This window comes from Primulina huaijiensis, chromosome 3, assembly GCF_012295235.1.
Source record: "Primulina huaijiensis isolate GDHJ02 chromosome 3, ASM1229523v2, whole genome shotgun sequence".
Lineage (NCBI taxonomy): Eukaryota > Viridiplantae > Streptophyta > Magnoliopsida > Lamiales > Gesneriaceae > Primulina > Primulina huaijiensis.
In genome coordinates, this window is record NC_133308.1 from 22,741,806 (window position 1) to 22,813,141 (window position 71,336).

The following is a 71,336-nucleotide window of genomic DNA, read 5'->3' on the forward strand; positions in this document are numbered from 1 at the left end:
TCACACTGCCAACCCGAACATACCAAGAAAATAATTTCTCTAACTCACACAAGAGAATTCCCACACTCAAGAAAAAAATATACTCTTTTTTCTATGCACTATCTTTTTATCAAAGCTGAATAGCTTTTGATTTTGAGATACAATAGCTGAAGGAATTGAACTCTATTTATAACTAATTCCCGTCTGCAATTTTGTAAACAAATCGATGTGAGATGAATATTTTATTTTATGTGGGCCCTCCACTTGCTAACACAGCGTTTACACGTTGAGCGAATGAAGTTGCTCATATTTTGGTTTTGAATTGCTTTGTTCAGAGCATGACTTTTTTGTATATTGATTATTGTCTTTTATTTTATGACAAATATGTGGAACTTCGATTTTGTTTTAAGTCTACTGGAATTGTTATGGTTTGTTTGTTTTTAAAAAACATGGAAATGAGCAAGAAAATAATATATTCGGACAGAAGTCATGAATTAAAATGTTAACTTGGGAATGAATAATTGAAAATTTCTTGCAGAAGAAATAAACTGCTTTAGTTATCCGTAAATGTAAAAATAATATGTAATATATTATGAATACACAAATGGAAACTTGATTAAATAAAATTAGAAAATATATTTAAAAAATGGATTTTTATACTAAATTTGAAGTATAAAAATGAGTTCTATATTTCACGTGGAAATTAAGCTGTTTTGTTGTTAAAAAAAAAAAGATGTTTTAAAATACAATTATAAATAGAATTACCGTTAGATACATGGAACACAGCACCAACCAAAAATGGCAGCTGCTCCCTTGGCTCCTCCCCCCAACTACTCCACCCCAAAGCACTTCCTCACCCAGAAACCATCTAGGATCAACCTTAATCTCACTGAGAATCTCAAACCTAGGAGAATTTCCTCACCACCCACTTCGATTTCTTGGTCAAAATATGGTCAGAGGTCAAGAAAGCTGCCGTCAAGAATCACCGGCCACGCCTATGTTTCGGGCGCATTTGACGCAATCGTGCCAGAAAATGAACCAAGAATCGAGGAATCCGAGGTTGTGGAGGTCCGTCCCATTTATGTGATAAGTTGGGGGATTCTGTTGAACCTTGTTCTGCGGCATAAATGGAGAGTCTTGGCTTCTGTTGTTACTCTTTTGGGTGGCTCTATTTGCATGCTTGCTATGCCTGTTTTGTCAGGTATAATGGAATGTTTAGGATTCGGATAAGTAATTTAAAATTAATGACGATTCTTTTCTTTATTATTCGTGGATAGTAGCTAGAGGTGCAAGCATGAGAAGGCACTGCATCGCTTGATTGTTCATCCATAAGGGACTCTTGAAATATGGTATTTAGTACACATGATTGTTTAGTTAAGAGATTTCATAGAAATCATATGAATTATTCGGCACATTTTTTTGTTTTCGGTTATATTGAGGATCTTGATTCTCTTGTGGCTTACTCATTTTCCTGGCACTTCTATTGGCATTTTATGATATTGGCTCTTTATTCAAATAATTGCTTTCTATATCATTAGAAGATAGAAATCAATAGAACACACAAGTTAGTGTGAAGCTTATATGGAAAGACTTAAAATACTATTTTGTTAGTTTCCTCTGATTATTTTGTTGCATTTTTTGTTATGATTAAAAGGCAACGCATGGATTAGAGTACTATAGATTGGTATTCAAAATTGAAAGTTACAAATGTTGTGCACGTTGAATGGGATGTTATTTTAGGGAGATTCTTCGAAGTACTGATAGGGGCAAGACAGGAGTCTATCTGGAAAGTGCTGAGTAGAGTAGGAATCCTATACATATTTGAGCCGATTTGTACGGTCATATTTGTGATAAACATGAGTGCAATATGGGAGAAGGTTTTGACCAGCTTAAGAGCTCAAATATTTCAAAGGGTGTTGATCCAGAAGGTAAATCGTAATCCTTTGTTATTGTGATAACTCTCACATGTGTTCATATTAGCTTGCTGAAAAAAGATTCTACCATTTGCATTTCCTTAAATGAAGAGTGTTTTTCTCAAGTATTTAATTAAAAAAAATGAAATAATGTATCTTATATAATTTCTCATTAATGCTTTAATTTGTACTCGCAGATGGAGTTTTTCGACAGGTACAAGGTACACATGCATGATTCTTCAATGTCATATATTTTAATACATTCAGTTATTCAATTGGTGATTCAAATGATCTTATACAAAATAAGTTTTTAAAAAATCACAACATATCAGGGAACTGGATTCCTGGTATATATTTACAATCTTATGTTGAAAATTATTGTCTTTAATATGGTGGTTTTGGTAATTAATATTTGATATTCACTGCTCACTACTTAACTTTCAAATATCTTCATCTTTATCTTTTGCATGTTTTCAACTTTTCTCCACTTAACATATTTTACTTCATTTCCACTGCCATCCACTTGTTTCGGTAGCTGACTCTGGTGCACTCCTTTTAGGTCGGAGAACTAACTGCTCTGTTGACATCTGATTTGGGTTCTCTCAATGACATTGTTAGTGAAAATATATCAAGAGATCGAGGTTTCAGGGCACTTTCCGAGGCAAGCTACTATACCTCAGTCGAACTTGGTATTTATGTTAAAATAAATAAAACCTCTTACCTTTGTTTGATTGGTTGACGGAGTTGGTATAAGTATTCTTGACTTCTCTAATTATATTTCCAAACTACAAATACATTATAACAAACAGCCGTAAATTTTACTTATCTTAACTTTTTTATTTGGAGTTTTGACTAAGCCTTGAAAATGTTTCCATTGCCTTTTTCCAGCTCCTTGGGACTATGTGCATACTTTTCTCTCTCTCTCCTCAGCTTGCTCCAGTTTTGGGCCTACTCATGGTCTCAGTTTCTTTATTAGTTGGTGAGTGTTTCCCTGAAATGGGGTTCTTTCTTTGATTAGATGGTTACCTATATCGGCTTGGAAAGATGTAGAATTTTAGGTGGACTTCAAGTTTCTTGCCAATAAAATGAACAAAGTGACACTTTGTTCATACCTCTATTCTGTAAATGATTGATCATATTCATTAATAATGATTGATCGTATTCATTGATAGAGCTTGGAATTAAATTATGTCTTCATATTTCTATTCTTTTGCATATCCTTTTTGGGCACTTCACTAATAGATTCGACATTTCTAGCTGTGTATAAGCGAACGACTGTAAGTGTATTTAAAGCTCATGGATCAGTCCAAGCCTCTATAGCTGACTGTGTTAACGAGACATTTGCTGCCATACGTACAGTACGCTCTTGATACCTTTGAATACTAGAGACGTGTTTTTATTTTGATTTCTTCCCTTAGTAGCGCCTACAACATAGTTATGTGATATGAATAACGATGTTCGTACTTCAGGTAAGATCATTTGGGGGAGAAAAACATCAAATGTCAATTTTTGGACGGCAGGTAGGATCTGTTCAAATTATTTTTATGAATGCTGCTAAAAAATATCGAGTCTCAGGTGCACTGAGGTTCTATGTGTTGAATTCTACAGGTTCTTGATTACGAGAGTAGTGGTATAACTCTAGGGTTATTTAAGTCTGTCAACGAATCTCTAACCAGGGTTGCTGTTTATGTCTCTTTAATGGCCTTGTATTGTCTTGGAGGAAGCAAAGTAAAATCTGTAAGAATTTAATCCTTTCTTGTCAATCTGAGCCGCATCCTGTTCGTTATTACACTAATAAGTTTGATGTGTTTCTTGTAGGGTGAACTAGCTGTGGGAACCATGGTTTCTTTTATTGGATACACTTTTACGTTAACATTTGCTGTGAGTATGCTCACCTTTTTTTTCCAGACATCGGATTACTTGATAATCAATAATGTCGTCTAGGTTCAAGGGGTGGTAAACACCTATGGAGATCTTCGTGGAGCTTTTGCTGCTACAGAAAGAATAAACTCTGTTTTATCTGGTGCCCAAATTGATGAAGCTCTAGCTTATGCTTTAGAAAAAGACTTGAAGAGAAGGAAAGTGCATGAATCGAATCTTGAAACTCTTTTGCTCAATGGTTCTAGTGGGATGACACAAAACAGGAGCATTGGGTATATGTCTTCCTTAAAATCTGCTAGCAATGTGCGTAGTCTAGCATTCTCCGGTGATATCTGCCTTGAAGGTAAGCATTTGTGTATCATCAATATGTTTTTCATGCTACATTCACACCTGCAGTTGAAATGAACTGAATCGAGCTGAACACTCTTTTTTTTATATTCATGCACAAACTTGAATCATTTTTATCTTGATCAAAGCTCAGTTTGAAGATCAGAAAAAGAACTGCTCTTAGCTCGAGTTCAACTTAACTTGTTAGAGTTTGAACTCAAGCTCGATTTGTTTAATTCTAATTCTGTGATTTCAAATACAAATCAAATAATAGCTGATCTTGTTTAGAGAACTCGCGAGCTGACTCAATTCTTCTGCGCATCCCTATTTGCACCTTATCACGCCTCAAATATCTTTCAATAACAAGAAATTTCCTTAAGACCCATAACTGCATGTTTGTACATGAGCATACTTTTATTCTGGTAAAATTCAAACTCGTTCGACTCTCAAAAAATTTTGTTTCATTTTTTAGAACTTCATTTCTCTTACCCTCTAAGGCCGGACGTGGAAATACTTAAAGGGCTCAATCTTAAGTTAAAATGTGGCACAGTGACTGCTTTAGTCGGCCCCAGTGGTGCAGGCAAAAGTACAGTCGTTCAGCTCTTATCTCGCTTTTACGAGGTTAGATCCACTGTATAAAATATAAACTATATTAAAATACCACTTTATATATGAAAATATGCATAAATAACTGGAGAATGAGCTCTGATTATTCAGCCAAGCAGTGGCCGCATAACTGTTGCTGGGGAGGATTTGCGATCGTTTGATAAAAGTGAATGGGCTCGTGTCGTTTCCATAGTGAATCAAGTATCTCTCCAGATCTTTTCTAGTTAAATTTTCTAAGTTTCATCTGATTTTGGTCAGGTGGCTGAAATTTTATGGTTGCATCTGATTTAGTTTGAATTTTAAAAATAATTTATAACTGGCTGTAGGAACCTGTTCTATTCTCTGTGTCTGTTGGAGAAAACATAGCTTATGGTCTCCCAGACGAATATGTTTCCAAGGAGGATGTGATAAAGGCTGCCAAGGCAGCAAACGTTCACGATTTTATAATCTCATTGCCACAGGTGAGCCACATCTGTTACCTCGCATTGGTAAATATTTATATTTCTTGGTTTTTTCTTGATCCTTCGTTTTACTGAAGGGTTACGACACACTAGTCGGGGAGCGTGGGGGTTTGTTAAGTGGAGGACAAAGACAGGTATAACTGTTGATTCATTCTCTTTCTAGCACACACTGTCACTTGTTATGCCAATGCTGTGAATGGATCGAGCTAGAGCCTAGGTTCTATAAGTTTCCATTTCGAGCTCAAATTCAAGCTTATGTAAGATTTTTCGAACTTGAGGTTGAGGTCTTGCAGCTTGAACACTAATAAACAAGCTCACTATGAACAAAAACTTTTGCCCTGGTGAATACTAATCGAGCAGGGATCATCAGGCTTACTGTGCACACTTAACATCCACTCACTTTGGAAACATTTATAGCATTAATCCCACTTTTATGTTCCAGAGGATTGCGATTGCAAGGGCCCTTCTGAAGAATGCTCCAATCTTGATCCTTGATGAGGTATACGTATCTGTGACCAAAATTTTCTTGTATCCTTCTTCTAAGTTGGTCTTTGAAAAACAGATTATACGGCACCCTATTTGTACATTTTTCGATTTTGCTGCAGGCAACGAGTGCCTTAGACACTGTTAGTGAACGCCTCGTTCAGGATGCCTTGAATGTCCTAATGAAGGGACGAACAACATTGGTAATCGCCCACAGATTGAGCACGGTTCAGAGTGCCGATCAAATTGCTGTGTGTTCGGATGGGAAGATTTCTGAACTAGGGACACACCTTGAGTTGTTAGAAAAGAATGGTCAGTATGCTTCTTTGGTTGGCACTCAAAGACTTGCATTTGAGTGATCATTATTCATTATTCTATGCTGTATTTTATTAAAATTTTGTGCTGACTTTTTTTTTTGCCTCGAATATTACATATGGGGATTATATTTTTAGCTTTTAATGAGTATACTCTTGCTTGATGGCATTGTGGCAAGATTTGTTTGTCATGTTAATATTGTGAAAGTTGTATTTTTAGCATTATGGGTTGAATGGTTAGGAATCGTATGTAATGCTTCAACCATGATTAATTATGATTTCATTTTTGTGTTGTCAAATCAAATACGTATGAATTAGTGAGGAGACTTTTTTTAAACTAGGTAAAGATACGTGCGACGCACGTGAAAATACATTTCTATTATCAATAATTGTTGTTAAAGAAATGGGATCAGAAGAGATTAATTTACAAAAAATTATATATTAATGATTTTCATGCTATTTTAGTCATTATAAAATGAGTAATACTACATGTACCATCGAATTTGTATAATAATTCTTACAATAGAAAAAAATCAATACAAAAATTTTATTTATCAAAATCTCGTGATAAATTAAATATAAAATCTCATTAGATAAAACAAAATTTCATGATATAATTGTTGTAAATATCGCAGTACGATATGTTGGTTGTAATGTAATATAATTTGTACTACATATATTATAAAATGAGTGCAAAAGATATTTGTTTAAAAATTTTATTTGTTATAAATCTAATGTTATTCTTGAATGGAATGATTTCAAATCCATGAATTTCAATACATTCAAATGTATTCTTGTTATTTAGAGAAGTAACATCGTAAACTTCAAATCCACTCATTTCATGTTTATATAGTAGTATTTCATGTTAATTATGATATATTTCAAGTTCACCCAATAATGATGTCATTGAAATTCATTCTACTTTATATAAATAATATTATGTAAATAAGCCATGTGTATGTTCAAGATTTTGATATATTATTTCATTGTTAACAATAAAATTATAATTATAATCCATGAATTTGAAATCAATTTATCAAGCGCAATCTAAATAAATTAATAATTTTTGAAAAACATATTAGTAATAGATATTATAATTTTATATAAATTAAACATTGGAGAAAATATAATATAAAATTGATTTCACAATAGTTATTAAAATTAAATTTGAGAGAAGAAAAAAGTATAATACATAACATTGACCACTTATTTTACCATGTGTTACTGATTTATGAAAAATAAAAATATAATATAGATAATATATTCTAAACCTTAAATTAAATTATTAAGCCAAATGTTTTCTTCTTTTATATTTTCAATTTATATTGCTTTCACGATTTTTTTTCATCAGCTTTTTCTTCTCTGTGAAAAAACAATATTCTCGTCATCTTCATTAGCAAATCTTATGGTACTGGCGACATCGATCATTTGCATTTTCATATCTGTATTTTTTGATTATTTTGTTGGATGACTTTTTTTATAATAATTTTGATGCTGAAAATCTTTTCCTGCAATACTTTCATTATCCTCAATATTTATTCTTGTGTTGTTATCGTCTTCTATTAGTTATATTTCAATATCATTACAATTGAGACAATTAATGATCGTCTTTTTTCTTTTTAATTTCTTGTTGTTCGGATTCTACTGATATCTTTTTGCATTCAATGTTTTCTTTGTTGAAATTTTTTCTTATATTTTGAATTTCTTCAATTATACATTATTTAAATCGTTTTGTCTATTATGAGAAGAAATGTATATTCTTCGATCTATTTGATGCCTTTACAAATCTCCACACAAATTAAGTGTTTTGTAGAAAAAAATTTTGTTTCATCTACAAGCAAATAAAACCAAATAATTTTGTTATTTCAGTCTTCTACAAATTATGTTTTTTTTTATAAAAAAATATTTTAACTTAATTTACAAGCAAATAAAACCAATGAATTTTGGTTATTCTATCTTCTAGACAACTGACAAAATATGATTAATTAATATTATATTTATCAAAAATTGTTCAACTCTTAATGATATAACATATTTATGCAATACGTTATTTAAATACAAAAATTAAAAATTAAGATAAGATATTTTTTTTATATTTATACTATATTATAAGAAGTATTAAATTAGTATATATTAATTTTTTTCTTGAGAAACTTCTTACATATATAAACTCATTCAAAAAATTATAGATTTATGAAATAAAACAAATTATAATCAATTTAATATTATGTGAAAAATATATGTTCACTTCATCTACAAACAAATAAAAAAATAATTTTGACTTTTCTTATTATCAATCATAAGGAGAAATATTGAGCAATAATGAATAATTTTTGTAAAGATTTATTCATAATAATTTTAAAAATTTACCTTTAAAGATATGTCATTTCATATTACATAAAGCTATAACTGATTTATTTATATCCATCTTTTATTAAAATACATCTTCGTCAATTGCAAGATCATCAAATAAGTAATTGTTCTAGTTTCTGATCTTTACAAAGACGAAAAATAGTTAAAATTGGTAAAACTATATGTATTCAATCATAAATTGTTAAATTTTAATAATAAACTAAGGTTTTGAAAAATATTAGTTGGATTTTTTTAATAAAGAAATATAGATAGAATCAATACTCACGAAATATTTATAAGGTCATCTTTATTCTATATCCAATAATGCTTCGTATCATTTTTGTAAAATGTAAATAACTGTCAAACCTTCTTCATAACATCAACCCACATGATTTAATTATTTGGCTTCATTATTTTAATTCGTAGTTTTAACTTAATTATTCTCAATTAATGCAAAATAAAGGATATTTAATATATTTTCTTACATAAATTATGTTTTTTTGTGGAAAAAATTCACTACATTTACAACCAAATAAAACAAAAGAATTTTGGTATTTCTATATTGTACAAACTAATTTTCTATTTTCACTTCATCTATAAACAAATAAAACCCATGAATTTTTTATATGTACAAACTAAGGACAAAGTTAACAATACACAATAGAAAAACTTTGACCTTGATTCACACTTTTATAATTAATAATTTTTATAAAAGTTTATTTATCATAATTTTAAAAATTACATTCAAAGATATATTTTTTAATGTTACAAAAACTATAACTGATTTGTTAATATATATCTCTTATAAAAATAATCATTAGTTAATTGCAAAAATCTCTCATAAAATAATTGTTATAGTTTCTATCTTTTAAAAAGAGGAAAAGATAGTTAAAATTAATACAAATATATTATTCAATCTTATATCGTTAAATTTTCATAGTAAACCAAGGCTTTGCAAAATATATTAGTTGACTTTCTTTTGATAAAGAAATATAGATAAAATAAATATCAATGAAATATTTATGAGAATTATCTATATTTATATATGATAATTCTTATATTATTTTGTAAATGTAATTAAATATTGAACCTTCTTCATGTCACCGACCTTGGTAAAACAAAAAGAAAATTAGTTTAATTATTTGGCTTCATTAGTTTAATTATTCATTTTAAAATAATTAATCTTAATGAACGTAAAATAAAAGATATTTAACATCATATCATTATACAAATTAAGTTTTTGTGAAAAATATATTTTCACTTTATTTACAAGCAAATAAAACAAAATAATTTTGTTATTTTAATCTTCTACAAATTAATTTTTTGTAAAAAATCTACAAATTAAGTTTTTTGTGAAAAAATTCTTTTTCACTTCTTCTATAAGCAAATAAAACCAATGTATTTTGGTATTTCTTTCAATCTTTTCAAATTAATATTTTTTTATAAAAAAGTTTGTTCAATTCATCTACAAGAAAATAAAAATCAAAGAATTTTAAAGTTTCATCTTTTTTGACAACTTGATCATTATCTAACATAAATGTAGTTTGACAATTTTGTACTTATCATAATAACTAATTTGACAAAAACACCCTCACTAAATTTCTCTTATATGTACAAACTAAGGACAAAGTTGACAATACACAAAAGAAAAACTTTGACATTGATTCACACTTTTATAATATGTATAGATGTATAGATTAAAGAAATGGTTTTTGGAAAACAACAAAAAAAAAAAACATGGCAACGGGTTTTTGGCAAATAAATGGAACGGATTAATATTACCTATTCTTTTATATTTGACTAAGACGTTTTTTAGCCATCTTGAATTTCTAATGAAGCAATTTAAGCTCAAATTCAACTTGATTAAAAGTTCAAATTTGAGTTCCATTTTTTAGCTTATTTAATATTGAATATATTTATGTATCAAAATACATTCAAATGCGCTTAAGTTCGATAATTTAAAATATAAATGATGCAAGCACAAATTCATTAATTTAGTTTCAATGGACGATTTTAATGTATTTTTAAGAAATAAAATTCACATTTCCTATGAAGATCTTCATAAAGTCCAGATTTCTTTCACTTTGAACTCTCACAGCAGCTGTTCTCTATTTGAAATCCAAACATACCCATAAAAAACAAGAAAATGGAGAAAACTTTCGTACACTTAAAATGGGCAAGAAACTGCTCAGTTTTCAGGTGACAATAAAGAGATTTCTGACCCTAAACTTCCAACTTGGAGATTATACAATTCATTGTGCTTCTTTAATGGACTTCTCCTCATAATGGAGTGCACAAAATTTAGACATTTCAGACCAAAAATCACCAAGAGCTTTCTGGTATCAAAATACAATATTTATGTGGTTTATATATTGCGCACATATTAGTGGCTACCCATCACAATCCATTTCAAGCACCACTCTAATGCTCCTAATGTCAAAAGAATCAATTATTGCGGCTAACAAACTCCTTTCACTAGTTAGACATTTAGATTCAGTTCAAACCACGATTTTTAGTTCACTGTCCATAAAGAAAGGGAGAAATGACACTATATAATAAAATTAAACGAGTCGAGGACGAGTTCGAGCTGATATTTGATTTATGTCCGAATAACATTAAAACAGAAGTAGCTCAAGTTTCAAGATCAATAGTATTTGTTTTGTTTATATAAAGATCGTATATCTTCTTTTTAAAAAAAACAAAAATCGAAATTTCGTATGTAATTATTATGCAAAAAATTATTATGAGCTTGTCTCAATAGTCAATTTTATGAAAAAATATATCTAATCCTATCTATGAAAAAGTTTAATTTTTTATAACAAAAAAAATTACTTTTTCATTCTAGATAAAGATGGAATCAACCCGTCTCACGGATATAGATTCATGAGACCGTCGACCTACTCTAATTCATGGTTACATATTTTTTACTGAAAAAAATATATAAATTGTCCTCTTAGATATGTATGAATCCATCCTTGATTAGTAGGTTTATTGTGTTCGGTGGAATGAATAATGGGGAGGACCATGCAAGTGGGAGATCATTTACTTGCGCCAACTTCAACCATTTGCACTATTTAATGGAGATAAAATAACCAACTCCATTGAAGATCAAGCAAGAGTTTTTGACACCATGTAGAAAATTACAGTGAACTAGCTCTGTCCATGCGGCAGTTACTCGGTAACAAGAATTTTCTTTAACCACGGAAACCTTTCATCAGCAAAGGAAACATTACTCGCACTATCGTGGCTCGACTACCCCTAGTGCTTACCTGAAACCTAGTTGGTTCAATCTTTTTAACAAACGAGTGAGGATCTAAGTGAGTTGGCTGTGGGGAGATGAGTGCACGACGCCCATCGAATAACTGACTCTGTCACCATGACATCAAGTTGCTCGAATTCACCAAGGCTAATTGTGTGGTTCCTTCTGCTGTGGAGACCTAATGTTCGAGCCCCATCAGATGCACTCTTTCTGACCTCAACTGGTTTCAAGTCCATGTCTCCATCTGCAAGTAGTAAGAAGAGATTGGGGTAAATGAAAACTCCTCTAGATTTGCTAAAGTATCAAGTTAACTAGCACAAATACAAGGTTCTGTCTCCCCAATAAGTCTATGGGCATGCTAAACCGACACCATCTAACACTTGGTTTAACCATATAGATTGTAGACCCGTATTAAGGTTTGAACCTTGAGGGGATTATCAATGTAGGGAGTCCACCAGATTATCATAAGGCATAGCTACTCAAATTTTAAGTGTGTGTGAGAAAAAATCTCTGCAAGTCGTAATTATTCAACCTTAGGAGGTTGTAATTAGAGCAAACCTTATGTGTTGTCGAGCAATCTACTCGGAGTGTGAAGAGACTAAACAATTACCTCGAGGAATTAAATGAAGTCCTGATGAATTTTCCGCTGTATCCAAATCACCACCCTCGTGTTTAACCACAAAACTCTGTTTGAAAAAAGCAAAACTTGGCAGCGCAATGACAGACATAGAAAATTCCATGGCATTTGTTCCGGCACTACTACGGAAAGAAAACCCACAAGTTTCCGACAAAGACGTCGGCGGGTCTACCATGAATGAAGAAAACGACGACTTGCATGTGAATGTTGGTGACATAATTTCACAACTGTTGGGCAATCCAATTCCAAAACTAATATCTTGACATCTTGTCATGGCATATGGGGAAACAAGGTCATTCTCAGAATCCAGTCCACAATGTTGCTCACTTCTTTTACTCAGATCTCTGAAAAGTGGCATCGTATTTTTCACCCAAGAATGATCTGTAAAAATTCGTCATAGAATGAACACAGTTTACAAATGGTTATAAGGTTGAGAACAAGATTGATCCTTTCAACAATCATATCCATACTTCAACCGCTAGTTATAACAAATGAGCCTACTAGAATAACTACTTATTGTATGACATAGGATACCGATTTTTTTTCCGATTTTACCCCAATATTACATTTGATATGAAGATCTCTTTCCATGTACTCATTAATAATTTCAGCATATTTCACCAATTTTTCCATCCTAATTCTCAACTAGCTCCTACGATAAATAAATTTTTAATTCGTTTATCTATCTAAAATTAAAAAATCATAATTAAACTAATTATTTTTAAATAAAAACATATTAATCATAAAAAACGTAATATAAATATATTATATTATACACACGCAACATGTGTGCACGTGTGCAGTAAGGCTATTTACATTAATTACTTCAGATCTCATATTTCGATCAACTAGCTTCTCCAAAAATCTAAATATAATCTCTAGTATTCCACAAAAAGGACGAAATACTACATAAAAGGACTAAAATATTTGAGATATTAAAAACGAGAGGGAAGAGTAACAATCAAAGAGAGAGTATACATAAACATACCTAGAACCTGCTGTGCAGTAAGCCGATTCGACGTGTCCCTACAAAGCATTCCTATTATCAATTGCTTTGCCGAATCAGAAATGAAATCCCATGGATTCGACTGAAATCTCAAGTCTGCAGCCCGAACAGCATCAAAGATCCTAGACTTCGTTTTCCCCCAAAACGGTGGTATCCCACTCAGAAGAATGTATAAAATCACACCAGCACTCCATACATCAGCAGCCTGATCATATCCTCCGGCAAGAACCTCTGGGGCTATATAGAATGGACTACCAACCGTACCATGTAACTTCTGTCCTGTTCTCGAGAAAGGAAAAACAAAAGTATCCGGAAATATTTGTCAACATAATAATCAGCAAGACTTAACAGGGAAGCCAAGTAAGTCGTCACTCCACCTGGTTTGATGTAGGTTGCAAGGCCAAAATCGGCCAGTTTTATAGGTGAAGAAGAGGATTTTGTTGCTAAGAGGATGTTCTCTGGCTTCAAATCTCGATGAACAACACCCTTATCATGACAATACATCACCACTTGCATCAAGTGTTGGAAAAGCACCCTGGCCTCAGACTCGGAAAACCTTCCGTGCTTCTCCAACTTGTGAAAAAGCTCACCTCCAGCACAAAGCTCCATCACTAGATGCACATAATCTTCCTCCTCGTAAACAGCTTTAAGGTCAACCACGTTAGGGTGCCCTGATAAAGTGCTCATAATTTCGATCTCGAGTTTGATACTTCGTACGTCTTCTTGAGTGACTAACCGATCTTTTGAAATAGACTTGCAAGCTAGAACCTCACCACTAAACTTATCGATACATTCCCGTATGATGCCAAATTGTCCCCAGCCCAAATGTGCTCCGAGATTATACTGATCACTCAAATTCGCAGTCTCGTGGGCATCTAAAATAGTTTCTTTCAAGCACACAACTCGATAGCAACTACATGAACTAAACAATGATTCAGTTTTGCTCCTGGCAACAGCCATACAAAAGTTCAACCTCAAAACGATCACACAACACCTATCAAGATCACAGCTTTAAATATCTGAAACCTCTAATTATCACCTAAACTGCACGAGTTTTCTATGGCCCGACCAGAAATTCAATATGGTCAAGTGAAATGACTTAGCTTCTGCACAAGAGGTTTGATATATTCATCGTACCAAGCTTAAAAGAGCGAAAGGAAAACCCCGAAGCCTGAGAATCTTCATTTGCTCCCAAATTACCTGGATCTGAAAATTTCATAAGAGCACGATCGTTCAACCACCGAAAAAGGAACACAATTTCACAGAAAGACAGGGTAAAAGAACAAGGAAAACAAAAGCTACGCCTCAATTATTAAGATCGCAAAGATAAAAACTCAAACTAAACTACTCAATTAACCAAACTTTTGGAGCATTTAAAACATTGTAGCACACAACATCAACTAAATCAAGTACAGAAAACCCCAAACATGGAACATCCCAGAATTCCCACTACGAGACAAACGCCCAAATGGACCGACAAAGAAGAAATTTGAAAAAACAAAAACAAAAAATTTCCACCACCCACAAACCTTCACATGAAAAAAGATGACTCAGAAAAGCTCATCAAAATTTGAACTCAAAGAAGCATTAACAGATCCGAAAATTTTCCAAGAACCGAACTTTTGCAGAATTATACAACGAGGAAATAGAGAAACAGAGACTATTACTAAGAAATCTAACCTTGAGAGAGAGAGGGAAAGGCAAATAGTTAAAAGTCAGCAAAAGAGGAAGAAGCAGAATAGTTGGCGCTGTGATTCCCTTCTTCCTTCCCCACTAAGAAAGAAGAGAGACACCTGTGAGGAGATTCAGTTCTGCTCTCCTCAGTTTACAAAAAAACACAGATCCCACTTATTATCCTGTTGTATTTGAGTTTCGAGCTTGATGTTTTTACTGGTCGCCATCTCTATATCCTTTTTTCAAAAAAAAAATATATATTTCCAATTCTTGTGAATTTTTGGAAAAAAGTATAATTTAAGGGTTCTTTTTTGGGGAAGTTGGTGAAAAATCCCCAACCAAAACATTTATTTTGGTTCACTCCCTACCCACAAAATTGTGGTACTATGTCATACAAATTGTGGTACTCTTCATGTGGAAATGTGGTACACTTCATGTGAAAATGTGGTACTAAAAAAGTACCCAGGGACTGAACACAAAAAAAAACGGCGGCTGGGGAGTTAATCCAATTTCCCATTCTTTTTTCCCTTAATTTGTCTTGTATCTGTGGGGCATTCTANACCATTCTTTTTTCCCTTAATTTGTCTTGTATCTGTGGGGCATTCTATGTGCTAATTCAAAATAACGTCTTCGAAGATTAGCTCACCAATACAATTCAAAGTGACGCAATTTGAAATGGTATTTTACCGACCTCGTCGATCAGCACACAACCCTCGTGCGAAATAAGATTTTTGGTTTAAGACAATCAAGCATCGTGTGATTTGCTAAATTCCTATGTCGAAGATATTTGTCGTAACAAGGTGTTTTTAATAATAAAATGAAGTTGTCCTTCAAATTTCTTCATTTGAACTTTGTTTTTCATGAAATGATTTTGCCAAATTGTTTTACTTACGTTATTTAGTTAATAAGTTAATTGTTTTTTTTTATTACATGAGAACCGTAACCGCTATACTTCGATATGTATTGAGTAAACCTTCGAACTAACGCAATAGTATGTAGTCGCGTCGAGTCGAGATTTTTGAAAACTCTATTAATGAAAAAATGGTGACCTATTATTCGAAAGATCCGATTTTCTGGGTTCAACTTGTTAGAAAAATGAGTTTTGTACTTATTTAGAATCTATAAAATAATTCGAATGAGCTACGCGACGAACAAACTTATTTTTCGATTACCAATTAGGGTGAATGAAAAATTAATTAAGTTCGAATTTTATCGAATGAAAAGATTGAATCAAAAAGATTATTTATATATATATTATTATAATATTATACACACACACATATATATATATATATATATNATATATATATATATATACATATAATTAAAAATAATAATTATTAGCCGTGTGTGTGTATATATATATATATATACATATAATTAAAAATAATAATTATTAGCCGTGTGATTTCATGTTAATGTGGTTGGCCAATAAAATGTTATTCAATTCATGAAGTGATGCATCATTCCATGAAGACTTTTCACTTTCTATAAATAAGACTTCATTTTTATTTATTCAAGGCACCTTTTCCTCTTCTTATCATTTCTCTCTAATTTAGTTCTATATGCGAATTTTTAAGTATTAGCACTTAAAGTTCAAATTTTCAAGATATAAAATCTTGAGTTTGGATTTTCTAAGTACGCTTAAATTCGAACTTTGAAATTAAATTCGAGAGTTATCTTCTAGTTTTGAGTTTTTTTAAACATTTGTGCTTAAATACAAGTTTTGCAAGATTTAAACTCTTAGAATTGGATTTTTAAGCTTAACGCTTAGAATTTGAAATTAGAAATTTTGTATACTATCTTAATAGCGTTCTAAACATTTCAAGATCGTGTGACTTTAAGATTTGTAGTGCTACTATTTTAAAGCCGTAGTCGTTGTATCTTAGGAAACGAATTGCCCAATCGTGAGCACCGAGACGAAGCAATATAGTTTTAAGGAAAAATAGTCAAACTTTTGTCTCAACTATTTTCTCGTAGCTATTTGGTTCACCTATTTCTATCTTGAGATTTCCTAATACAAAATGAAAAAATACCTACCAACAATCTTAAAATGATATTTGAACCAAAATGGCCTCAACAATTACAAAAAAAACCTGAAAAGTTTCATGATACTGATTTCAAGCAGCGACAACAAAACAAAAGAATATCATACCATCACAACTCATATCCCAAAACTATCAGTTCGACACTGAAAATGAATCATAATTCTTATGTGCTATATCATTTATATTCATGCATGATACACAAAGTGGGAAGCTATTTTTGATTAGGGATATCTTGTGATTTAAATACAAGACGAGATCTTCCGCTACACATGACACTACATTTATATATATATATATATATATATATATGGCATAATAATTTCAATTATGTAAGAATTACTTACCGAACAATGAAAATCATGTGACAATTATACCATACGTATTTATTATAACATGAAGTGTAGTACCATGTAAAACAAAGGAATTCATCCGGAAAAATTTTGAACGAACTCATTAAGTCTATACCTCCGTTTGAAAGTTCGTCGATACAATTCTACTAAGTGAATAAATGATTCATACATTCCTTGCACGAATCAGATACATAAAAAATCAAGCAGAGCAAAAAATGTTCCACATCGAGTGAATCACGAGTTTCCACTATCATATACCTTTTGGAAAATTTAAACACAAGATGTATAAACTTGCACTCGAACACACACATCGGTTGCCCAAATAAAGCCTCAAGTCGCGAGTTTGAAAGCATCGATGAAGAGACCGATAAGTGAAACCCATCTTGAAATTGTTCAAAAGGCCAATAGGGAAAAGTGACATTCGGCCGGATATAACAGAACCTCGTTACGTATTCTGTCATGAGAACACACAACACCGCAGCAAATACATCATTCACACCTAGAGCCCAAAATGATAGAGATCTGGTGTGCGCCACATAGACCTCCGAAAGTGCCTTTCTTGAAGGACTTCTGAAGTAGTTTCTTGATGCCTCAAGGATATTTCGTATAATGTCGATCAATCTTCAAGGCCCTTCGTTATCCTTCACAGCCCGAATTCAGAAAAACTCGGTGGATGATCCTGAAACATAAGTTTTCTGCCTCTGATGGGCAACGCTCGTTTTAGGAACTATACCATATGCAAGAAGGCCAAGAGAAGATAGAGTCACAGAGTTTGCCATTTTGGCAAATGGATGTGAACCAATATTAATTCCCTGGAAGAAAGTAATCGGGATGAACTAAATAATTTAACAAATTTAACAAGCACAATAGGCACAAATATATTATACATTTTATTGAAAACCCCAAGAGCACTAACTTCTAGTTAACTTTTTTCACCATTTTTCTGTCAAAATAGATGCTATCACCTAAATTATATGATCGTTGTCTTTATATTTTTTCATATTTTTATTATTATTAAAAATAAAATACATCTATGCAATATTTAATGACATACAATATATACCATATTCATAAATAGATGCCTACTTCGTGTATCATGTGTGTGAATAAATGACATGCAGATAAAGTTCATTTAAATTTATCTTGATCACACCAAGGTCTCGAGTTCTAGTTTGGTGACTAACTGATCACTCGAAAATAGACCTGCAAGCTAGAATTCTATCAAAATCTTAGCTTTTATCATCTACAGCCTCTAATTATCACATAAATTGCATGAGTTTCTCTGTTTCGAGTTGAAATTCAATCTATTCAAGAGGGAGGACTTAATTTCTGCTCAATGTGCTCATACCCGCATATACGAATTACGAATCCAAAATCAACACCAGAAGAAGTTTAATGTATTCATTGTATCAAGCTAACTAAAGCAAAAGAAAAAACTCATAGCTTAAGAATCTTCATTTCCTCCCAAATTAGAATGTAACCTTCGAAAAATGAACACCATTTCACAGAACAGTAGGAAAAGAACAAGGAAAACTAAAGCAGCAGTTGAAACGTTTCATGACACGAAAACAATTACAAGTGAAAGGCCAAAATGAACCAATAAAAAGGAAATTGAAAGAGAGAAACGATAATGTCCCCAACCCACGAACCCCCAAGTAAAAAATAACTATTGAAATCCAGAAAAGCCCACCAAAATCTGAACTAAAATAAACATTCTCAGATACAGAATTTGTCCAAGAACACAAGAAGAACCGAACTTTTTCAGAATCATACAAACGAAAAATGGAGACACGGAGACTGGTAGCAAGAAATCTGACCTCGAGAAGAAGTCAGCAAAAGACGGAGAAGTAGAATAGTGACAATGCGATTCCGTTCTTCCTAACCCACAAAAAAACAGGGAGAATCCACCTGCGGGAAAATTTGTCGTCCTCAGTTTTCCAAAAACTGGGGAAAATTTAAAAATTCGGCACTTTCTCAGCTTCAAAGTATTATTATTATTAACAAATTCTCAAATTTGTCTCTCTATTATAACATAATAATATTACATATGAACCACTTTATAATAAACTACCTGATTTTAACACATGATATGATTTTAATTTAATATCAAATATATCTTTACTTTATTTAATATTAGATTTTGGAAAAAAAATTTATCATGTAAATTTTATTAATATAAACAAAAACTATCTCGGTCTTATCTAAATTTTAATAATTTTTATTAAAATGTTATTATAAAACACCATAAATATTTATAAAAATAAATTATAAACAGTAAATTAAAATTTTTACACAAAAATTATTTAACATTAAAAAAATTATTGTACATGACTAATAATATATTATAAAACGGAATATGTCCGTCGTAAGTAATTTGGATATTCTAAATTGCATAAAAAAATTTATTGGGTAAAAATATTAATAAATTTATTCAATTATAAAGTTAGATTAAAAAATATCAGAGGTCGTCTTCCTGTCGAAAATCAATTTGCAATCACCAAAAATTAGGGTTTGTGATTTTAAATTTTAATCCTCTAAAAGCCTTGGTTTCCATATTTCCGATTCCATATATTATATTCATAGTTTCCAGATCAAACAAAATTCCTGAATCCACTCGCGCGCGATCTCATCCAAAACTCTTGTTTATTTCAATTAACCTGGTAGAAATTTCCTGTTTTTAGCTGTAGTTACGATCTTCTGCCGTGTGATTAATCATGGATGTGGATGGAGGAAGACGTATTTTCAACAGACTCGGGCCATCGTCTTCGAGCGATAGTGGGAGCAATAACAAGCAGCAAAAAGTCTGTATTTTTTGGAGACAAGGGAAGTGCACGAAATTCCCGTGCCCTTATTTGCACAGCGAGTTGCCGGCGGCGGCGAATGGGAAGAGGGCGGCGCATCAGGGGTTTGGTACGGATGATAAGTATCGAGCCGGTGGAGGATTGAGGAGAAGTGGGAACAATAATTATTTTAGTAATAACAGTAACACGTGGGGTAGAGAGCAATCGCGACAGCCTGCTAGTGGTGATAGGACGAAGATGAAGAAGATTGAGAAATTGTGTAATCATTGGAGGACGCAAGGGAGCTGTAGATATGGGGATACTTGTAAATACTTGCATCAGTGGTCTGCGGGAGATTGCTTTTCGCTTTTGACGCCACTTGAAGGCCATCAGCAGGTTGTCTTTACTACTTTGCTCATGGTTATAAAAGGATCTTGGATTGTTGTGAATTGGAGTTCGATTTCGTTGTGGGATTTTTCTTTTGTTTGAATTGTATAATTATTTCATTTAGCTGAAGAATATGCAATGTTTTATTATGTGTATTTAGATCCTGGAATTCTTTGGTTTGCCGATTTCTCAGAAGGTGTTGTCAAACTCAACGATGATTATCTTGGTTTTAAATGGAAAAAAAAATAACTGAGTTAATATAATTGATATTGCTGTTTTTCCTTAGATAATGTTGTGTTCTTTTGGTGTTTTGGTGTATAACGGATGGTTTATTTCATTGCACTTCGTAATTAAAATTTTAATTACATGTTATTGAGTCAGCATTACTTGTTGCAATATGTCATAGATGTTGTTTTACCTTTGTCTTGAAACAAAAAAAAATTCAATCAGGTTGTTACTGGGATTACTTTACCCTCGGGGTCAGATAAGCTGTACACTGGGAGTCAAGATGAGACTGTTAGAGTTTGGGACTGCCAGTCGGGTCAGGTTGTTTACATTTCAATTTTCTGTTCTTAACAGTTGATATGCATATATTACTTGTGTTTGGAGACCAAATATTTAAGGTGTAGACCGCAGCTTGCTGATGGCTGTTTACATAGTTTCACAATTTAAAACCAAAAAAAAAAAAAAATCAACTTGGCATATGTTAATATGCTTGAGATCCTCTGAGCTAAGTAAAATTGGGAGGTAATAGTACACAGATGGTGAAAAAATACACAAGATACAGAAACTGTAGGATTGGGTTGATTCATATCAACTCCTATTGCAACTTCCATTGCATGGTTCAGATATTTTTTTCCTATTTACTTTGGTCTTTTGATTACTGGAGTCTCGATAACATAGAATAGTTGTACTTAATCAATTTGTGGTTCTTTTTCATTTCTGTTTTACCCTACAGCTGTCAGGCGTAGTGAATTTAGGTGGTGCTGTTGGATGTATGCTAAGTGAAGGCCCTTGGGTATTTGCTGGTTTAACAAATCTTGTCAAGGTAAGATAAAAAACTAAATGCAGCAACTGCAGTTACCCTTGTTTTGGTTCACCATTATACTGCTTTGTTTATTACTCTATTGCTTGTCTACGTTTAGACCTGTATCCACTTGCTTCATCAATGTCCTACTATTTTAGTCACTCACTTTTTGTGTGCTGTGCTAGGCGTGGAATACTCAAACTTCTGCAGAGCTCAGTTTAAATGGACCAGTTGGCCAAGTCTATTCCCTTGTCGTTGGCTATGAGTTCCTCTTTGCTGGTACACAGGTATTTTGGCCTATTTTGGGATAAGAAAATATGTTGTTGTTTTCATTATGTTAATGAACTGTCTGCAGCTATTTTGTTATCCATGCACAAATATTATCTCATAATTTTTAGTTTCTAGAGGGAGGGATGAGCTATGACAATGCGCATGTACTGAAAGTGATTTATTGCTCGTTATAGTCATAGATAGGGATGCTCTTGTGCACACCACTAGCCTCAATTAATCTGATTGTGGTTATCTACTGCAGGATGGGGCAATATTGGCATGGAAATTCAATGTAGTCGCCAACTGCTTTGAACCAGCAGCATCTCTCAAGGACCACACCCTTGCTGTTGTGTCGCTAGTTGTTGGAGGTAACAAAATGTACTCTGGTTCCATGGACCAGTCTATTAAAGTAAGTTTGCCTCCCGAGACACGTGCATTCAGTTTCTTTGCTACAGAGTTTCCTACTAAATTTTGTCCTTGTCGTTCTTATTTTATGAATGTTATATGTCATATGCTCTATGCTCAGGTATGGAGCCTGGAAACTTTACAGTGCCTACAGACTTTAACAGGGCATGCAGATGTTGTGATGTCCGTTTTATGCTGGGATCAGTTTCTTTTGTCAGCTTCATTGGACAAAACTGTAAAGGTTTGTATTCTTCCTAAACTTTGATGCTCCTCCCATCTGTATCCTTCGACTTAGAAATATATCTGTAATAGATAATTGACTTGGCTTTTTGTTGATTTCCCTACTTTGCACAGGTTTGGGCTGTAACAGAGACTGGGAATTTGGATGTAACATATACCCATACAGAGGAATATGTATGTTTTTGTTTGCTGTTTACTTGTTTACGCATCTTTTCTTCTTCTGAGTGGAATCATTATGATGACAACTGCAACCGCATCTTTATATTAATCTATTATTTTACTATATTATTAAGGAAGAGCACAACGTAATATCCATCTTGATCTCTTGGTTTTTTATGTGTTTTTCCTAAAATGCCCCTGTATAGATGACGACCTTTAATATCTTGATTTTTTTTCCAGTTTTTCGAAACACTTCATCTAATTAAAGCATACCATTTTAGTTTTAAATTTTTAAAACAATAAAAACATATATTGATTGCATATAATATTACTATGAAAAAACATAAGAAAATAAAAACTCAAATAACTTAGATAAAGGAAAATAATTTTTAATTAAATTTAAATATATGCACCCATCGCGTACCAAAATTTGCTAGTATACAATTATATGTTGGTCATAAATAAGCTATAAAATTTATTATCCTGTAATTTTTTGTAATTATTATTCATTAGTTAATCTTGTTATCAATGCTAGTAAAATACCTGGTTTTAACTGCAATAGTTTTCTGCAGGGTTTACTCACACTATGTGGGATGCATGATTCAGAAGGCAAGCCAGTGTTGATGTGCTCTGTCAATGACAATTGCATCCGAGTTTATGATTTACCATCGTGAGTCCCATATGCTGATACCTGTCTCTTGTTACATGATGATCCAGGCTTTGATCTCGTATGATCACACTGAATTCTATTCAACCCCAACTCTACTTTAAGAACTGAGGCTTGATAACAATAACCCATATTATCCTTTCATTTTGGTTGTTTTTCTGTACTAGATTTTCCGAGAGAGGGAAGATCTTTTCCCAGAAAGAGGTTCGCTCCATTCAAATCGGCCCTGGTGGTTTATTTTTCATCGGAGATGGATCCGGCCTGGTGCAAGTATGGAAGTGGACGACTGAACCAGCAGCTGTAGCATCATGAGATACAAATGATTAACCATTCATTGAGTCACTTTAATGTTGTCTTGGTGCCTTGATTTTTACTCTGTACAAGTTCAAGAAAACAAACGCTAGATGAGAGGATTGCTGCTTCCATTTTACTCCATTTTTTGGGTCCTAAAGTTGGTAGTTTGACTAGAGGATCGTTGTGTAAACTTTAAGTTACCTAAATGTAAGGTGAATATAGTAAATGTGTGTGGTCTCATTCAGGCTTATGAACTTGAGCCGTTGTAATGTTTAGTTATGAATAATTGATGCTTTGCTCATCTTATTCTTTCTATCTTCGTCTCAATACCAATGTTTGATGACCCCAAACAGTCGTTTCATTGCAAAAAGTATGAATAAATTTCACACAATGGTCTCAAAAAATTCAAGTTTGGCCCCTTCTTTCGATTTGTTAATTGATGTGGTTCTTGGTTTTGATTTTGGTTATTTTCGCTTGAAGCAACTAATCAATTAAATATTATTTATTGGACATTGTGCTATCTTCTATGACTATATGACGAGAATACAACATTGCATTATATATATTAATATATCTAAGAAAAAATAAAAAGAAATCATTTTATGGAATTAGACTATAGCTTAAAAACAAATCATTTTATGGATCTGAAATTGTAATTTCTATTCTAAACATATAAAAATATTTTTATCCGTAAATAAGTATTGTAGGTCAAAAGATTGTAATTTTTGGAAATACCCACGTTAGGAAAAGGCAATATCTGCATAAGAATCAAGAAGAATATAAAATTTGGATTTCCAAAGCACCAAGAAAATTCACATTCAGAAACCTGAACTTTATTTCAAGCTTATATAAAGACAAAAGGGAGAAACCAAGTTCCATTACAGATGGAGTATATTTCTTTTATACTCTTATTGACACCATTTTTATACAACTTTCTACAGTTTCACGTCTATCTTTCCGATGCTCAGAAACTCTATGCACAAGGGCCATGTGTTCTTGTACCGAAATATTCCCACCACATCGACCTCCCTGTGAATTTTAAACTTGAGCAGATCAATTATCCCATGTCATTATAATAGAATGTATGTGTAGGATCACACGACTGCTATTGCACCAAAATCTAGATATAACAATGTAAACTCAAATCCTTTAAACCTTATAACCTCCCAAACATTCATGTTTCAATATTTTTGACAAATAAACAACTCAAGTAGGATGACGTAATTGCCACCAAACATTATGTAATTGACATTTTTCAAGTAAAAAGAAACCGCTCATTTTTTGTTCTTGAATAATCAAAATTCATTTGCAAAACAGCAAGAGATACTAACATTTATATTAGTTGAAACTTTGACAGTTTCATCAGCTCCAAGCTCCAAGCAACAGATAGCCGATGATCATCAACATCTACAATGACGATTCTTGGAGATCCAAAAGCACGTGCCGCCAGCAATGTTACAAGCCCTATTGGCCCTGCAGCCCTGCTCCTGTTAGGTAAGATGTGGGGCTCACATATTAAATAAAATATTATAAAACAACATCCCACATGGGAAAATTTACAAAAGTTGTTGGAGGGAATTAGTTATAAATAGAGCTCAATTCTTTCAGTTATTGTATCCCAAAATCAAAAGCTTTTCAGCTTTGATAAAAAGAGAGTGCATAGAAAAAAAGAGTGTATTTTTTTCTTGAGTGCGGGAATTCTCTTGTGTGAGTTAGAGAAATTATTTTCTCGGTATACTCAGGCTGGGAGTGTGAGAAATATTGAGTGTATTAGTGTGTACACTTGTTGTAATATTTCTTCCAGTTATAAAAGTTGCAGTGCTCCGTGGACGTAGCATATATTGGGTGAACCACGTAAATCTTTGTGTTCTTGTTGGTTATTTTATTCCGCAATTTTTTGGGTACTATATTATCATCGTGGTCGGTATCGCTTCGGTGTAATTCCCCCAACAACTGGTATAAGAGCCTTGTTGTGAAAATTCTTAAGAATTCTGAGTATGCTCTGTGGTTGCAGCTTTGTCTGATCTTCCACATCAGAAAAGATTTTTTAGATTTTTTGCTAAGGCTAGAGAAGTGATGGCCGGAGATGATGGATCGGGACCGGATATCAACAAGTTCGATGGAACAGATTTTTCGTTATGGCGGTTACAGATAAGAGATTATCTGTACAGTAAGAAGCTGCATCCACCTCTATCAAGAAAGAAACCGGAAAAGATGGAGGATGATGATTGGGAGCTCCTTGACCGACAGGTTTTAGGTGTCATACGATTGACCCTAACAAAGAACGTGGCGCATAACGTAGCGGAGGCCAAAACCACGGAGGAGATGATGACCATTCTATCAGACATGTACGAGAAGCCATCAGCAAACAACAAAGTACATCTCATAAAGAAGTTATTCAACTTCAAGATGGGAGAAGGTGCTTCGGTGGCAAAACACATAAATGAATTCAACACGATTGTCTCCCACCTGACATCGGTGGACATCAAATTTGATGATGAAATTCGGGCACTTATTCTTCTGGCGTCTTTACCAGACAATTGGGAACCGATGCGGGCAGCGGTTAGCAACTCTGTTGGAAAAGGAAAACTACAACTCAATGATGTTAGAGATCAAATCTTTGCTGAAGAAGTTCGAAAGAAAGACTCGGGTGAAGCAACATCATCGAGATCTGCTCTAAATCTTGATAACAGAGGAAGAGGCAGGCGTGGTGAAAGGAGTTCCAACCGATGGCGTGGTAGATCCAAGTCAAGAAATGGAAAAGACAAAAACCTCCTTGAAAAGAATATGAAGTGCTGGAGCTGTGGTGAGACTGGTCACCTGAAAAAGAATTATAAATCAACAAAGAATGACGCTAATGTTGTTACTGAGAAGGTACATGATGATCTATTACTATCCATGGATAGCCCGGTTGATTCTTGGGTTATGGACTCGGGAGCTTCGTTTGATACCACTGGTAATCGTGATGTATTCGATAATTACATTGCGGGAGATTACGGAAAAGTTTTCCTGGCTGATGGAAAATCTTTGGAAATAATTGGTATGGGTGATGTCCGGATGAAGATGACAAATGGATATGTCTGAAAAATCAACAAAGTAAGGCATGTACCAGAGTTGATACACAATCTGATTTCAGTGAGATAGCTTGACGACGAAGGTCATAAGGTGACCTTTGGTGATGGTTCCTGGAAAGTGAAAAAGAGAGCCATGATTGTTGCTCGAGGAAAGAAAACTGGAACACTTTATATGACTTCCAGTTTGAGAAATAAATTAGTGGCTGTGGATGCTGGAGCTAATTCAAGTCTATGGCATAGTAGACTTGGGGATACGAGTGAGAAGGGAATGAAGATGGTTGTTTCAAACGGAAAGCTACCGGAATTAAAGATCGTTGAACACAAGCTGTGTGAAGCCGTATTTTTTGGAAAGCAGAAAAAAATGAGCTTTTCAAAAGAGGTTAGAGAACCGAAATCAGCGTGCCATCCCTTGGAGATCACTCAAGATATTATGGCACTACTGTTGACGATTCGAGCAGGAAATTTTGGGTTTATTTTGTGAAAAATAAATCGGATATTTGAGACCTTTAAACAGTGGGAGTTAGCCATGAAAGATGTGATGGATTCAGTGTCATCCAATCACATGTGGGAGTTGTCAGAACTTCCTGAAGGTAAAAAGGTTATACATAGCAAGTGGGAGTACCGGTTAGAACACGATGGTAGCAAGCGGTACAAAGAAATACTTGTTGTAAAATGTGAAAAAGAAGTCATTGGTTACACTGATATTTTCTCTCTGGTGGTAAAGTTAAATACTATCAGGACTGTACTTGGATTGATGGTAAAAGAAGATTTACATCTGGAACAGTTAGATGCAAAGACGAGGTTTCTTCATGGAAAACTAGATGAAGAAATGAATCAATCACAGGGATTTGAAGTACGGAGGAAAGAGAAAATGGTGTGCAAATTTCAGAAGAGCTTGTATGGTCTCAAACAAGCTCCAAGACAGTGGTACAAGAAGTTTGATGGTGTAATGAATAATGATGGTTTTCTGATGTATCAGGCTGATCACTGTTGTTATGTGAAGCTTGATGGTTATTATATCATACTATTGATATATGTAGATGATATGTTGATAGCAGGAGCTTGTTTGAAGGAGATTGATAGACTCGAGAAAGAGTTATCAAAGGAATTTGCTTTGAAGGATTTGGATGCTGCAAAACAAATCCTTGGAATGAGGATCCTTAGAAATCGGGTGAATGGAGTCTTAAAGCTTGAGAAGATTCCTGAAAGCAAGAATCCAGCTGATATGCTCACGAAGGCTGTTATCATTGAAAAACTGAAGTTGTGTTTGACTTCAGTTGGTCTCCTGGATTAACAAAGGAGGTATGAGCTTCTGCACTGATGATGTGAAGACATGATTGAAATCAAGTCTTCAAGTGGGAGAATTGTCAGGTAAGTTGTGGGGCCCACATATTAAATAAAAAATTATAAAACAACATCTCACATCGGAAAGTTTACAAAAGTTGCTGGAGGGAATTAGTTATAAATAGAGCTCAATTCTTTCAGTTATTTTATCCCAAAATCAAAAGCTTTTCAGCTTTGATAAAAAGAGAGTGCATATAAAAAAAGAGTGTATTTTTTTCTTGAGTGCGGGAATTCTCTTGTGTGAGTTAGTGAAATTATTTTCTCGGTATACTCGGGCTAGGAGTGTGAGAAATATTGAGTGTATTGGTATGTACACTTGTTGTAATATTTCTTCCAGTTATAAAAGTTGCAGTGCTCCGTGGACGTAGCCTATATTGGGTGAACCACGTAAATCTTTGTGTTCTTGTTGGTTATTTTATTCCGCAATTTTTTGGGTACTATATTATCATCGTGGTCGGTATCGCTTCGGTGTAATTCCCCCAACAGCTCCCATTACCAGCACATTGGTTTCGGCACCAACATTGGCACGATGACAGGCATGAACCCCGACGCTCAAGGGATCACACATCGCTCCCTCCTCCAAACACATTAGTCTGCAGGATGTGGTTCAAAACGCAAAGATTACCATCATCATTCCACCATTTCAGTGTGAATTCGAACAAAAATTAAGATAGCAGAAAGCTTAATTCAATGGTTCATTTGCAATACATTATTTGATACTGTATATAGGACTAATCGCTTGTTGCAGTAACAGAGGCTGTAGATTACAATAGCAGTGCAATGCAAAAAACATTAAATCATAACAGTCTAATACATAAACCGGCTTAACACATGAGCAATTATTACTTACCACTACTGTATATTCAATTTGAAAGAATTAATGGAAACAATATTTGTAACTTATAATTTATGTCATTCAATTAACTTAATTTTGACACAGATCATCAACAATGTATTTTCATAATTATTATCAAATTTGAATATTTTGTATCAATATTAATTTATTTTGTTATAATATGAATGCTTTAAAATTTATATAAAATTAATAAAAATAAAAGAAACAAATGAAATTTTTTTTAGAAAAGCACAAAATTTGTTAAAAAAAATACTAGAAATGACAATTATAAAAAATATAAAATATTTTTAAAAAGGCAAAAACTTGTGTGAGACGGTCTCACGGGTCATATTTTGTGAGACGGATCTCTTATTTGAGTCATCCATAAAAAAATATTAATTTTTATGCTAAGAGTATTACTTTTTATTGTGAATATCGGTAGGGTTGACCCGTCTCACAGATAAAGATTCGTGAAATCGTCTCACAAGAGACTATTCTTTTAAAAAACAAATGATTTTAATTTTATGAATGTCATTTAAAATTCTTAAAAACTCATATATAAATAAAATTTTATGTTTTTAAATAATCTCCAAAACATATTATAAAAATTGAGGGAAGTTGTATAATATTATAAGTTTTACAGAAAAAAATTCAAATCGTAATTTTAAATAATTAACAAAAAAAAAGTAAAAAAAATTTATTTTAATCTTACTTCTAATAAAAAATTATAGAAGTTGAAATAGAAACATATATTTATGAACAACTCAAAAAACTTTCATCCAAATATAATCTAGGAAGTACTTCCAACAGAGTTATTCCAAACAATCTTTAAGTATTCAAATTTTAGTTTGGTAGAATAACTTTTTCCGGGTTTTAGTCTTACTTCGTGGGAATGCTGATTTGCACATCGAAAAATGCACACTGTAAATTGCTAATTTATCTTAAACCATGACATTATTTGGATTAAAATATACCAAAATTAAAAGTTGCTACATTCAGGCTAAATTTTAACAAGTTAGTTGACTAAAATTCAAAACTAGGCAAGTTAAATGAATAAAAAAAGGTTTTTCCCCCCTATTTTTTACTGTAAAAAAATTGTTAAATAAAATCCTATCAATTATCATATTTCTTTTATTATTATTTTGAAAAAAGAGCTTTTGTTTAAACAATATTTTTGACTCAAAACTTCACTATTCCAAATATATTCCATTTAAAACAGGTAGAAAGCCAAAAAAAAAAGTTGCTAATTATTTATTGAGATCATTATGTAAAATGTAAATGGTCTAATATGTGCCTCCATAGTCAACATGGCCAAGAAAACCACACCATATTAATTAATGCACTCCATTTTCAGTACTTATATTTTATTTTATGAACAAAAATAAGAATGCTAGTCATAAATTAAAATTAAAAAATATATAATACAAATAAATAATATTACTCTGTCACGGTATAGTGTTATACTAGCAATATATTTAATTGTATACAAGTGATTATGTAAGAAATTTTATGTTTTTAAATATTAAAATATAATGTAGCTCGGTCGAAAAAATTGCAGGTAAGGGTATTTAATTTTTTTTAAAAAAACAGACGCACACAAAGAGAATTAAAATATTATTAACAAATATTGCAAAAACTTTAAAGGTAAAGAGAATCACATCAACATAAACGATCAAATTATACATCTACTAAATTTTCAACATATATTTTATAAAATATATGTGGTTTGGCCCAAATATGTTTCTCATTCGTCTTACCTATTAATCTATGAGACGATCTCACGATTTATATATTCATGATAATGTGAGATCTGTGACACGGATAGATCTAGTTCATACCTAAAGTGAAAAGTAATACTTTTTCATTGGTCGGATAGGCTAAAAAATATGTTTCACATAATTGATTATTGAGGCGGTCTCATGATAGTTTTTTTCTATGAACATGTACCATGCAAATTATTAACATTAATTTTTCTTTTTTGCTAAGTTATTAAAATTAGGGATAATAGTCAAATTGTGTTGTAAGTTTGGTTATTTTGTGTTTTGGTAATGTAAGTTATAAAGTGTTTTGGTTTTTAGTTTTTTATGGAGTGCTAACGTGATGTCAAATACATTAGCATTTTTCGATGTATCAGTATTTTTTGATACCACATAAGCATTCCGATAAAATAGGATCGAAATCCAAATCATAACCTAATTTACATAACTAGAAATCAAAATCTAATACTTGCAAAACTAAAACACAAAATAATCAAACTTATACTGGACTATTTTGTCAATTTTTCCTTAAAAATAATGTTGATGCAAAAGTTATATCGATGAAATAATGATTTGTAATTAATACATGTTTATCAAATTAAACCACGGATCAAATGACATTAGAGAAAAAGTCCGACCAGTTTTTTCCTTCTCTTTTTTTTTTTTTAAAAAAAAATAGAGAAAGAAGACACATCGAATCTTGTATCATTTTCCATTTAAAAAACATTCCAAACTTAGAAAAAGACAAAAACTTGTGTGAGACGGTCTCATGGGTCGTATTTCGTGAGACGGATCTTTATTTGGGTCATCCATAAAAAAATATTACTTTTTATGCCAAGAGTATTACTTTTTATTGTGAATATGGGTAAGGTTGACCCGTCTCACATATTAAGATCCATGAGACGGTCTCACATAAGACCCACTCCAAGAAAAAACATTAGTGAAAGCATTAAATAGGCATCATCACTACCACCCCTTTTTTTCCCCAAAGATTTGCCAAATGTTATGAACAGGTAAAAGAAACGAACTGCCCACATGCATTAAATAAATCCCTCAACAAACTCTTTAATTTAATGGGTACAGCAGAATCTTTAGATGAAAAATTGGTGCCATTAAGGTTCCGGTGAACTGCAATTCTTTTTCTCAGTCTTAGTGATCGATGAAGAAGAATGAATGTTTTTGGCGATTAAATTGCTGAAATGTTTATAAAAAGAATTGGGTTCTTCATGTGTTTAGTGCAGAAATCAACCCAAGTTTTATATGGTTATTTCTGAATTTTTTGTTTGAGTATTATTGAGATTTATAATATGGTTTCAAGAAGATTGTTTTGCGGTGTGGCTTTGGCTTTTCGGGTTCTTTTGCTCATTGCTTCTTGTTCTGCAGAAAAAGGTGTGTTTCTACGGAAGTGGTAGGTTTTTTTTAAAAATATAACCAATTTTATTTATATAAGAATCTACTATATCGAATTATAAGTGAAATGATTTCAAGTAATGGGCTAATTACGTTGTGTTATATATCATATAATTACATTTTTAACATTTTACAATGTTTTTCGATTTTTCGATTTTTTTTTTTCAAAATATTTTAACAAAATTTATGTAACACTTTAAGAATCTGTTTCTTTCCTCTTTTCTAGCTTGTATGTCCATCAAACTTACAATACATTTCTATATGGATTTTTTCTATATGTTAGCACCGTACAAATCTTTTGCAAGAGATGCTACATCGGCTCCGCCGGCAGAGTACTACGACTACATAATAGTCGGAGGCGGAACGGCCGGATGCGCGCTGGCCGCAACCCTTTCCTCCTTCGCGAATGTACTAGTCCTCGAAAGAGGCGGCTTGCCTTACAACAACCCCAACGTCACCAACATAAGCGGCTTCGCATTCTCCCTCGCGGACACCTCCCCCACCTCCGCCGCGCAGCAATTCATCTCCACCGACGGGGTTTTCAACCACCGCGGCCGTGTCCTTGGCGGCAGCTCCGCCATCAACGCAGGGTTCTTCACCAGGGCAGGCGCGGAGTACGTCCGGGAGGTGGGGTGGGACCCACTCATGGTGAACGAATCTTACGAGTGGGTTGAGAGGAAGGTGGCGTTCGAGCCACCGGTGGCGGCGTGGCAAGCCGCCGTGAGGGACGGCCTTCTCGACGCCGGGATCTTGCCCTACAGGGGATTCACGTTCGAGCATCTGCACGGGACGAAGGTGGGAGGGTCCATTTTCGACGAAAATGGATACAGGCATACGGCGGCGGATTTGCTGGAGTATGCTGATTCAACCAAGATTCGTGTGTATTTGCATGCAACTGTTCATCAAGTCTTGTTTAGCACTGCTCCAGGTAACAAAATTTTCCCTATTAATTCCATTACTTGCAAACCGAAAAGGCTCGGGTCCAATATGATTAACTTTTTAAATTGGTCCATTTTATGTTATATCGAGTTAAATTTGCATCATATAACATTAAAGTAAAAAAATATCTATTGGCTTATATTATAATATAATGTGATTAAATAATATTCGAAGGACAAAGACCAAAAGCCAACGGGGTTCTCTTTAGAGATTCAAAAGGTCTACGGCACGTGGCGTATTTGAACTATGGGCCCAAGAACGAGATCATTATTTCGGCTGGGGCACTGGGCAGCCCACAACTGTTGATGTTGAGTGGTATTGGTCCAGCCCATCAACTTGAAGCCCATGGAATAAGCTTGATACTAGACCAGCACATGATGGGCCAAGGGATGTCGGACAACCCAATGAATGTGGTATTTGTTCCTTCGCCCCGGCCCGTTGAAATATCTCTTGTTGAAGTAGTGGGAATTACTGAATTAGGCAGCTATGTTGAAGCTGCTAGTGGTTTCTTTGAGGTGGTTTGGGCGTATAGAATCGCTCAAGATTTTGCCAAGTTGGCAAACCAGGTTAGTACGTTATTTTAAAATAAATAAATAATGTTTTCTATGCCACATGTTAGAAATTTTCTCAAAAATCATGTTTCTACACGTATATAAACATGATAAACAAATATGCGGAAGCTAAATCAAACGTTACCTTCAGCCATTGAATCATCTTTAACTATTCTGATTTTCCTCCGATTCTAAACACTCCAATCTCTCTATAGATGGTGTATTATTCTGTATAAGATTGTATGTTTAGGGACCTCAAACGTTTGTATATATAGGCGTCTCATACCATCAACGAGTTTATTGTGGGAGCTTGATTGTCAAAAGAAGAAACGTGTACGCATCTCGATTTTCTAAAGTTGAGACAACGTACGCAAGTTTTGTCAAAAGATGTAGGCAATGGCCGTCGTCAATTCCTACACGATACTTCTTTTTAACATGTGTCATATTTCTTATAACTCGAACTAATGAATATATTGAGTTATCAGTATAACAAGATATAATCAAAATGATACGATTAAGTCGGGATATCTCTAGATAACTCGTGAATCTTGTGATTGAAACTTGTATCGAGCTTCGACTCGAGCTTCTAAGTGTAAGTATATATGCCTACAATTTATGTTTAAAGCAAATTCAACTTGAGTTATGTTTATTCATTGTAAACGTCGCTATGCAGTCTATAGATTCATTAACACTCCCAACCAACTACTCAAGTATTTTTCAAGAACTAATCCAACAGCCTGACCCGACTCAGGGCAGAAACATACAAGCCGGAGTCATCTTAGAAAAGGTAATAGGACCATTCTCGACAGGCTATCTGGAGCTCCAAACCCGAAACCCAGAAGACAATCCACGGGTCACGTTTAACTACTTCCAAGACCCTAGAGACCTGCGAAGGTGTGTCCAAGGCATGGAGATCATAAGGCGGGTCGTCGAGTCTCGTTCATTCTCCGCATTTCGGTACCCCTTCGCTTCATTCCAATCCCTGATCGATTTCATGTTGTCGGTGCCGATAAATTTGAGGCGAAAACACATTGCATCGACATATTCGATGGAACAGTTTTGTATAGACACTGTGATGACTATATGGCATTATCATGGAGGGTGCCAAGTGAATCGGGTCGTCGATCGAGATTACCGAGTTCTTGGTGTCGATGCACTACGTGTGATCGACGGATCGACGTTTTATAATTCTCCGGGCACTAATCCTCAGGCTACTGTCATGATGCTTGGAAGGTAAGAAATTAAAATTAGCGAGTTTCGATTTCACTAAATTAAGATGATTAATTTTTTGAGAATTGGATTAATTTTAATTAACTCTTTTTATTATCATTGTTGAATTGAAGGTACATGGGGCTGAAGATTTTGACCGAGAGATGAATTTGTTATTATTATTTTTATTGTATTTGTAGAACAAAAAGTATTGGGAAAGAGTTCATAAATTGTTATTACTTATATTTGCTCAAAATTTGCTTCGCCTGATATATGCCGGCCGAGAATTCTTGTATCAATAATGTATTCCACTTCTACTTTTTTCCCACTTAGATATTGACTTTACATAAGTGCATTAAAGATTTGATCATTTGAAGGAAATTTTTTTTAATCCATGAAAAGGAATCACCAGATTATACCTCAAATTAATTGGCATGAATTTCAAAGGATTTATATATATATATATATAAAATTCAATTTCGACCCAGTTACATCTATACCTGCCAAAGGAGAGTTGTCCTGTGATTTTTGGATGCTTACCATTTCCCTTTTGGTTCAATGGCATACTGCCGTTCTTGCCTTTGGTCAATAAGGGAAGAACCCTTTAATTTGATTATATCAGGAATCGCGTCGTACGTTTAGATTTAAGGAGAGGTCAGCAGATATTCGACCCTTTTATGATGAGAAATCGTTAAATTTTGAGTGATTTTTGTAGAAATTCAAAGTAAATATTCTTCCTTTTAGGATCTACATTAAAAACTCGAAATGTTTTTCTTAATATTTTATTTCATGATCATAACACAAAATAAATTTCGGATTTTATGGTAATTTTCTTTAATGTAACGATTATAATTTTTAAAATTTACTTTAAAAATACGCAACGTACCCCGTTTACATTAATTATAATTGAAAGTCACCGCGACTCATGATGCTAAGTCAAGCATTAAACAAGTTCAAAAGAAGAAGTCAATGCTTGTGCTATGGAATATAATCATTTGAACGACCCTTTCCAATCAATACAGGAAAACAATACTTTTTTCACACTTCTCTTCAAAAGCAAGCATTAAAACTACATTAAAACAATGAACCTGAAAGGAATATTTTATTCCTTTATTATTTTGTTAAATTGATAATATAAGATTTTGTATTTCTAGATTAAAAGATTTTATTTGATTTATTTCTGGATTATAATATTTTGTTTTATTTATTTCTAAATGATAAGATCTTGATAGATTTATCTATAGATAATATAAGATTTGTTTTTAATATGATTTTTATCTCCAAGATATTTTATCATTGTTTGAAAGTGTTTTATAACTAATGAAAATATTGTTTCCATATTTTATAGGACTCTTTTTCTAGGTCAAGCATGAAATATAAATAATTGAGCTTCACAGCCGTACAGGGGTTGGTGTGGAGACAGAAAAAAAGGCTTTAGAGAGAGAAGAGCTTTGGAGAGAGAGCAAAGCTAGATTCTTCGTGGAGACCTTTTTGTGATCTTTTGAGTGATCTTTTGGAGAGTCTCCTTTCGTGGTTTTGAAGAGTGTTCTTTTGTGTCTTCGTGAGCTTTCTCGTGTGTAGTCTCTGTGTGGTTCTTCGTGGACTTAGTGCATAGTCCTTTTACAAATATTACTGAAGAATATTTTTAATGTTGAAGACTTTGTGTGATTGAGTCACAGACTTTGCCGTGTTGCTGATTAGAGTTGCCAACACTCGAAGAACAACACTGACGCAGAGTGTTGATCGAAGAGTGGTGTCGTTTGGTTTTCAGCAATACGTTTTTATTTTATGCATCTAGTTTTTAGTATTGGTTTATTTTGATGCATGTTAATTCCTTAGAGTGTCAAGGAATTTAGTTTGGTTATTTTCACTAGTATTGTTTTGGTGTAAACGGTTTACATATTTTTCTAGTGAATTTTTGTCATGAGGCATCGCATAAGTATTCGTACTTGTGCATAATTTAAAATCCAGTGTTTATTCATTAAAGTTATATTTGTGTGTTAATAATTAATTTCCGCTGACGTGTTGTGTGCTGGTGTTGGCAACACCGAGCACAACACTAAATTCTGATACACACAATATGTTTATTTCCTGTACAACTTTCCTTACAGAACCAATGACCAAAAATACCTCAAGAAACAAAGAAAAAAATGAATCGACCCAGATTGAAGGAGGCAACACAAGTATGCTTCAAGGTTGCTGTCCTAATCCTCATCTTCAATACACGGGAACCGCAACTAGAACACGCCACAAAGATTCGAAGCACAACTTCTTCAGTATGTCGTCACAATTTTGGAGCCGTGACAAAGTTTTCCTTCTTCCCTAGCTCACATTTTACAAACCACGAATCCATCCCTTCTTCTTAAGAATCGTACATGCAGTTCGTTGAAGTGTATCCAAAGTATGAAGAAACTGTTAGAATTGACAAGATTTGACCTCAAGAGTATGGCGAACTCGATGTTTCTAACCATGTGTGCCTTGACTATATCGGTTTTGGCCTCTTTTTGCAGTCTCAGATTAAGCCAGTCGAATTTGAATCTGCAGCTTCTTCTCAAACTCAAGAGTCTGGTTTTCCATTTTTCTGTTTGAATTTCAAGTCAGTATACCTCAAGTCACAGCTAGCTGATTCATGGTGGGGAAGGATCCGAGCTTGAATCTGCATTCAAGAGAAGAATAATGGATTTTCTTTAAATCTCTCAAAATGATTATTATATGGTTTTCACAGCTAATATGTCTTCTGCTTACATACTTGTGGCAGAATCTTACCTTTTCAATCTAGTCGAAAACTACTCGCGGTATATGATCATGAGAGCGATGCACTTGAGGGGATGATCAATGTATCAAAGAAGAGAGGGGCTCGTGTCATGGCAGCAGAGTTCAAATGGCCGAGGATGAGGATCCGATCGGTTAAACTTCAGAACATGATCGTGGGAAAGAAGATGAAAAAGACAAATAGTGGCCTATTCGTGTTTCCTCTTCAGTAAAGATTGACAGGAGTTCTGCTATTCTCACAAATGGATGACAATGGCACAGGAACACGGATGGCATGTCTTGTTTGATGCCTGTTCCTTGGGGCCGAAAGAAAATGATAGCTTCGGGCTGTCACTTTTTCAACCGGATTTCCTCGTTTGCTCATTCTACAAAATTTTCGGGGGAAACCCAACTGGATTTGGATGCCTGTTTGTCAAGAAAAGTACAGGACAAATCTTGGAAGGTTCAACTGGTGCTGGAACTGTATCTATCATTCCATCAAAGGATCTATTCAGCTTCGTCGAAGATTCTTCAGGCACAGATACAGAGCTCGAAAAACTATCAAAACGTTGAACAGAACAAGATTCTGTCCGTAAAATTTCTGAGGACAATGAAAGATACAAAATGGAATGCAGATGCTTGGATCAGGTTGATTCATTGGCATGAATGCTGATAAGTAGTAGAGGGAGGTATCTCATCAATTGGTTAGTCAATTCTCTCATGAAACTTCAGCATGCTAATAGGTTCGAAAACTTTCCTTTGGTGACAATATACGGCCCAAAGGTAAAATTTGATCGTGGACAGACTTTAGATTTCAATATACACGACTGGAAAGGAGAGAAAATCGATTCCATCCTTCTACAGAAGCTAGCAGATCGAAACAATATTTCTCTAAGCCATGGATTTTTGCGCCACATTTGGTTCCAGGAGAAGTACGAAGAGGATAAACACAGCATAATATCAAGAAACATCGAAGAAAAAGAAACATCTAGAATCAAGGACTGCAAAAGTGAACACCGGAATTACTGCGGTCACTGCTGCATTCACTTTCTTGACCAACTTTAAAGATGTATATTTGCTCTGGGCATTCATTGCAAGATTCTTGGTTGCAGATTTTGCGGAAAAGGAGCGGTGGAGGTACACGGCCCTGAATCAGAAAACATTGAAGTTTGAGCATGAAATTGGATTGTTAAATTGGAGCAGACAACAAAAATTTATACCCGATCCAAGTGGTGGATTGGGATCATTTCATTGCACGAATTTTCTATACCTTTTCAGCGTGAAGTTCAATTTTTTGTTTGCACTATCTTAGTTTTGAAGCTGATACATGACAAGAATGCCAAGAAATGCATACTTCACAATGATATTGAAGTGATCATATTGCAATATTGGCCAAGGAATACATACAATTCAAAGCGCAATTTTGCACATTCAACATCGGTTGCTTATCAAACAGAATACTTTAAGGCAAATTTTTTATTCCGGAGTCGTGAAATTCGAACAGTTTTCTTGTTTGAAAGAGCTATTTGCCCCTGCCCCTGTTACTCCACGAATCAACTTCTCTTTTAGGCATTTCATCAAACATGTAATGAACAGTGCCGAAGAGTCTTGCAGTTGCGCAAGTCACGGAGAGAAACGTAACTAATTCAAGAATGATCAAATAAGTTTTAGATCATTTTCCCAGAACAAAAAATAACAGGGAAATTACCCCGATTCAACGTCCTTCCAAAAAAATTTCTTCCGCAAATTATTAAATATTAATATTTATGTAGGTATGTATATTATAAAACTTTGTTCCATTTATAGCTTTCTCGAACCATTTCATTTCACTGGCTCTCTCACCTAAAGAATTCTCAGTTTGCTAAACTTCCCATTCAGGGTCAACGTGATATCCCTTTTTCCTCAATTCTTCCATTTTTTCACCTCCTTTTACATTTTCCTTGCTGGAATCCCCAACCCGCGAGAAGCAGATATCAGGTAAAAAAAAATTATTAGCTAGAATAACTCTTATGATTTCAATAAATTCTTGATCTCACTATATGTGAAAGACTTGATTTTTAATCTTGGCGGTGATGTTATTAGCTCTCTAATTCTTGGATATGTATAATTTGTTGCACATTTGATAGAACCCGCAAATCTTTCTTCTCCCAGAAACACATTATCTTCAATTGTTTAAGGTGAAATCACAAAATTAAGTTCTTGTTCTGGTTATGGGCAATTTCATTATCATGCTGCTGCTTTTTTTCCCATTTTCTTCTTAGTTTGTTTGACTTGTTTGGATCAACAAGAATGGAACAGTTTTGTGAATAAGCAATGTGATGCAGCTCATTTTTGTGGATCCAATCCAAACGGCCCCTTGGTGAGCCATAGATGAGTGAACTCGAAGCTAGGAGACCGCAGCGGTGATAGAACAATTGTTAGGTAGCAACGATTGCTTATGCACAGCATCGAAACGTAGTGTGATCGTTTGCATTTAAAAGATTTGAATTTCAATCATAATAATTTTTGGTAAAATGGAGGAGATCTGGAGTATTTTAATAGCTTCATGCCGGCTTTAGGATCCTTTCCTAAATCATTGATTAGTGCAAATTGGCATTCATATGGAGGTTGAAGGTCAAGAAAACGATCGATACGTGGAGCCGTCTCCATCCACAGGTTTTGCTCAGTTATGGAGTCAATGGCAACTCTTAGATTCCGTACTCCCCACCGGTGGATTTGCTCATTCTTTCGGTCTCGAATCAGCTGCGCAAGCACGATTAGTCGTTCTTCCCGAAGACCTCGAAACTTATGTCATCCATGTACTTGAAAACACCGGAAGCCTACTTCTTCCTTTCATATATGCCATAACCATTTCACCAGACGAAAAAACATGGCATAAACTTGATAAATTCCTGAATGCCACCCTCACAAACGATGTTAGTCGTAAGGCATCAATGTCTCAAGGATCAGCCCTCATGAGAGTAGCTGCAGCAGTTTTCTCCGAAGTACCTTTGCTTAAAATATTAAGGAGTTCTGCTTTGGCAACTGGGGTCATTGCTTTCCACCACGCTCCCATTTTTGGACTCGTATGTGCGCTTCTTGGATTCGGGCCCGAGATTGCTCAAAGAGCATACATGTTTGTTACAATGCGAGACATTATATCTGCTGCCACGAGGCTGAATCTGGTCGGACCGCTGGGTGCTGCTGTGTTGCAGCATCGGATCGCTCCGGTAGCTGAAGAGTTGTCGAAAAAATGGATGAATCGGGCCGTCGACGATGCGTGTCAGGTATGTCCTTTGCTTGATCTTGTGCAGGGGTGCCATGGATACTTGTTCTCAAGACTCTTTTGTTCTTGACGTTTTGCTTATCTTGCCATCTCCATTATATTTTGCGTAAAGCCTATGCTACATCTGCTCGAGATACACTCTATGCATACATTCCTTGCAGGATTAAATAATACTACTGTATTAATGATAGAGACGCACAAAGGTAAATTTTGGTTTTTGGAAATTTGGCTTTTGAAATTTATGCATTGAATTTTTAAATATCTCGTTAATATTTGTATATATTTTAGTTGAAGTATGATTGTTATATATAAATATTTAGTTTAGTGTCACAATGACTAACAAAATCGATTAGTTCAAGTTTAATAAACAACATCGATAAAGTTTATTTGATAAATTTGTAATTCTATAGTACTCTAAAAACTATAATGAATCATATATTTAAAACATTAAAATCTAGATGAAAAGATCATGACTATCCAAATTCATATCATTTGTTCCAGCCTAACACAAGTTCTGACATTTTGTCTAAGTTACAGAAAATTTTCCAACTTTGAAATTATCACATAATCATATTTTAAATAAATTACTATGTAAAAGTTGCAAATAACAAAAAATTATTATGTAAAAATTATAACAAAAAACTTTTCCAATAATACAATATATTATTACTCCAAAAAAAATATTATATAAAAGTTATCAGAAAAAGAAATGTTATAACAAAAAAATAAAGCTTTCCATTTAAATTCAATTTTAGTGTGAACAATATCTCATTTCTGGTTTCAAACCCCTGTTAGAAAAAAATATAAAAAACTAGTGAGAATATTATATTTTAAAAATAATAACAAACAATAGAGTATGTCTCTTATGAGACGGTCTCACGAACCTTTATCTGTGAGACGGGTCAACTCTATCGATATTCACAATAAAAAATAATACTCTTAGCATAAAAAATAATATTTTTTCATTGATGACCCAAATAAGATATTTGTCTCACAAAATACGACTCATGAGACCGGTCCTCTCACACAAGTTTTTACCATAGGTGTAAAAGTGTGAAATTGTAGGAGGAAAAATATAAACAAAAGATAAACGTGAAATATGGAATTGACTATTAAATGCATTTCAGAATTATTAAAAACTTCCGCAACATACCAAAAATGTATGATGCTCTAGTTTAAATTTAAAGAATGGAAGTTGTTTATTATTATTATCATTATCATCATCAAAAAATTAAATCGAATGCTATAATTAATTAACTAATATCATTTTATTATCTATGATTTTATATTGGTTGTTAGCTTTATGATTATTTATGATGGAATGGCATGGATTCTAATTTTCAATTACATATTTAATATTAGACTTCCATATTGATATTGCTCACCTTATAATTGAAAATTATTGGAATCATATTTAATTCCTATTTGTACAAAATAAAATTGATTTTCTTTTTTAAAGAAGAATGTTGTGCTAGTAATAAAAATTTTTCCATTGGACCTTCAATGGATCTGTTTTATTATGGCCTTCATGAAAGCTGTTAAATAAACATTATTTTGGGCCTTAAATTCAATGATTGAATTTATCCGTCTGGATCGAAAAGAGGATCGAAAACATTATTATTTTATTAAATATTTCACATTTTTCCTAATCGTATTAGAGAAATTATCTACACATAATGGTTATGGGCACAATTAATTATTATTTTTAATTAACAAATCAAATTTTTGGAGTAAGTGAAATATTTTTGAAACATATTAAAAAGTAATATCATTATACTAAATTTTGTCATTTTTGAACCGCGGTATATAAATATTTAAAAATTGATCATAATTTATAATTGAGTAGGTCTTCTGTGAGACGGTCTCATCGATTTATATTTGTAAGATAGATCGATCTAATATATACATGCAAGAAAAATTAATATTTATGACATAATAAGTAACAAGAAAATTCTTGTTAAAATGTCTCACAGTTTAATTATGTGAGACATATTTCCGACTCTATCCAACTTGTGAAAAAGTATAATTTTTTATTCCAAAATTATTATTTTTCATGAAAATTATATATCAGGTCAACCCGTCTTCGTCACACACAAAAACTGCTCAAAAAGTGATATTTTAATTGTCGGATGAGATTGGACTCGTCTAAAAAAATTGATACGTGAGAGCGTCTCATATGAGTTTTTATATTTATATTGTACCAAAAAAAATTAATTAATTCAAAATAATAACAATAAAACCAGGGAAACTCAATTATTATATGTTTTTTTTTTATATAGAAAACTTGTAACTTTATTGAGATAAATCATCCATTACAAGCTGAACTAACCAAGAAGGAAACTCGCCATTCAACCATACAAAAGATGGACGGGAGTAAGAAACAAAACGAGCTAAATGATGGGCTACTTTGTTAGCCGATCTGTAAACATGGGAAAACTCCGAGATTGCAAGGCTTCTGAAGCGTTCTCCAATCTCTGAAGCACAAATACCAACATAGCCAAGATCATCCTGCGTGGCTGCGACTGCTTGCACAGCCAGTAAGAAATCTGTTTCTACCAAAACATTAATGAAATTCTTCTCAGAAAGTAGTTTTACTCCTTCAAGGACCGCTAGAAGTTCTCCATGGACCACCGCAATAGGCTGTGAGATTTGCTTCCCGATGGCCAGCAAAGGACGACCTTGATGATCTCTTAGAACCCCTCCTATACTGTACCAATCTGCTTCTTTATTGACACATGCATCAGTGTTCAGTTTCAAAAATCCAAAACCCGGAGGAGACCACCTTTGTAGTTTAGGTTGTCGGTGCACGACATTATTTTGATTGAGTTGCGAGTTCACATGATGGAATTCGCGTAACATCACCCCACACCAATCAACATTATCTGTTATCCTTTGACCTCTAGTCCCATGAGTATAACTCTGTCGTTCCTTCCAAACAGCCCAAGTATGCATCGCAAATGATTCGAACTCCGACTTTAGTAGTTTGTCCTTCATCCATAGGCAAAGTTCCATTGTGTGATTTGAATTGGCTACCTTAAGCAAATGAGAGAACTGAGATGTTTTCCACAGGTGTCTGATCACTGAGCAAAAGAATAAAGAATGACAGGTTGAGTCAGTAGAGTCCCCACATAGTGAGAAACTACCAGTAACTGGGACATGGTGCCGCCAGAGGTTATGATTCGTGGGAATACAATCATGCGAGACATGCCACCAAAAAATACGGATCTTAGGAGGAAGTGAAAGGCTCCAGATGAAAGCCCACCAGTCTTCGTTGGGGAAAGCCGATTGATGCGCTGGAGGATCAAACATTCCACTATGTGACCTGTAGCCATCACGAAGAGAGTACTTGCCTTTAGAGTCATGTCTCCAGAAACGTGCATCCTTGTAATCACTTGTTGAGAGGGGAATTTTTAAGATTTCACTTGCAACATGAGTGTTGAAAGTGTTGGATATGAGTTCAGAATCTCAAGCTCCTTCTCGAATTAGAGAGCTGACAGTCAAATCCTGAGCCCACGGGACCAGAGAAGCTTCCAGTTTATTCTTCATACTAGGGATCCATTTATCATCAAATATTCGAATGTCTTGGCCATCGCCCACACGCCATAGAACTCCATCAGCAATTACGTCTTTACTCCAGATTAGTGATCTCCAAATGTATGATGGGTTGTTACCAAGCCTCGCTTCCATGATGTCCCCATGTTTGAAGTATCTTCCTTTAAGGACTCGGTATATAAGAGAGTCAGGCTCTCTGAGTAGACGCCAGAATTGTTTGGCTAGAAGTGCCCGATTGAATTCTGTCATTTTCCTGAAACCAAGGCCCCCCGACATTTTGGTTGGCAGAGAGCGTCCCAAGATTGCCAGTGCATCTTCCGTTTTCCATTATCTAACCCCCACCAAAAATTGGCACATGCTTTTTCTATCTCTTCACATATCTGCGCGGGTATTTTAAAACAAGACATGGCATAAGTCGGGATCGACTGAAGGACAGATTTAATGAGCACCTCATTTCCTCCTGTAGAAAAACTTTTGTGGTTCCATCCTTGAATACGTTTCAACACCCTCTCCACTAGATATTTGAACTGAAGTCTCTTGCTTTTCAATGATACTGTAGGCAGCCCGAGATACAGATCATGGCGTTGAGCTACCGGTATAGTAAGTATCGTTTTGATCGAGTCAATGACCAATGGATTTGTATTAGGGCTGAAAGATAGAGCTGATTTGGAGAAATTGATCGTTTGCCCAGACGCTTTCTCATAAGTATATAGACATTCTTTTACCCAAGCTCCTTCCTCCATTGTAGCCCGAAAGAATACCAAACTGTCATCGGCGAAAAACAAGTGGGAGATTGATGGGCTGGATGTTGCTATCTTTACCCCTTTAATTAACCATCTCCGCTCAAAAGATGTGATTAACGCCGACAGACCCTGAGCACACAACACGAATAGATATGGTGATAGAGGATCACCTTGGCGTAGTCCTCTGCCTGGAGTTAACAGTCCCACCACTTCTTGATTAACCCGGAAAGAATAAGATACTGTTCTGACACATCTCATTAGCAGGTCGATCCATCGAGAATCAAACCCAATGCGCGTCATCAATGCTTGCAGGAAATCCCACTCCACCCGGTCGTATGCCTTGCTCATATCTAGCTTTAAAGCAGCATAACCACACCTGCCAACTTTCCTGTTTCTCAACCAGTGTAATATTTCAAAACCCACAATGACATTATCTGTAATCAGGCGGCCCGGGATGAAAGCACTTTGAGACGATCCAATGATTTTTGAGAGAATAGGGGGGAGCCGATTGGTTATAGCCCTAGCAACAATCTTATAAGAAACATTGCAAAGGCTTATCGGTCTAAATTCAAACATGAGCTTCGGATCTTTCACTTTCGGGATGAGTGTAACTAGTGTCTCGTTCCACCGATTAAACGGTGCTCCCTCGTTAAGTATTTGAAGTGCAGCTTCTGTAACATCTCCCCCTACTACATCCCAAAATTTCTGATAAAACAGGGCTGAAAAACCATCCGGGCCTGGAGCTTTATCTGGGTTCATATCAAAAAGCGCTATGTGGATCTCCTTCGGCGTGAACGGTGCAGTAAGAATGTGATTCATAGTATAATCCACTGCCGGCTCTACAATCCCCACCACTGCGTCCAAGTCCGCGATATTTGGGTTAGACGAAGAGAAGAGTCTACCGAAATAATCCAAAACAATGTTTCCCATCCCCATATTTTCCGTGCACCAATCCCCATGGCAAGAGATTAATCCCTGGATAGAATTCTGTACCTTCCGGGATGAGGATTTCTGATGAAAGAATCGGGAGTTCCTATCACCTTCACGAAGCCAAGAGATACGGCTTCGCTGCCTCCAGTATAATTCCTCCTGGTACGAAAGCTTCTCAACTTCACCTTCCAGATTTCTGATCCTACTGCTTGACGAGTTCCAATGCTCACTTGTTCGAAGACGATTCAGCTCAATTCTCTGACTTAAGCTGCTTTGGGATAAAATACTCTCTACCCGCTGCCCATTTTTGAAGTGTAAGCTTACAAACGGATAAGCGGTCCACTACTGTTCTATGAGAATCGATAGCTCCCCAGCCCCTGGTAATCATGTCTCTGCAATCGGATTCCAGCAGCCAATGTTTTTCAAATCTGAAGAGTGATCTCATCTTATTACGCTCCAAGTGATTTAGCGTGACTTTCGAACGGACTTCGAGACCTATCGGCCTATGGTCTGAGTGATAGAACTCAAGGGATTTTGCTCGTGCGGTTTGGAATAGAAGCCTCCAATTCAAACATGCCACAAATCTGTCTAATCTCTCGAATATCGCACTATCAGCCTGTCTACGATTGACCCATGTAAACAGGTCACCGTGAGTATGGATATTTTGTAACTCGCAAACATCGAGGGCATCTCGAAACTCCTGCATTTGTGATGGACTCCGCCGTACCCCGCCCAGTTTTTCACTGTCGTAACAAATTTCATTGAAATCTCCCCCGACTAGCCACGGTAGCTCACTTAACTCTGGAAGACATTTTAGTTTTCTGAGTAATTCCCATGAAAAACGGCGTAAAGACACATCCGGCTGCCCATAGAAACCCGTGAATCTCCAAGCAAAGCCTGTCTCCTGTATCGTGCAATCGATGTGGCCTGGAGAATAAGATTTGATGCTAACACAGACCGAAGTCTTCCATAAAAGAATTAGCCCACCACTCTTACCGTGGCTATCAACCACAAACCAACCAGAGAAACCCAATGTATCTCTCCAACTTCTACAGTTTACCTCTTTCATTCTTGTCTCGCATAAGAATAAAAGAGTTGGGTCTTTTTCGGCGATCAAACGCCTTAGTTCCCGGAATGCCCATTGGTTCCCAAGCCCTCGGACATTCCAAGATATGATATTCATAATGATCGGCAACCACCGCCTTATTTTCCTCGAGATTCAGTAGTCCGTTATTCAACCTAAGCTTTTTTGATGGGCTCTTGTGATTCTTTTTTGCCGTGCCTAAAATGCTCAGCAGTCATCTTTTATTGCCAGGTACAGGATGAGAGTCCAAACCCAAAAGCTTCTTTTTACCCTTATCCTGTGCTCGACGTTTCCAGTGTTTAGAAGAAGAATCCACGGAGTCGACATCATGCCCCATAACCAAGTCACTATCAACCGTCTTATGTAATGTCTGTGATGGGCTGCGCTCAAGATTAAGAGATGTCCGCACCGCCCCCGCTACCGAATTAAATGGTGGTGAGTTGAATTCCACCTGAGCTGTAGGGATATTAAGAGTAATATCAATGGGCAGATTGATTATACCCTTTTCTGTCTGCTCTGTAGCTACCTTAGTTGTGGAATCCATAAGGTAATTCACAATAGCCAGCTCTCGTGAGTCCTGTTTTGGGTAATTATTTGTCTCGGACTGAGAACCCTCATCAGTATACGGTTTCTTTGTTTTCGCCTCAGCTAATGAGCTCCTTTTTCCCCACCCCATATGAGAAGCCGCCCTAAGCCAAGGGCCAAATGAGAGTGTCGATCTATCAACTGTAAGATCTTCACACTCCCGAAGAGAGTGCCCCACCCTCCCACATGCATAGCAGAAATCAAGCAACTTTTCATAAACCAAGAGGACTATGATATCATCGGCTTCTCTTGTTGGCTTTATCTTTATACACTTCTTGATTGGGTTGGTGATATTTAGACAAAGTCTAATTCTCACAAATTTGCCTAGGAAGGACCCACCATCACCCCTATTTAATTCTAGGATCTGACCTGTCATCCTCCCTAGTTTCAGAATCAAATCTTCATGCATGAACTCAAGCGGGATATTGTGGAATTGAACCCAAATATTGATCTCCTCAAAAACTACTGATCTGGCAGTTGTCCACTCCCCAGGTTCCTTAAAAACAATAAGATTACGTGAAAAGTTCCACGGTCCATCCATCAAAGCCCGTGATCGATCCCGTTTGGAAAAAAACTCAAATATAAAAATGTTGTCCCCCAAAGATTCGATAACACACCTTTTTTCCGTCTGAAGAATACGTGGCATTTGCTTGCGAAATGCTTCCCGATTTATTACCTTCGGTGAAAAGATCTTAGCCAGCAGGCACATACCTCGTCTTTCTTTGCCTATCTGAATATCAGTTTCTTCGAGTTGCAGACAATCTTCCGTTCCAGAATTTGACAACTTCATCTCTGTAACCAACCTTGTTATTTCCTCTGGATCCATGATACGATCTCCAGGAAACGGCGCACAAGTCGGAGACACACGACTGAGCGGATCAGTCCTGCACTTGTAGGCGGCCAACCCTAACGAGAGGGAAATTTCTTAATTCTGATTAGTGTGGCAAAGGATGTCAATTTCTTAATTCTATCCAATAGAAGTGCACAAACTCAATGTAAATAGTAAAACCGTAATAAAGATACATTACCGAACATAGAATTCGATCCAATATAATTGCGAAAACTCAGTGGACCTATTCAAAATCATATTTCACTATATTCATGCCTAATAAATATATAATACCGTAACTTTTTAAAGAGGGAGTTTGGGGATCTTCTCAATTAGATTAGGATTAGTATCACATCGAAAAAAATTTAAAATTTTCTAAAAAAATAAGATAATGAATTAAAATTGAAATTCGACAACATAAATAACCAAAATCGCTAAGAGGCTAACCTAAAGAATAAAAAATGCAACTTTCTCATGAAAAATTCCCAGCCTAAATTATTATTATTTATAAAATAGGTTTCCAGTGAGATGATGTCACAAATATATATTCTAAACGTGTTGATCTGGTGTATATCTGCGATGAAAAGTAATATTTTTAAGATATGAACAATGTTTTTTAAGGGGTTGAATCGGACTAATGACATATACAATACTTAAATTCTCGATATATATAGGAATGTAAATGAGCCGAACCGAGCCGAACAGTATCAGGCTCGGGCTCGGCTCGTTAAACTATTTTCTCGGCTAGGGCTCGGCTAGGGCTCGTTACGAGCCTTTGGTTTGAAGCTCGGGCTCGGCTCGAGCTCGGCTCTTTAATGGCTCGTTTATCTTGTTTAATGAGCCTGACTCGGGTTCGGCTCGTTAAACAAGCTCGTTAAGCGAGCTCGTTTCCGCTCCGAATCCAACTCCAAACCACAAAGTTATGCAGAAGCGGCATTCAATGAAAGAATCTTCAAATCTACGTTCATCTCCAATTCAATACTACCCTTATTACAATACAGCAGAAAGGCCTTATTTGAAGAAGAGTTCCAGCAGATCATATGTCAATGGTGTTAGAATTAGTCCCGTTTTGAATATTCTTCCTACTTACATTGCTAAAGGTACAGTAATAAGTTTCTTTGGGATCGGTTCTTTTTTCTAATGATCTACCTAAACGAGCCGAGCTCGAGCCCGAGCTCGTGAACCACTTAAACGAGCCGAGCTCGAGCTCGAGCTCGCGAGCCAGCTAAACGAGCCGAGCTCAATTTTGAGCTCACGAACCTATTATCGAACATGTTCACGAGCTAACGAGTCGAACATCATTAATCTCAAGCTCGGCTCAACAAAATTGTCGAGCCCAAAATAAGCTCGGGCTCGGCTCGATAAGCTTAACGAACGAGCCCGAACGAGCTTTTTAACGAGCCGAGATCCGAAAAGCTCGCGAACAGTTCGGTTCATTTACATCCCTAGATATATATATTACATAGTTGATTATCACACCTCTGAATTACATACTTACAACGGTAAGATCAGATATTCTTCTAATAAAATTAACCCGTGAAACAGTCTCATGAGAGTTTTTTTTTGTTAATTATAGTAGTTTCACGTGCAAAAACAAAATAATATGTTTGATGCAATAATTGTTCATGTCGTACAGATCAATCAGAACGTGATGCTTGAGTTGTACTATTTAAAATATTTGAGTTGCATTGTTACCATCGACTACAGTTTTTTGGTAAAACGACAAATGTTCGGTCTTGCAATTGGCATTAGAGTCAATCTCACATGTTTGATTCCAATTAATTGCAAATAGTGCAATTATTGTTAGAGATATTATTGGGTTCAATAATTGTAATGGAGATAGAGCAATCGAAACGTGATGCTTGAACTTCTGTAAAGTTTATAAAAGATTTGAGTTGTCATGTTACCACTATCTATAATTTTTTGTAAAACGTCAAACACTTAGCCCTACAAAATATCCTCCAATGGGTTCCATTTAAGAGCCGTTTTATATTAAATTTTATATAGCTCCCTCTAATTATCTTTATTTAGATATTTAATTGTCTTATCTTGAGTATGTATTATTGGACTTGGCTTTTGAGAATAGCCACGACTACAAATTGATTTAGAAGCATAAAAGAGGCCAATTTTATATATTATAGTGTTCGAAATATGAATATCTCCAAGATTATATTATATTATATTATATTATTTCATTACATATTAAATGTCAAGGAGGGCTTCCACGTATTAATTGCCCCTCTACCAGATTGTCCTCAATTTTGTAGCTATTAAATATGCGCGCGAGCACACACACGTATATATGTATACCTTACGTATGTAGAATGTTTATAATACTAATGTTGATATTTTATTTTACATACTGCGTTCGTGAATCACTTATCAGTTTGGTGTGTGGTGATACCCCCATAAGGATCCGGGTCGAGTCGTTGCCATAAGGATCAGGGTCGATTGACGACCCGGACACTATTAAGAGCCCGAGCACTGCATGTTTCCCAAGAATTCTTCGAACAGCCCGGTCTCCTGCGCAATAATCGCCTGAGCTCTCATATAAGTACCCGGGTAATCAATTGCCCGAGATACCTCGAGAATTGAACCATACTCCAGTATGATTGATACAGGACGTCTAATCTGTCAGAACAACTTGGGTTTGGAGTGTCCTAAAAGTCATCAGAAGATAGGGTATGGGCAGCCGACCTACCATACTTAGTAGGTAGCACTCGAATCAAGGTACCTACCTCATCTTCTACTATAAATAGCAGGTATAACTGTCATTTACCGATTCTGAAATCTTTGAACTCTCAAGCATTACACATATTTTCTCCCAAATCTTGCTTGTGTTCATCTTCAACCTGCTGACTTAAGCATCGGAGTGGCTACGCCGGATACCCCTCCGGCGCCCATTCACGAGTTTCTTTCATTGTTTGCAGGTGCTATTGAAGCCATTACCTTCACTCAAATTCCCTAAAAACTATAAATTATTGATTTGACCTGTTGGAGCTCCTTACCCGGCTCATCCATTTCAACAAAGTCACATCATTGGTCTGTGGGAAACTTGAGATTTAGGCGTTGATATGGCTCATACTCGAAGAACTAATCAAGAAAATTCCCGGGCTCATGGGGATAATGCGCGTACTTCGGGGCAAGGTGAGGGTGTTCCTCCCACGGGACCCAATCTTATTACCATGACCCCGGAGGAGTTGGCAAGAATAATCTCCGAAGCGGTGGAGAAGGCTGTGGCCAGGAGAGAAACTTCTCGTCAAGTTACACCACCCGGAGATGTGCAAATCAATGAGCAGGAGCAAGAGCAAGAATTGAGGGAGGAGGAAGTGAGAGGAGAGGATGAGGAATCTAGTGCTGGATCCAAATCACCTACCGTGGCTGAGGAGTTGTTGGAGTTAAGGCAGAAAATGAAAGTTCTGGAAGGGCAGTTGGAGAGTCGTAGCATTTCTCGAGCTACTGCTAAGGGTTGCCCATTTACCGATATCATTGTCCGGGAACCTCTTCCCGGGAACTTCAAATCCGCCAAAGTAAAAGATTACGATGGCAATGCGGATCCTGAGGAGCACCTAGCCAGGTTTGAAAACATGGCCATGTTACACTGTTACACAGATCGAATCAAGTGTAAAGTATTCCTCACCATCTTGGTGGATTCAGCTCAAAGGTGGTTTGAGGGACTGTCCCCTCAGAGTATTAATTCATTCAAAGACTTCCAGAAGGTGTTCCTACACCACTTCAGTAGCAGCAAGAAATACAAGAAGACCGCTTTTAGTCTTTTTGAAGTCAAACAGAACCTGGATGAAAGTTTGAGGGCTTATATTAAAAGATTGAATAGAGTGGCTTTGGATGTACCTACTTGCGCTACTGAAACAAAAACTACGGCATTCACCCAAGGCTTGAGGGAGGGTGAATTTTTCAAGTCGTTGACCAAAAAAGTGCCCGGGGATTTCGAAGACTTATTATCCCGGGCAGAAAAATACATCAACATGGAGGAAGCTCAGAAGCAGAAAAGGGAAGCTGTAAGAAAAGAAAGGGGGGACCGGGTAGCTAGGCCCGAGGAGAAAGGGCAGAGAAGGAATAATCCAGGACACTTCTCTCACCACGTGCCTCTTAAGATTACCCGGGACAGAGAGGTTCAGGAATGCAGTAGGGATCTGGCCGCGGACCATCAATTATCCCGACCTGAGAAAAGAGGATTTTGTACTCTCCATAAGGTGTGTTATCACAACACCGAAGATTGCAAAACATTGAGGGGAAACTATTCCTTCCATTCCGCCCCAGAGCAAAGTCAAGCCCATAAGAGGCCGAGATTGCCATGGACATCTTCACAGCCAAGGCCCAACGCTCGGGAAGGAAGTATGAGGAATGTACCGAGGGGAGAGCCCGTTAGGAGAAGAGAGCCCGATCTTTAGACGAAAAAGAAGTCACCCCCTGCTACAGGAATGATAAAAATGATATCAGGAGGCTCCACTGATGGAGACTCCAACCGGGCAAGGAAGTCGAGGAGTAGGAGGGAATGTATGGAGGTAGATGGAATGAGAAGGAGTGAAGCGGTCATCAGTTTTGGCCCAGAGGATTTGAAGGGAGTGAACTTACCCCACAATGATGCCCTAGTTATCCAAGCCCGAGTGGCCAATTATGACATTCTGAGAGTCTTTGTTGACTCGGGAAGCTCTGTAAATGTAATTTTTAAAGATGCTTTTGTGCAGATGGATTTGCAGGGCTACCATTTGGAAACCGTGGAAACTGCCCTCTTTGGTTTCGCTGGCCATGTGGTCTACCCGGAAGGGGAAATCGTCCTTCCATTAACCCTGGGTTCCCAGGATCTCAAGAAGACGGTGATGACTACTTTTACTGTGGTAGACTCCCCTTCATCGTATAATATAATTTTGGGGAGGCCCGCTATAAATGAATTAAAAGCCGTAGCATCTACCTATCACCAAAAGATTAAGTTCCCGGTTGGTAGTAGAGTGGGTGAAGTCTGGGGAGACCAACCTTCCTCCCGGAAATGTTATGTAGAAGCCGTCCGGGTGGATCAGAGCAAAGCAAAGAAGGCTGGGAAGAAGGCCCGAACTGATGAAGTATGTGGAGGAGCAGTTGAGAAGGGGGAAGTGCACTTTGTGGCAGAAGAGGAGCAGGAAGTTGTGGAAATTGGACCAGGACAGCAGATCCGGGTGGCCCGAGATCTTAACATATCCACCCGGGTCAGTCTACTTAACTGTTTAAAGGATAATATTCACGTTTTTGCATGGTCCCAGCAGGAATTGACGGGAATCTCTCCCTTGATAGCTGAGCACCAACTAAATATCCTCCCGGGATCTCACCCGATAAAACAGAAAAAGAGACACTTTGGCCCCGAAAAGGACAAAGTTATTGAGGAACAAGTAAAAGAGCTCTTGAAAGCCGGTCACATTCGGGAAATTCAATTCCCCACTTGGCTCTCGAATGTGGTATTAGTACCTAAATCAGCAGGGAAGTGGCGCATGTGTGTGGATTTTCGCGATCTCAATAAGGCGTGTCCCAAGGATCATTATCCTCTGCCCCGTATTGATCAATTGGTGGATTCCACATCGGGCTTCGAATTACTGAGTTTCATGGACGCATACCAGGGGTACCATCAAATCCCCCTGGCCAAGAGTGATCAAGATAAAGCTAGCTTCATCACCTCGGGAGGTACATTTTGTTATATTGTAATGCCTTTCGGGTTAAAGAATGCAGGAGCTACGTACCAGCGTTTGATGAACAAAGTCTTCGAGAAGCAACTGGGGCGAAACGTGGAAGTCTATGTGGATGATATCCTGGGGAAGACCCGGCAGGTGGCCAGCTTTATTGAGGATCTAGAAGAAACCTTTGCCACTCTCGTACATTACGGAATCAAGCTTAACCCGGCCAAGTGCATCTTTGGCGTAAAGAGTGGAAAATTCTTGGGATTCATAGTGACAGATCGGGGAATTGAGGTAAATCAGGAGAAAGTCAAATCCGTGCTGTGCATGCCATCTCCTCGATCTGTCAAAGACGTACAAAAGCTGACCGGGAGGATTGCTTCCCTCTCTCGATTTATTTCCCGATCAGCGCACAGGAGTTATCCTTTCTTTCAGGTATTAAGGAAGGCACGACAATTCGGATGGGATGATAAATGTGAACAGGCCTTCCAGGACTTGAAGATCCATCTTGCAGAGCTCCCTGTGTTAGTAAAACCAGAGCCCGGGGAAAAATTATTTGTTTATCTATCCACCACAGAGTATGCTGTCAGCTCAGTACTAATAAAAGAAGAAGGCTCCGATCAAAGGCCTGTTTATTATGTCAGCCATGCTCTGAGAGGACCCGAACTCCGGTACAGTGAAGTGGAAAAGATTGCTCTGGCCTTGATCATGACTGCCCGGANTTATGATCCTTGCATATATTAAGAGCACGAGTCGTTGTTCGGAGGGGTGATCCTTTGTACAGGTTACTTATTAAAACTCCCGGTTAATTCATAACACTTACAAAAAAAAAAAAATCAACCGTTGTATATAGAAAGAGTTGTAATTTATGCCCGAAGGCTGAAGGAAAATTGAAAATAATTACAATCCTGTTCAATCTACGTCTACTGGAGTGGATTGCTCTCCGGCCTCTTCAGGATCCTTCTCGACCTCCTTGGCAACAGCATCGTCCTTGGAAAGAGAATCGATGGCCTTATCTATATCCGGGAAGCCCTCCTTATTTGATGGGATTAGGCCTTCTTCCTCAAACTGCTCCTGGCATTTCTGAAAGCCGACTTTGAAGTAGTGGTAAGACTTGTCTTCAACAGCCGCTTGAAATTCCGAAGAGTGAAGGAAGACGGTTCGCCATTCCTCTTGAGTCAGTTGCAGGAGCCTAAGCCTATCCTCTGCAGCAACGGCCCGATGCTGCTGTATGTTGGCTTCATCCTCAAGGTAGCCAACTCGGGACTCAAGGAGGGCAATCCGCCTCCCAAGCTCCTCTTCCCGGGCTACACTTTCATCTCGTGCAATCTGGGCAGAGGCCAATTGTTGATCTAGGGAAGCTTGGAGACCGGCCGTTTTATCCTCGTAAATTTTTCGAGCCCGAGCAAGCTCCCCTTGAAGTTGATCATTGATTTCTTGAGCAGTCCGGGCTTGCTGCCCCTTTTTCGTGGCCACTACGGCCACCTCCTCAAACGCCGAGATAATCATATGAGCCGCCTATAAAAGAGAAGTTAAAAAAAAACAAAAACAAAAACAAAAAAGAGAAAAAAGAGAAGGGGGAGGGCAGCAAACGAGCAACTAAGAAAGAAAAAGAAGGGATAAAACTTACAGATATGAGCCGGTTTGATCCCTCCAAAAATCTAACACTGGCGGGACTGCTCTTCAAAAGTGCCTCCTCAGCAGGATTGAGTATCTGCTTAAGGCGCATGACGCCAGTAGAAGTGGCCCCCTCAAAAAAGATATTGGCCTGAGGAGGCTGATCAGATGGAGGAAGCTCCTGACCGGGTGCTTCAGCGGAAGGAGGACGGAGGGGAGGGCATTGGGCCGATCGGGAGGTTCCTTGGCCATCCTCAGGGAGATCTTCGAGAACAACTAGCTCGGGGTCCGCAGCAGCTTTTCGTTTCCTCTGACTGAGAGGAATGAAATCTTCAGCCTCCTCCGAAGTCTCAGTCATTACCCGGGAAGTGCTACCCTGGACAGCTTCAGTTCTCTGGACTGCCTCCTCCGCAGCCCGCTGCTTTTCTTTTTCCACAGCTGCTCGGCGAGCTGCTATTTCTTTTTCTCGGGCCGCCTTCTCGGCTGCCCGCTTCTTGGCAAAGGCCGCCTGCATCTTGGGATTATCTATATAAAGAGGAATAGGGTGGTGAGAAATTAAATAAATATAAATAAAGAACAAGAGATAAGAGAAGGGAAGAGAGATGCATTACCAGGTTGAGAACCCGAGCCCGCAACTTCGTCGATTACTCGGTCCAGAGGGTCCTCGGCCCGGGCGCTCAACCCGTACGCTATCAGGTTCTCAGTGGAGATAAGGGGAGTGGAGGGATATTTTTTACCCTCTACTAATTGCTGGCTTATCAGGTATGGTTCTTCATACTTATAAGCCCTGGGAAGGGTAGGTTGTGGGGGTAGGGAAAGCAGAAAACCAGTTTGGCAAGAGAGAGGGGTCGGAAGTTGAAGAAAGAAATATCTTCCTTTCCATCCTTTCTGGGAAGAAGGGATGTCATCAAGGAAACGGGAATTGAACCGGGCCGTCAAGGAAAAAGCGTTATCCCCAAATCGGCAAGTGAAGTAATAGTGAAGGATAAGGGGAGTGATCAGAAGATTGTTCATTTTGAAAAGGACATAGGTCGAGGCCATAATTCTGAAAGAATTAGGATGGAGTTGGTTGATAGGTACACCAAAAAACATAGCAACCTCGATATAAAAAGAAGGGAGGGGGAATCGGAGACCATTTCTAACTTGATCCCGAAAAAAAGTAGTATAGCCGGGTGGAGGATGATCTGCCCGATCAGAAGGACCGGGGATTAGAATGGGAAAAGTGGAGGGGATAGAGCCCAGAGCCCGGAGATCTTCTTCGGCCCCCGAGCGTAGAGTGCTACTCATGGAGGAGAACCAGGGAACTCCTGGGGTCTCGGAAGAAAGAGGGCTCAAGACCCGGGCTTTACCCTTACCCTTGCTCTTTGCAAGAGCTCGGGCATGGCTCGAAGAGGAGGGTTTGGAAGAGACTAGTGTCGTTTGGTAAATTGAGGGTTTCTTAGGAGGCCGAGTAATAGAGCGGCGAGGCGGAGAAGGAGAGGAATCAGAGCGCAGCGCGGTGGACTCATAACTAGGCGAGCCTCGCGCATTGGCTCCTGAAGTCGAAGAAGTAGATGCAGACATAATTTGAAGGACAAACTTACGAGTTTTTTTTGAAGAAGACGGTGGAGGATCGTCGGAGCGCAGGGTTTTGTGCGCGGAGGAACTTCAAGGGAAAAATTCGCAAGGGCTTCGCCGAGATTTCAAATTTGTGAGTGTTTTTTCCGAAAATAGGAGGCCTAATATATATAGGCTGTGGGAACGGATCTCGGCCGTCGATCCAAACACACTTGGACGATCAGAATGCACCCCGAAAAGTGTGCCGGTGTACGAAAGGACACACGCAATTATTAAAATGTCAGACTTATCGGTTCCTTGTAAGGCGAAACGTTCCTGACCGTTGGAATGAAAGGGCACACGTCATTTTGACACCTCATCAACAACCCGGGAGATTTAAGAAACCTACGCCTCATGTTAACCCCGGGAGATATCAAGCCCCGGAATCTTATTATCATCCCGGGAGATTTGAGGCCCCGGTACTCTAGTTAAAATCCAACATTTTATTTTGAACCCGGGTGGTGTGAGAACCCGGCATTTCATTTTAAAGCCCAGAATTCATTGGAAGAAGAAGAAAAAGAATTACATCTACTAAAATTTTATTGAGGAAATAATCTGTGCCACGTTACAGCAGCTAGTTCAGAATCTACAGAATCCTGCCACTCAACTATCCAATTATTCAGTTCATGGATTCTTAAACTAGTGAAGGATTCGGCAGAGGAAATCTTCTTTAGCTGATGCCACTCCTTCCATAGCATTGCATGCAGGAGAACTTGGTCAGTTGCTAGCTCTGTAACGTGGTTGACATCAAATTGTTGTTTGTATCTTCTCGCTACTGCCCTCTGGGAACGAGTAAGTGCCAAACCATGTTGAAAGGAATTCTGGAGATCTTGAATCTTGAACCATGAAGACATAACCTTCACCGAGATATATTCTTCAATAGTTTTCTTCAAGTCTTCCAGATAAGGAAGCATCTCATCTGTGACAATGGCATGCGTACTGCTACAAGCGGTAGACTCACTCGAACTCGGCATATTGGATTATTGTTCTTATTTCACTTTCATCTTCTTATTTATAGACAGGTGGTATTTAATGTTGAAGAAGGTGGAGAGCCGTGTGCTAGCTTAAACGTTTTTTATTTATGAAGAAAGATGGGGCTACAGGTATCAATGTATCGGAATTAACAAATTCTTGGAACGTGGAATGATATGAATGCGAAGCGTGTGTCATAATAACGTCTCTTGGAATACTCGAGAAGAGTAACCGACAGAGCACCGTACTCAGAGCCCGGGAGGCTAGAGTCCCGGGCATTTCAAGGAAAGCCCGGGAGATGTTAAGGTTTAGCATTGTGATTTTATCAATTAACCTTGTTCCACTCACGGTATATATGCATCAACCGATAAACTTAAGAGATTACAGCAAAATAACGACAGAGACAGGCTTCAATTAGTATTTTATTCAACCATAGACATTAGCGCGTACTACATCATCGTATTCTTCCTCTACAGCAATTATCCATATTTTCACCCAAGCAGATAAAGGTCCGGTGGAAGTCTTCAGGAAGCTGTCTGAATCAACAATACGCTTAAGGATCTTTATTTCTTTCCGAAGCATTAATTGGTAGATACGACCATCTGTAAAGACGTCTACCCACTCAGCTATATGCAAGTGCTCTCGCACTCTCCTCAGTTTAGCAACCAGGCTAGGAGTGATAGCTTCTCCAGAATCATAAAGAAGTTTCAGCCCCTGAAGCTCTTCCCAGTAGTCAATAATTGCGTGAAACACTTCATCTTCCATAGTAGATTTTCGAATCTCTAGAGCGGATTCCTTTAAGGCTTCGGTCATACTCGGAGTTTTCGAACTACTTGCACCAGCCATTGTGTTTCCTGGATGACAGTTTGTTAGTGCGATTGAAAAATGGGTGAATGGCTATGTATAGGAGGAAGGGACTAATCACAGCCGTTGATTTGTAAATGCACGAACGACTAAGATGGGCCAAGAGTTGAAAAGACGTGTACGGTTATCAAGGCGTCAGACTTATCCACTTCTCGAAATACGAAACGTCTTTTAAGCGGGAATTTGTGCTATGACACGTGTCATCGTGGTAGTATCGACAGGGCCCAAGAATGTTAAACAATAAGTTATTATGAATCCAGGGGACAGAAGGTCTCAGCATTTCATCTCATCTATGGGATATTTGAAGACTTCAATTTGGTGCACTGTTCATTATCTTGGACTGATCGGGACAGCGAGTCAAGCTCTAGCCCGACTATTTTAGGGATGGGTGGTGATACCCCCATAAGGATCCGGGTCGAGTCGTTGCCATAAGGATCCGGGTCGATTGACGACCCGGACACTATTAAGAGCCCGAGCACTACATGTTTCCCAAGAATTCTTCGAACAGCCCGGTCTCCCGCGCAATAATCGCCCGAGCTCTCATATAAGTACCCGGGTAATCAATTGCCCGAGCTACCTCGAGAATTGAACCATACTCAAGTATGATTGATACAGGACGTCTAATCTGTCAGAACAACTTGGGTTTGGAGTGTCCTAAAAGTCATCAGAAGATAGGGTATGGGCAGCCGACCTACCATACTTAGTAGGTAGCACTGGAATCAAGGTACCTACCTCATCTTCTACTATAAATAGCAGGTATAAATGTCATTTACCGATTCTGAAATCTTTGAACTCTCAAGCATTACACATATTTTCTCCCAAATATTGCTTGTGTTCATCTTCAACCTGCTGACTTAAGCATCGGAGTGGCCACGCCGGATACCCCTCCGGCGCCCATTCACGAGTTTCTTTCATTGTTTGCAGGTGCTATTGAAGCCATTACCTTCACTCAAATTCCCTAAAAACTATAAATTATTGATTTGACCTGTTGGAGCTCCTTACCCGGCTCATCCATTTCAACAAAGTCACATCAGTGTGAATGACGATATATTAGTTGATTGAATATATTTGTTTCAGCCAACGTACGACGACTCGAGTTCTACAAATGATTTAAAACTATAAATCATTTATTTTTTATATATATTGATTTTATCATTCATATATTATACATAATTCCAAATCTCATTCCATGAGGAAAACTATTACAAGAAACTAACTAATTTAAGGCAAAAACTTGTATGAGACGGTCTCACGAGTCGTATTTTGTGAGACGAATCTCTTATTTGAGTCATCCACGAAAAAGTATTACTTTTTATGCTAAGAGTATTACTTTTTATTATGAATATCTGTAGGGTTGACCCGTCTCACAGATAAAGATTCGTGAGACCGTCTCACAAGAGATCTACTCCTAAATTAATTATATACCAAACAAGTCAAAATAAACTCTATTTGACAGCACAAAATGAAGACGAAATATGGTTTGAGTTTCTTCTTAATTAAGGGCATATTTACTGCAATTTATTTCAAACGGACCAATCTGTCCTATTTTTTAAAATTTGTTTTAACATAAAGTAATTTAATTTTTTGTCAATATATGAGAAAATCTAATATTAAATATTGCGATTTCACTGTTATATACCCAAAATCACCATTGTTAGCATTGCTTATATATATGAAAATTAAAAGTAAAATAATTTTGAAACGAAAAATTAATAAGCAAAATTCTTCTTGGACGAATGAGCTGTAAACATAATGGTCTTTCTATTAGACGAGCAGTTTGAGACAAGGATACAATAAACATTGTTACTATCGAACATTTCATTATATAAAAAGCCATAGCTATAATAAGTACACAACTTTATATCTTCATATCGTGGCAGCACAAAATTTCATATTAAGCGATGAGTTGATGTGAGATGTTTGTTACACTTACTTAGATGTCAATATGTCGGATTGTTATGTCCATGATATCAGAAAAGAGCGTATTTTTCTGTTGTTCTTCTCTAATATCACTTTAAAAAAATCAGTATTATCCTTTTTGATTATTAGTGTTATCTCTACAAAAACTCAGTTTTACTTATCTGTTAATAAAAATCCATGTTCCTTTTTTACGGCTCATATAGGTCATAGGCAATCAAATCATACAACAACGTCATCAGCCAGACGCACGGACATTAACCATTATCAATCACAAGGTTCTTATCTTATTCTGAATTTTATTTGAAAGTGCAAAATTAAAATCAGAATCTCACTTCTAAGTTCCCAAAAATTGATTAAGTTACACACTTAGAGAGGTCAGAGGGTGTTCAAATTTTGGTTAAACTCGGAAAAAAAAAACCCCATTGAACGAAAAACTGTAACACTGTTGTTTTTAAAGGCTTTCGGTTTCGGTCTTGAGTATATAAAATTTCGATTTTTTGATTTTAAGAAAAAAAATTCGAAGTAACCGAAAACCTAAAATTTTTGAAGTCTTTATATTTTTTTTTATTATACAACTATCGAACCGGCCAACGAACGCTCCTAATCAGGTCATTCTCTCAGGCCATTCACATCGCTCTAAGTTTCCCAAATTTTGATGAAGTGATTTTGAACATTGCTCGTATCACCTATACAAATGGACTTTTTTTTCATAGGAAAGTTAGTTACCAATTAATGAAAAATGGAACTAAATTGAGAGATATTAAATGCTTTATCTAGTATTGATCGAAATATGGGAAATCTAAAAACCAATAACAAAGCACTCTAGGGGGTACAGTTTGTACATAATTTTTAAATTTTATTAATTCGGCCGACCTACATTATTTTAGGCTAAATGGTCCCAAGTTTTATTTATTTATTTTTTTTAGGAACGATAGAACCCGGCTAGATAAGAGTGTGGGCCACTGCCTTTTTTAAATTTGAAAATTTAATGTATTTTTAAAGAATTTTATTTTGCACTGAAAATATATTAAATTGGTCTTACTCAACCATAATCTACACATTTATTAATTAAAAGTTACACAAAAACTCGCATGACACCGTCTCATGAGCAAGTTTTTATGAGAAAAATCTCCAACCTGATCCGATCCATGAAAAATATTACTTTTTATGTTTAAAATATCATTTTCCCCACAAAAATATTATGATTTTTTGTTAGTTATGTTATGAAAAAGTATTGTGTAATATATGATGATTTCAGTAAAAAAAAATATCATTTTTTATGTCAAATGTATATCGTACAATATATGCTGATTTGAATGAAAAATATGAACCGATTCTAGTTTTCTAAAAAATATAGATATGAGATATTGTTGCATAAGAGACTTAACATTAAATTTAAATTTCCTACTGCAACTATTTTTTATATGTTGATGATTTTTTTTATTCCAAAAAAACATTTTAATAATCCAACTTTATATTATAATTTTATTTAATTTTCTCATATTTTATCCTATCTTTTCAATTTCAAAAACTAATAACTTTTATTTTCATTTTTTAATATAAAAATTCCTTACCAACTTTTTTTGTATACCATAAGCATAGTGCGTGCTACGACCTGCTTGCATCACGTACATTATAAATATTTTTTTTATTAATTAATATTTATTTTTATATAGTGCTAGGCTTTTTTAGTACAAAGTCAACTGTATATGTTCACTGTTCAATATTTTAAAATATATGCCGTACAAAAACAAGATGAGATAAATCGTAGCTACATCTGAAAAATATTATATGTTTTTTTTTTTAAAATCCAAAATCTCCCTTTGCCATCTAAATAATTGTTGGATTGTTACATAATGTTTCAGCAAAAAATTTATAAAATTAAGCATGCATGATTATTATTATTTATATGATATTATTTTATTTTATATCAAAAATAAATTTATGGAGCTATTATATAAATAAGAATATATAGATATATTAGAGATTTCTCAAATTTCTTAAATATCTTGTATTTAAGTTGGGAAAAATTCCACCAATTGATAAAATAAATAAGAAAATAATTTTTTTTATTTTCAAATTATTTTGAAGATTTGAAAACTTTAAACATATATTAAATTCTTGATTACATAGTTTATTTTATCTGAATCGTTTTCAATAAAATGAGATATTTCAAAATGATATTAACAATGAGATGGTCTCACTATCTATATATGAGATGAATCAATTCAGTCTATACCTACAATGAAAAATAAAACTTTTGATATTAAAAATAAATTTTTTTCATGGGTCGATTCAGGTTAGAGATTTATCTCACAAAATTGACCTTAGAGACGGTCTCATAAGAATTTTTGTGTTAATTTATCATCTCAGTTCAAAATAATTTTCGATAAAATTAGATTTTTCGTAAACGATAATTGGTTCTTTTCATATTTATTACTATCACTCAAGAGTATTTTAGAGAAAATGTGTATTTCTTAAAATATTTTTTTACATGAAGAATATTAGATCGTGTTTGAAAGATAAAAAAACTAATGTTACCATATTTATTTTTATTTTTATTTTTTGCATAGAGATTTTGTGGAATGTATATTATGACCAATTTTTCAAAATAATACACTCGAACACACACAAATTGCAACGATAAAATCTATAAATAGTCAAATTAAATACATCATTTAATTTTAAAATAATGTAAATAATTAATTTAACACACACATGCATTACACATAAATGCATAAATAGTATTTTCTAATACTTTTCAAATTCAGAATTTATTAACTTAAGGGAAATATATTCTTATTATTTTATTTTTAAAATTTTAAAATACCATCGATAATATAATTTTTAAAATATGGATAGCAAATTAATGAAAAAAAATATATAATAAAATTCCCAGTTATTTATAAATAAAAGAATGAAGCACAACTCTAAGATTTCAGTTTTCCCCCTCAATTTTAGTCTTTTTCCACCATAGTGTTTTTGTGTTGTTAGAAAATGATGATGTGATAACAAAAAATGAGGATGTAACACCAAGAATTCATGGTATGACATAAGATACTATTAACACATTTAATGTCACATCGGTGTTCAAATTATAAAAAGACAAAAATAAAAAAATTACCAGACACTTACCGTCTATTAAACAAAACACATAAAAAATAAAAAAATATATATATATACAGCTAATTACATGACAAAAAATGTAGTTATTATGTGGCTTGATCAAGGAAAATCCGAACGAGCGTTTCTTTACCGACGACAATCTTTTTATTTCGTTACCTCGACTCTAATGCTCAAGAGGCTACTACCCTTTCTGTTTATGCATGTTCTTCCGGTGATGTTAACGCATTTCCCTTCATTTTGATCGTAAATGTAAGCAAATTAAATAAAATTGAAAATCTTTTCCTTTTGTCAATAAATTTTGTGGGCAATATGATTCACTCGCAACACAGGAAATAATAATTGCATATAACACACGGCTTAAATTCACTTATAATTATTTATATATAAAAATAAAACATTTAATTCACCTAATATATATAAATAAAATTTCATAAAAACTTTGTGCATTATTCTGTATAATAATAGTGAATAATATTCGTGCCATAATAATCTGCAATCCCATTGGTCGAGGTAAATAATATTATATAATAAAAGCTGTATGTGTTGTCTCCACTCCATTTGTGGTCACGTCACCTCGTAGTACGATGATGTTGACACTAGGATTCCAATTTATTCACACAATTAACTAAATTTGGTCAAAAAAACGAGCAAATCACAATGAAGTTTTCTTGATATTATCCCTTTTATGGATTCAAAATTGTGAAATTANATTTCTAACGATTATTTTTTAAAATATATAATATCATACTCGAAGTTAATTGTAAAACCATAACTAAAAGATATTCAAACTCATGGCACCAACATAATAAATAAATGGTTCGCATTTGATAAACACAATATAATTCTTGTATACTTGTCTGGTTGAGAATTTAGTTATTTAAGTTATCAAGTTTTAATCTTAGTCCGTTATACTTGTTTTTTTGCTAATTTTAATAAATTTTTCTATGTGATGTTGATCTGACATGCGGCCTGACATATGTAGTGTCACATCAGCGCACTTAATGAAAAATGACTAAAATTTATCAAAAGCAGAAGATAAATTATTAAAATTGAAATTCGATAACATAAAATACACACATTGCAAAAAAAGCAAATGGAAGAGGAAAATGATGCAATTTTTCTGATTGAATAATCTAATTATTATACATGTGACCGATTAATATATTAAAATATATCACGACGATCTGGCATTATCGGGTACTAGAAAACGACGCATCACAACTTCTGAACACATTTGGAGCATATAATAATAATAATAATAATAATAATAATAATAATAATAATAATAATAATAATAATAATAATAATATAATGTCTCTGGATATTATTATTATCTAAAAAATTCCTCTTATGCCGACGGCGCATCTCAATATATAATTTCAGTATTAGCTGTATTCTTCAACCCTTTTCAGCAACCATCTTTCTCAATTTCTTGAACAAGAAATAATACTAAAATGTCATGTTTTTTTAGTGTTTTTTTTTAAATTTGATGATGATTATTTTGAGTTAAAACTTTTGTGCGTGCCATTTTTTTTTTTGCCTTTTTTGTGGGTAAGACTCGATGAAAAAGGCCAGAGAATAACAGATTTGTGATCAATATGGAAATTTTGGGTTATGTGGCCTGTAAATAAAGAGAGTGTTGCATCAATTACTCTTTCATTTCAAGATAAAAAGATCCCTAGTTCTTCTTCATCTTGTTCTTCACACACACGCGCACACATATATAAATTTTGAGCTCAAGATTTTTCTGGGTTCTTTAGTTTATCATCCTTTTTCTAATATCTTGCCGTTTCTAGAGTAATTAAATCTTGAGAGCTAGCTAGCTAGGGTTCGTAGGTTGTAGCTTTCCTTATTTAAATTAAGTGAAATTTGAAATTTTTGGCACTAGATTTTGCTAGGTTTTGTGGGGGGGTTTTCTGGTGTGCTTGGATATAAATCTGAGCACTACATACAGGCATTAAAATCTCTCTCTCTCTTTATTATAATTTTTTTTTCTTTTTGGGGTCTTGTGGATTTATCAGTACAAATCTTCAAGATTTCTCCTTTTCTAGAATATTATTTTATTTTGTTTTATTTTAAGTTTGGCAAGTTACTAGATTCCGAGCCGAAGGGCTAGCTGCATCTTATTGATCAAGATTCTTGAAGTATATTAATTGCGCTCTGGTAAGATTAGGAAGTCTCTGAGGTTATCTTATGGTTATTCTTGATAAGGGGTTTTTTTTGTTATGAGCTTAATATAATATTCAATTTAATCTCGTAAAAGGGCCTTAATTTCGGATAGATTCTTTGCAGCAAATAAAGAACAAAAATGGTGAGAGGGAAGGTTCAAATGAAACGAATCGAGAACGCGACGAGCCGGCAAGTAACGTTTTCTAAGCGTAGAAATGGGATCTTGAAGAAAGCTTATGAGCTCTCAGTTCTTTGTGATGCAGAAGTGGCTTTGATCATTTTTTCCCAGAAGGGGAGACTCTATGAATTCTCAAGCTCGAGGTGCTTATGTTTCGATTAAAAATAATCCGATTTTCGCGGATTTCGCAAATCCTATCATATTTCTTAATCAATCTCTAAGAAATCTCATCTGGATATAACTTTTTTTAATCAACAAGTTTCACTTTATTCAATGTGTAGTACTGATTCTTGGGAGACTTTTTGGAAGCCTTTGTGTGTGTACTCTTTGGCCATTGAGTACCATGTCGAAGTACTAATTAAAAACACTAATTTCTTGATCAGAAGATGAATCAAATTAGGGTCATTTCCTCCTATATCATTTGATTCTTGAACAGATACTTTATCATTGATTTGTCTCCAATTTCTAGCTTGTTGGATACTTGGAAAACGAGCTAGCTTGTACCCTATATTCTTAGGAGATTAGTCTGGGTTTCTTCTTTTATACAAATCTATGAGTAAATTTTTTTTTTTTTTTTGCAACCTTTTGCACCCTTTAATTATTTTATATTTTTTTTGTGAAAGCTTTGATTTTTTGGTGTGTAGTTATTGCTCAAGAAATTGGAAATTAGTTCGTGTGAGTGTGTATTTTAAGTTTTTACGCATAATTAATGATGGCTGGCTATATATGCAAATAGTTCATATTATGAAATACTGCGGTTTATTATTATTCATTCTACAAATAATTTCATAAAAACTACTTCTTTTAGGCTGATTTAAATAATATTTTACGTATACTAAAAAATTAATAGCTAAGAAATAAATATTAGATATCTCAAGCTAATTATTTAAGTTTAATGATTATACGAAGATGATTAAATAAACTTGTATATGTGCGCGCGTATGCGTGTGTATGTGTGAGAAATCATCTTACAATTAATATTCTCAATATATTTGTTCTAGCTACAAATCGGTGTGTTATATATATGTGCATATACATTTACCTGATAATATGATTTTCTCCAACATTTAATTCATAGTCGATCGAGAAATTAATGTGTATAATTAATTATCGTTTATACATTTATGGATACATTTTCATATACTTGCAACATTGTACAATTGATTACCATAATTTTTTTAGGTGGCTAATTATTTTAATAAACTGTGATTGAATTGATTCAGCATGCAAAATATAATAGAGAGATACCTGGAGCATGCTAAAGAAGACAGAAATATTACCACTGGAGCTGAAGAACAACAGGTTTATAGCTAGCTGCTGTTATTTATGTTTTATTTATCCTACACGATATATTTATTTATTTTTTCCGGTCTCTAGGTTGAGATTTCGTACCAAACTTGAAACATTATTGACAGATAAGTTATAAGTAATCGGCCTCTTCTACATAATTTAAACCTAAACACCATAGGAAATTGTTCTCATACCATGAGAACACCCCAAAAACATGAATACACTACTACAAAAACGGCAAACGACAACGGATTTTATCCGTTGTCGTAGCCATTTAAAAATTGTTGTAACTGAGGGTGTTGTTGAAAGTCCGTTCAACGACAACGGTTTTTATCCGTTGTGGTAGATCAAATTTGATAAAAATAGCGACGGTCAGCTGTCAAGATTTCAGTCGCTAATTTGTTTCGAAAAATAAAAAAAATACTTTTAATAATTTAATAAATCTAAAAGAAACTAATAATCCAAACTAAAATAATGTAAAAGAAAAAAATTTTAAGTGTTGTGAAGTAGTAAAATCGTGTAAAAGAGAAAAATTTTACGTGTTGTGTGAAAGTGATAAAATTGTGTAAGAAAAAAAATTTTAAGTGTTGTGTGAAGTGATGAAATAGTGTAAGAGAGAAAAATTTTAAGTGTTATGAAGTGGTGAGAAAAATTTTAAGTGTTGTGTGAAGTGATAAAATGGTGTAAAAGAGAAAAATTTTAAGTGTTGTGGAGAAAAATGGTGATATTTATAAACAGTTTGCGACGGGTTTTGGTTAAATAGCGACGGTAAATGATAAATTGTCGCATATTTTTATTTAGCAACGGTTTGGATTTAAACCGTCGCTAAAATTAGCGACGGTTTCAAAACAATGTCGCTAATTTTAGCGACGGGTTTGTCAAAACCGTCGCTAAATTTAAAGATGCGACGGGTTTTTTTAAAACAGTCGCTAAAATTAGCGACGGTTATTTTAAAACCGTCGCTAATTTAAACTTAGCGACGGTTTTTGACAAACTGTCGCTAAATTTAGCGACGGTTTTTAAAAAACCGTGGCTAAATATTGCAACGTTTTCCAAAACCGTTGTTGTTTGTCAAAAAACCACGCTAACCGTTGTCAATTGTCCAAAAAAACACGCTAATCGACAACAGTTCATAGAACAGTTGTCGTTGACCCAAAAAAAACGTTCGAAGACAACGGTTCTATAAAGTCGTCGTCATTGATCCCAAAAACCGTTGTCTTTGACCCCACAAAGACAACGGTTTTTAATTTCCCCCCAAAAGACAACGGTTTTCGATAAAACCGTTGTTAAAAAACATACGACAACGGTTTTTGTGAAAAATCGTTGTCGTATGTGCGTTGTTGTATGCAGAATTTTTTGTAGTGATAAGTGGATATCTCATTATTTCTCCAAAATCTTGTACTCTCAGATTGGATATTATAATTAATTAACTTGTCTCTGATTCTCATGAATCAGACTTAACTTACCGATATTATACGAGGAAACTATTCGACACATGAAGAACTCGTGTAATGAGTCGAAAACTTTGTTATATTATATATTAAATATACTGATCGTGTTTATATAATTTTTGTGACCAATTCTTCTGATACCAAGGCTGTTGGTATTAATTAAGAAGCTAATAATCGTTTCATGCAGCACTTGAAGCATGAAGCAGCCTTCATCTCAAAGAAAATAGAGCTCCTAGAAAATGCCCAAAGGTCCTCTTATTTATTTATTTAATAACTAATCATTAGTTTCATGAACATCTATGTGTTGTTCCCTCTAAATTTGATTGAATTTATGGGTTTGATAGAAAGATTTTGGGGCATAATCTGGGAACAAGTTCATTGGAGGAGCTTCAAGAAATTGACAGTAATTTGGAAAAAAGTCTAAAGAACATCAGGGAGAGAAAGGTAATTCCGCTTGGTCACCTTCGAATACTCGTTTGGCTCGAGTCAAATCGGGCTTATCGAGCCAGTTAGATTCAACCTTGCCCAACTTTTCTCGAGCTCGAGTTAATCCAATACTACCATTTTGACAGTTTTCTTGATAAGAGCATTTTGACATTTTTGCTCACAAATTTAGATCATCAAATATCTACAACTTTTTGTTGTTTCCTTTTACAAATCTCTTTTTCACAATGTTAACAAAATGCAAAATATCAATTTTTATGTCTTAAAAAGCTCATGATGATCAAATTTATATATTCGAGCTGAAATATTTAATTTTTTCAGATCATTAAGTTAGATCTCGATTTCAATCTATATCTTAACACGATATATAATCCATTTTGTAAGACATTACCTTAGATGTAAATATGAAGATTTGAAAAATAAACAATGTCTTGATATTTTCTTGTTTGTTTTCCAGGATCAACTGTACAAAGAGGAGTATGAAAAATTACAATTGAAGGTACATATGATAGTTTATAATCATGCAATTGTCACTTCTAGATCGAGTCTATGGAATACGCTAGTTACCAACTCTAGCTCGATAATTTTGGCTTAGCGACAAGCGTTTTATTTTGTACAATCTCGTACTTAGGGACCTAGCAAAGACAGAGGCACTCACCCTAAAAGTTGAGTTTTTATATGTAATTTGCACCCTTAGCAATTAGCAATATTCTTTAGTTTAGTATCATAGCTTTGGATGTAATATTGGTCATTAATTGAAACTTTATTACCATTCATCAGGAGAAGCTTCTGTTGGAAGAAAATGCAGTATTATGTGAAAAGGTGAGTAAAATTGCCATGCAACCCTTGTATTCTTATATAGTCTGAGCTTTCAGTCAATTTATTTTTTGGGAAAAATTTTAATTCCGGCTTTATATATTTGATTATTTGCTATTTTGGTCCTAGCTCGATACTGACGGATTTAAGTTTTAGTCAAGTATCTTTTAATTTTTGACAATTTTAATCAAATGCTAATGTGATGCTACAATACTACATATATTATGATCATGTCGGTGTCAAATCATTGACTTATCGTCGTATGGAAAAAAGTCTGAAATTGCAAAAAAAAAAAAATTAAAAAAAAAATCAAAGATAAAAGACTAAAATAAAAAATTGAAAATATAAATGACTGAAATCGCAAAAAGAAAAAAAAGAATTATATTGATTAATATGTGTTTAGAGGATGAATTTTTTCGTCGCGAATATATAATTATTTTAAATTTCTGACAAAACATATCTATTGCAGAGTGGGTTGGAGCATAGGCAGGCACAAGGAAAGCATAAAGAAATTGGGACTGGCAGCCGAAGCACATTAAGCACGGAGGTTGTGACTGACTTGTTTATTGGGCCCCCAATTACACGAAATGGGCCTTGATTGTTTTGTCCAATTATTACAAACATACGATGAATAATTTTGATGATGATGATTGTTATTATTATTATTTTATATTATTATTATGGTTTAATTAAGATACACACTACGAGTGGAATTTTGTTTGTCGCATTATTAAAATTTCAAATTTATTTCTGTAGATTTGTCTAATTATGTTGGGGTGTTTAATTGTCAAATTTTAAAATAATTTAATAATAATAAATAAATAAATAAATAAATAAAACTACTTAGTCTAGC

General features: G+C 35.3%; 6 protein-coding genes and 2 pseudogenes across 11 annotated transcripts; 7 read left to right on the forward strand and 1 right to left on the reverse strand.

The window, feature by feature from the left end:
* Positions 1-742: 742 nt before the first annotated feature.
* Positions 743-6,204, forward strand: LOC140973802 (ABC transporter B family member 28-like). 3 transcript variants are annotated; one of them, XM_073436867.1, is made up of 17 exons: positions 743-786; positions 826-1,180; positions 1,720-1,907; positions 2,090-2,113; positions 2,452-2,553; positions 2,781-2,871; positions 3,150-3,250; positions 3,362-3,412; positions 3,501-3,629; positions 3,711-3,773; positions 3,837-4,116; positions 4,573-4,721; positions 4,818-4,907; positions 5,033-5,167; positions 5,245-5,301; positions 5,610-5,666; positions 5,773-6,204. In XM_073436867.1, the coding sequence occupies exons 1-17, from the start codon at positions 778-780 to the stop codon at positions 6,007-6,009; spliced, it is 2,118 nt and encodes a 705-aa protein (XP_073292968.1). In that variant the 5' UTR covers positions 743-777; the 3' UTR covers positions 6,010-6,204. The 3 variants fall into 3 exon arrangements, with proteins under 3 accessions (XP_073292968.1, XP_073292967.1, XP_073292969.1); XM_073436866.1 differs by having other exon boundaries at positions 744-1,180; XM_073436868.1 differs by lacking the exons at positions 743-786; positions 1,720-1,907 and having other exon boundaries at positions 1,069-1,180.
* Positions 6,205-11,417: 5,213 nt separating this feature from the next.
* LOC140973803 (calcium-dependent protein kinase 26-like) lies at positions 11,418-15,136 on the reverse strand. The gene is made up of 5 exons (XM_073436869.1): positions 14,899-15,136; positions 13,596-14,424; positions 13,201-13,497; positions 12,186-12,593; positions 11,418-11,819 (listed from the first exon to the last, which is right to left on the reverse strand). The coding sequence occupies exons 2-5, from the start codon at positions 14,176-14,178 to the stop codon at positions 11,611-11,613; spliced, it is 1,497 nt and encodes a 498-aa protein (XP_073292970.1). The 5' UTR covers positions 14,179-14,424; positions 14,899-15,136; the 3' UTR covers positions 11,418-11,610.
* Positions 15,137-19,761: 4,625 nt separating this feature from the next.
* LOC140973804 (zinc finger CCCH domain-containing protein 48-like) lies at positions 19,762-23,832 on the forward strand. The gene is made up of 9 exons (XM_073436871.1): positions 19,762-20,466; positions 20,908-21,003; positions 21,416-21,505; positions 21,670-21,771; positions 22,017-22,163; positions 22,281-22,400; positions 22,514-22,573; positions 23,131-23,228; positions 23,393-23,832. Exons 1-9 carry the CDS (start codon positions 20,005-20,007, stop codon positions 23,535-23,537), a joined length of 1,320 nt encoding a protein of 439 aa, XP_073292972.1. The 5' UTR covers positions 19,762-20,004; the 3' UTR covers positions 23,538-23,832.
* A 7,785-nt stretch (positions 23,833-31,617) lies between these two features.
* On the forward strand, positions 31,618-34,973 carry LOC140973805 (protein HOTHEAD-like). Of its 2 annotated transcripts, none has more exons than XM_073436872.1 (5): positions 31,618-31,918; positions 32,223-32,867; positions 33,053-33,444; positions 34,103-34,662; positions 34,773-34,973. In XM_073436872.1, exons 1-5 carry the CDS (start codon positions 31,837-31,839, stop codon positions 34,804-34,806), a joined length of 1,713 nt encoding a protein of 570 aa, XP_073292973.1. In that variant the 5' UTR covers positions 31,618-31,836; the 3' UTR covers positions 34,807-34,973. The 2 variants fall into 2 exon arrangements, with proteins under 2 accessions (XP_073292973.1, XP_073292974.1); XM_073436873.1 differs by having other exon boundaries at positions 34,181-34,662.
* Positions 34,974-36,788: 1,815 nt separating this feature from the next.
* On the forward strand, positions 36,789-37,962 carry LOC140973806 (molybdenum cofactor sulfurase-like; annotated as a pseudogene).
* Positions 37,963-38,013: 51 nt separating this feature from the next.
* LOC140973808 (uncharacterized) lies at positions 38,014-38,701 on the forward strand (annotated as a pseudogene).
* A 512-nt stretch (positions 38,702-39,213) lies between these two features.
* Positions 39,214-40,931, forward strand: LOC140973807 (urease accessory protein F-like). The gene is made up of 2 exons (XM_073436874.1): positions 39,214-39,366; positions 39,973-40,931. The coding sequence occupies exon 2, from the start codon at positions 39,990-39,992 to the stop codon at positions 40,722-40,724; it is 735 nt and encodes a 244-aa protein (XP_073292975.1). The 5' UTR covers positions 39,214-39,366; positions 39,973-39,989; the 3' UTR covers positions 40,725-40,931.
* A 24,598-nt stretch (positions 40,932-65,529) lies between these two features.
* Positions 65,530-71,204, forward strand: LOC140973809 (MADS-box protein SOC1-like). Of its 3 annotated transcripts, none has more exons than XM_073436878.1 (8): positions 65,530-65,816; positions 66,428-66,625; positions 67,706-67,784; positions 69,411-69,472; positions 69,568-69,667; positions 70,125-70,166; positions 70,448-70,489; positions 70,953-71,204. In XM_073436878.1, the coding sequence occupies exons 2-8, from the start codon at positions 66,444-66,446 to the stop codon at positions 71,079-71,081; spliced, it is 636 nt and encodes a 211-aa protein (XP_073292979.1). In that variant the 5' UTR covers positions 65,530-65,816; positions 66,428-66,443; the 3' UTR covers positions 71,082-71,204. The 3 variants fall into 3 exon arrangements, with proteins under 3 accessions (XP_073292979.1, XP_073292978.1, XP_073292976.1); XM_073436877.1 differs by having other exon boundaries at positions 65,531-66,298; positions 66,417-66,625; XM_073436875.1 differs by having other exon boundaries at positions 65,532-66,298.
* Positions 71,205-71,336: the final 132 nt, after the last annotated feature.

Coding starts and splice junctions, on each gene's coding strand:
- LOC140973802 (XM_073436866.1), top strand. CDS start 778: ATGGCAGCTGCTCCCTTGGCTCCTCCCCCCAACTACTCCACCCCAAAG. Junction 4,908..5,032: donor TCGTTTCCATAGTGAATCAA/GTATCTCTCCAG, acceptor AACTGGCTGTAG/GAACCTGTTCTATTCTCTGT. Junction 5,168..5,244: donor TTATAATCTCATTGCCACAG/GTGAGCCACATC, acceptor GTTTTACTGAAG/GGTTACGACACACTAGTCGG.
- LOC140973803 (XM_073436869.1), bottom strand. CDS start 14,178: ATGGCTGTTGCCAGGAGCAAAACTGAATCATTGTTTAGTTCATGTAGT. Junction 13,498..13,595: donor TGCAACCTACATCAAACCAG/GTGGAGTGACGA, acceptor TCTCGAGAACAG/GACAGAAGTTACATGGTACG. Junction 11,820..12,185: donor ACTTCATTTAATTCCTCGAG/GTAATTGTTTAG, acceptor TACTACTTGCAG/ATGGAGACATGGACTTGAAA.
- LOC140973804 (XM_073436871.1), top strand. CDS start 20,005: ATGGATGTGGATGGAGGAAGACGTATTTTCAACAGACTCGGGCCATCG. Junction 20,467..20,907: donor CACTTGAAGGCCATCAGCAG/GTTGTCTTTACT, acceptor AAATTCAATCAG/GTTGTTACTGGGATTACTTT. Junction 21,506..21,669: donor GTTTAACAAATCTTGTCAAG/GTAAGATAAAAA, acceptor GTGCTGTGCTAG/GCGTGGAATACTCAAACTTC.
- LOC140973805 (XM_073436872.1), top strand. CDS start 31,837: ATGGTTTCAAGAAGATTGTTTTGCGGTGTGGCTTTGGCTTTTCGGGTT. Junction 33,445..34,102: donor TTGCCAAGTTGGCAAACCAG/GTTAGTACGTTA, acceptor GTCGCTATGCAG/TCTATAGATTCATTAACACT. Junction 34,663..34,772: donor ACTGTCATGATGCTTGGAAG/GTAAGAAATTAA, acceptor GTTGAATTGAAG/GTACATGGGGCTGAAGATTT.
- LOC140973807 (XM_073436874.1), top strand. CDS start 39,990: ATGGAGGTTGAAGGTCAAGAAAACGATCGATACGTGGAGCCGTCTCCA.
- LOC140973809 (XM_073436878.1), top strand. CDS start 66,444: ATGGTGAGAGGGAAGGTTCAAATGAAACGAATCGAGAACGCGACGAGC. Junction 69,473..69,567: donor CTCCTAGAAAATGCCCAAAG/GTCCTCTTATTT, acceptor TGGGTTTGATAG/AAAGATTTTGGGGCATAATC. Junction 70,490..70,952: donor ATGCAGTATTATGTGAAAAG/GTGAGTAAAATT, acceptor TATCTATTGCAG/AGTGGGTTGGAGCATAGGCA.